The sequence below is a fragment of the Erigeron canadensis genome, chromosome 9 (genome assembly GCF_010389155.1).
Source record: "Erigeron canadensis isolate Cc75 chromosome 9, C_canadensis_v1, whole genome shotgun sequence".
NCBI lineage: Eukaryota > Viridiplantae > Streptophyta > Magnoliopsida > Asterales > Asteraceae > Erigeron > Erigeron canadensis.
In genome coordinates, this window is record NC_057769.1 from 7,824,753 (window position 1) to 7,885,700 (window position 60,948).

At 31.9% G+C, this 60,948-nt stretch overlaps 4 protein-coding genes and 1 long non-coding RNA gene across 7 annotated transcripts; 3 read left to right on the top strand and 2 right to left on the bottom strand.

Annotated features, from left to right (window-relative positions):
* Positions 1–26,655: 26,655 nt before the first annotated feature.
* LOC122582610 (mitochondrial Rho GTPase 1-like) lies at positions 26,656–37,838 on the bottom strand. 2 transcript variants are annotated; one of them, XM_043755024.1, is made up of 14 exons: positions 37,556–37,838; positions 37,334–37,466; positions 37,073–37,222; positions 34,842–35,018; positions 34,425–34,670; positions 33,689–33,757; positions 32,758–32,813; positions 31,241–31,322; positions 29,792–30,003; positions 29,595–29,661; positions 28,817–28,929; positions 27,707–27,857; positions 27,422–27,608; positions 26,656–26,969 (listed from the first exon to the last, which is right to left on the bottom strand). In XM_043755024.1, exons 1-14 carry the CDS (start codon positions 37,765–37,767, stop codon positions 26,896–26,898), a joined length of 1,929 nt encoding a protein of 642 aa, XP_043610959.1. In that variant the 5' UTR covers positions 37,768–37,838; the 3' UTR covers positions 26,656–26,895. The 2 variants fall into 2 exon arrangements, with proteins under 2 accessions (XP_043610959.1, XP_043610958.1); XM_043755023.1 differs by having other exon boundaries at positions 34,425–34,676; positions 37,556–37,837.
* Positions 37,839–40,229: 2,391 nt separating this feature from the next.
* LOC122583133 lies at positions 40,230–42,866 on the top strand. The gene is made up of 6 exons (XM_043755566.1): positions 40,230–40,472; positions 40,628–40,985; positions 41,095–41,345; positions 41,454–41,506; positions 41,560–42,385; positions 42,465–42,866. The coding sequence occupies exons 1-6, from the start codon at positions 40,230–40,232 to the stop codon at positions 42,864–42,866; spliced, it is 2,133 nt and encodes a 710-aa protein (XP_043611501.1).
* A 1,456-nt stretch (positions 42,867–44,322) lies between these two features.
* LOC122583951 lies at positions 44,323–46,113 on the top strand. 2 transcript variants are annotated; one of them, XR_006321359.1, is made up of 3 exons: positions 44,323–44,555; positions 45,417–45,594; positions 46,007–46,113. It is a non-coding gene; the product is annotated as an uncharacterized LOC122583951 (long non-coding RNA). The 2 variants fall into 2 exon arrangements; XR_006321358.1 differs by having other exon boundaries at positions 45,417–45,575.
* A 5,188-nt stretch (positions 46,114–51,301) lies between these two features.
* Positions 51,302–54,631, top strand: LOC122583950. The gene is made up of 6 exons (XM_043756321.1): positions 51,302–51,702; positions 52,030–52,095; positions 52,225–52,314; positions 53,668–53,833; positions 54,123–54,209; positions 54,304–54,631. Exons 1-6 carry the CDS (start codon positions 51,553–51,555, stop codon positions 54,444–54,446), a joined length of 702 nt encoding a protein of 233 aa, XP_043612256.1. The 5' UTR covers positions 51,302–51,552; the 3' UTR covers positions 54,447–54,631.
* Positions 54,632–55,037: 406 nt separating this feature from the next.
* On the bottom strand, positions 55,038–60,398 carry LOC122583949 (receptor-like cytosolic serine/threonine-protein kinase RBK2). Its single transcript, XM_043756320.1, has 8 exons — positions 60,302–60,398; positions 58,557–58,961; positions 58,095–58,346; positions 57,350–57,504; positions 56,669–56,748; positions 56,438–56,573; positions 55,790–55,939; positions 55,038–55,421 (listed from the first exon to the last, which is right to left on the bottom strand). Exons 2-8 carry the CDS (start codon positions 58,957–58,959, stop codon positions 55,269–55,271), a joined length of 1,329 nt encoding a protein of 442 aa, XP_043612255.1. The 5' UTR covers positions 58,960–58,961; positions 60,302–60,398; the 3' UTR covers positions 55,038–55,268.
* Between the last annotated feature and the right edge of the window lie 550 nt (positions 60,399–60,948).

The window sequence follows — 60,948 nt, forward strand, 5'->3', positions numbered from 1 at the left end:
TGGAATTGTGCGTAGATTTCCGATGGTGATGGTGATACATGGATGAAGATGTATTATTAGATATATATATATATATATAGATTTATGATATCCAGACGGGATTTTTTTTATTCCAATGGTGATGATGATATATATCTTTTATCTATATACTAGTATAAATATATAATAATGTATGTATAGTGAGAGAGAGAGATTTATGATTTCCAGGGATGTCATTCCTCGGTATTAACCAGGCAACATTTATACAATATTAATATCCTTAGTATTCCCTTTGTCATTCCTTTCGCTATTCCTTTATCCAAACCAATCATCCCCTTATAATATTTTTTTATAAGTAATTGTAATCGGATTATAACCAATATAATTATTGTTATTATTAATAATTGGAATCAAATTATATTTAGGATAAAAAAAATCTTCTTATATAAACTAAACCATACAAATAAAATTATAACACACGAAATCATTGAAAACCCATGAACCAACTGTTACTTTTATTGTTTTTAGGAACCATGACTAACGAAAATAGAATCATTTTTTTACAAGACATCAATGTAAACTCAATCAATTGTATAATCAAGGTAAAGATATTGTTTCTTTGGTAGAGTTTGTATAATAAAAACTCTGCTACATCATCTAGCCTTAATATTATTTAGCATTCAATATTTGCATTTAAATATCTCAATTATTTTTTAAGTATGTTTTTACATTTTAATATATAAGAAATTTTTTTTTGTTCCATTTACTAATTCTTATATTGATAATGTTGTAAAACCTGTGTATTTGGTACGGGTCTAAAAGCTAGTTTTTGTTTATACTAGCTTAGTAACCTGCGCATTACGCGGACAAATCAAGAAAAACTCTGCTACATCATCTAGCCTTAATATTATTTAGCATTCAATATTTGCATTTGAATATCTCAATTCTTTTTTAAGTATGTTTTTACATTTTAATATATAAGAAATTTTTTTTTGTTCCATTTACTAATTCTTATATTGATAATGTTGTAAAACCTGTGTATTTAGTACGGGTCTAAAAGCTAGTTTTTGTTTATACTAGCTTAGTAACCTGCGTATTACGCGGACAATCAAGAAAATTATATTTTAATATATTAAAAAAAGTTTGTTATATGTCATGTAGTGCAATAATATAAAAAAATAAATATATGACTAAAAAAAACATGTAACTCATTTTCATATTTATTAATATAGCAAACTCATAAATTTTTTGCTTTTAAATTGTTGAAGCCTTTTTTCATCTTTGAATTTAAATGTTTGTGAATCGATTATAGAATATTTCATTTAAATAACATAATGATAATTTATTTAAGATAATATAATGATAATTCATTAAATATAAGAAATATACAAGAAAAGCTTCTAAAAGTTGTACAACTTTGTTTATAATACCAAAATGTCATATTTTTACAAACGCATAACATAGATTAAAATTTAAATGTATAAAACTTTTTAAATTCTTAATGAGAAATAAAATTTCGTCAATTTATCATTCTAAATACATAATAAATATTATATACATCTTATAAGTATTAACCTGAAAATATTTTAAAAATAAAATTACTTGGCTATTTTTTAAAATTTTAACATATTTTATGTTGAATTAGTAAATATAAATAATTCACCACTGGAAACACTAAATATGAACTCCAATATATATATATAGCTTCGAACTAATTTCTACTCTCTCCACTGGAAACATTCTTCGTTTCAATATTTTGTGTCTCTTTTTTTTTTTTTCTCCACTCATTATCAGCCATGTAATTTTTAATTCTCTTCCTTATAACGAATATGATTGACCGTAGTATAGATCATGGATACCATAATTGAGTTAATAGATATATATGCTAGATCTATGTGTAACAACACACATAAAATTGAATCAAATTCACATAAAAAACCCAAATTAATCTCATTTTTTTTTATCTTGTAGTAACAAACATTATTAAATCAACATCATATTTTTTTATTAGATATGTTTATCATTTTAATCTAAATATTAATGTATCAAAATATGAGTAACATTTTAACCCATGACTTTTACCCTTGGATAGTTCATATACATATATTTAATACGTTTATCTCAAAACAAAAAATAAAAATTTACATCTGGCATCCGTAACCCACATATCATACCCGTTGATAAGTTAAATGACTGATAGTATTAAGCCAACTACTCACATGTGACACCGTGGCTAACAGATATAACACCCACGACCTACATATTAATGATAAAAACCTGAATCAACTGAACTAACCTCACATTAATACATTATATTCCATTAACTACTTATAATATTACATTATAAATATCCATTGGAATGGATAGTTGTTATTTTGACTTCACGTGCATTTTTAGCATATGTATAAATTTTGGCATTAAACATACAAAGAAATATTAATTTGTATTGAAGTATGTATCGCATTGCCTTCGTATCAAAAGGTTAGGGGTTTAAGCATGCGCTTTTTAGAAGCAAATGGATCGCAGGATCGCAGGCCCCCTTTCTGATGGTTAGTGGCTCGTTTGTTGTTCCTGCCCTATCATACCTTTTGTTATGTTTGTCTTTGAAGATGTTTGGTCTTTGTTTCGAGTTAGCGTGTCACTCAAAACTTGTATGAAACTGTACAAAAAACAGCACGAAGTGAAAACTGATGGCTCGATCTTCATTGATATGGTTTTTTCTATCTCGGTTTTTGTACTATAAGCGACACAAGTTTTTTCAACAATTTTGCAATTATAACAGTTATAATGTTCAGGTCAAATCTAGATATTGTTGTTTGTTGGTTATTTAGATTATTGTGATTGTATGCTCTAATTTTGATCACTAGTATCTTACTAGTGGTAGTTGACCTTAGTATATTTTACAATTGTTAAAAAAATGTATACAAATATGCTATTGGTAATATATTTTGTTTTTAAAAAAAAAATCATTGGGCTAAAAATAGAATAGAGGATGAGATGGGACCGGGTACGACTAGGGTACAAAACGTGGTGAGTGTCAGGGACATAGGACCCTTGATAGGAGCATGCACCGGCATCATAGCCGATGAGAAATGATCCATCTGCATGTGAATTTGCATTTGCCTAGCACACACACATTCCCTTTTAAGATTCTATATATAACCATCATCGATTACAAGTACATGGTACATAAATACATTACCAACACATTTACCAAATCTTGTACCAAAAAAATGTTTCGCATCATTTTTCTCAAAACCTTTGATTTAGTTTCCCGTAAGTTATAATTGCCTTGGTTTTACATTGGTTCAACGTTGTTTCATGATAGAAACTTTCACCAATTTAGATTAGATTGAACACCGTTTTAGAAAACGTAGGAAAATTTATGTTTCGACGTATGTTATTTAAGTAGAGATCCTTTTATGTTATCTCAACTTCAAGGGTAAAATTGAAAAGATATTAACTTTTGAATTAAAATACAATTTCAAAATTCAAAAATGAATATTGAATTGAATCTTAAATATTATTTTAATCCAATAGTTAAAATCCTTTCAAGTTTATCCCTCAAGTTTAGATTAACTTGAGGAATACTTACCCATGTATTTCAAGACTTTAGACTTAACCAAATTATAAAATTTTAAATTTGACGCATTTGAAGCAAAAGAATTATAATTGAATGTAACTTTTATTTCTAAATTTATCATTGACTAGAATTGTCCTTAAAAGTACACAAACTTTATAGTGGCGAAATTAGAATTTAGTTCAACTTGGAAAAGTCATTAACTTAGTGGAACAGACACATGAATGTACTAAACACAGTTGGGAACGCCAGAGGCGGAGGGAAGGGGGGTGCAGATCCCCTGCCAATAAGCCCAATTGTAGTAAAACTTTTTCAGCATATAATCACTAATTAGTTGTCTAGTCACCCCTAATGTGCCTTTCAACAAAATAGAACCAGCGAGAAGAGAGGCAGGGAAATAGATCAGAGGCAGCGAAAATTTTCACAACAATCAACGGTTTCCTTTCTTTGATCTTTCCTTTTTTCTTTGTTCTTTAATCAATATTGTAAATAATTGTGCGAGGTTTCATTATTATTATGATAAACAATATTGTAAATATTTGTGCGAGGTTTTATTTGTTACTTGAGATGACGTAGTAGTAATTAATATAAACAAGCAAAATTGGTTGTAATTAACATTTAACAAATCTGAGCAAGTTTCTTTGAAAATCGATGAAATCATCGGATATATGATTCGTTATGAGTACTATTATATACCATATGTAAGTCCCCCTCAACTTATAATCCTGGCTCCACCTCTAGGGAACGCGGTATGAGACATAAATCATTGACATATTAATAATAACTCCCGCCTTTTTCCCAATTACACGGAGTATCTCTTCACTCCTTCCCAACCATTTCCCACTCAAATAAGAACAAAAGATAAGAAAGGGGGGGGGGGGGGGGAGAATAGAAGGGTGGGGACTCACCCGGGCACACACCCTCCCTGCTTTCCTCCCCACCCATCAGTCACACTCAGTAACCGACCATTATCAGTTTGGTCACCGTCGTACTCTGTCCGCCCTTAAAGAAATAAAAAAAATAAAGAGTTAATTGCAGGATTCGTCCTTGTAGGCTGTTATTTTTGTGATTTAAGAAACTATGTTCAAAATGTTTAATGAAATAGTTCCAAAGTCCATATTTTTGTTTTTTTTGCACGTTACATCCTTGAAATTGATTCCGTCTATATATATATCCGTTAAAACACTTCATGTGCCTCTCACATGAGGACACTTTAGTCTTTCCACCTAGTCTTTCTCTTTTCTCTCCTATGCTCCTTGTTATCCATTTTTTACTTTTAAATTTGTAAGAGACTAAACTTCCCTTATTACATTCATCCACTAATACACTCTTTCATATTTAACTTCACATATATCTTCTTTCTTTTATTTTTTTCCTCTAAAATAACTATTTTTCATATTCAAGATATATAATTCCGTGATTTTTAAAAAAAAAGAAACTTATGACGCGTTTAGTTGGAGAAAATACCCCTTCTTTACTAAATTGTTTTTAAGAAATCATGAAAAACAAAAAATGCAATCAAATCATAATTTTCCAAAAATACTTTCCAAGAAAACAGAAAACACTATTATCCACTCATCTATGAGAAACTAGAGAACACTATATTATTTTTTTCACTTTTCATTTTCTAGATTTAAAAAACCTCAATTTATATTAAATCGATTTCCATGGTGGTGGTGCTTGTATGATACCGCATCAAGTGTTGGTAGTCTGAGATAACGGAGATGGTGGTATCAGTCGTGATGGTGTCGTTTGGCAAACGGAAAAAGGATGAGAAAGCTTTTATGTGTTGATGGAAGACATGGATGGGAAAACTACTTCTGGCGGTAACTATGATTAGCTCCGACTATGTAACTTTGATACTGACAATAGATTAACTCCGATGTGTCTATCAGAAGAAAAAGATAGATTAAGATGTTCAAAACCTAATATTTATATTAAAAATTGGATTTTTTTTCTTCTAAAAATCCAGGAGCGTGCCTAGGGGGCGGGGGGGGAGGGAGAGGGGCTAATGCCCCATTCCAAATTTATATTTTGTTATGTATATTTAAAATTTTTCATAGATTTAAAAAAATTTTCTATAGGTTTTTAACATTTTATCCCCTTCTAGATTTTTATTTCATGAATTTTTTAATTTTGCCCGTTTTCAAATTTTTCCCTGGTATCACCTCTGCTTAAATCTATGTTTTTAATTATGGATTGTGAAAGTTTTGGAGTACAAAGATACGTGAAGTTTTTTTATAATATATATGCTTATGAATAGTGTCCTTGCCACATAAATTGTGACAAGTGGCACTATTACAAGCACACACATCCAATGGCGGAAGATATGAAAGACCAAAGGGATTCTGGTCATTCCAAAATTTTAGATCATATTTAGCAATTATATACTCTCGCTGTTCTATATTAAATGTTCAATTTTGACTTGTCTAGTCTTCTGCTTGAAACTTTGACCATAAATTTTTTTTTTTCTGTTATATAATAGTTTCCGAAAGTTATATCAATGAAAAGTACATTGAAAACTGATGTGCGTTTTTATTTCTTGTCTTTAAATTTATGTTGTACAAGTAACTATCTAACCTAAACACACTTAACGAGCAGAGAACCCGGTCAGTGTAATATAGCCTAGTGGTAAGTTACAGGATCGTTCGCAGGTACGCGTTGCGTTACCTAATCTAGTAGTACGTGTAATTCTAGTTTGTTTTGGGGGTTTGTCACTAACTCCTAATAAACTAATACTTTTAACAGTAAATTAAAAATCTAGCCGCAACCGCTTTTCAGCGAAAGGCTAACCTGAAAATATTTGAGTAAAGCTAATAACAGTAATTAAATTAAAATACTTGTTTGGCATCTCCGATCTCATGGTACGATCAAATACTATCCTACTGGTTTGCTAGTCTGTTGGAAACTTCATCACGGCTCAAAATCTCGTTAGATTCACTTTGCCTAATTAGTAGTGTTGTCGCTAGACTCACATTACCCTATGAACAAAATCTCGCTAGATTTATTGTTTAAGCATTAATGACCTAAAGTTTGTGTTACTAATTCATCTTTTAGTTACCCGGCTCTTAAGCCATGACCAGATATAATTCCCTCCAGTGACCACAGTGCTCGGTTACAAGTCAAAGGATCGCGTCTGACATTGTTAAGCTTCATGTTCAATTCATCCTAGTTACTATGGTTCTGGATCCCACGGTTACAAGTGAATCACTTTTTACTTCTAGTTATAGAACGACTAGTCGTTTTCTGTCCTAACATATTAGTCCTAGTGTATGATTATAGACAACCATCAGAATTAAACTAATATGTTTAGATATAAAACTAATAGCAACATGAATTACTAATCAACATGGATCTACGATAAACAGTAAAACACACTCCAATAGAATCTAAACAAACACTGTAAAACAATAAGCGTCTACATGATCACATCGATCCAAACAAGTATTCAGCCTATTAGCCTAGCATTATTAAAAGAATAACAAAGTCTGAAAAGATGAAAGACATTGTTCAATAACATAAGTAAATAAAAGAGATAAATCTAGACTGAGGATGAAGACCGGAAAGTGTTAGAAGCTCCAAAACCTCCATGGAATCTGCAAGATCGACCTAGGGATGTTGCTGGGCGGCTAGGGCTGCTGAATCGGCTCTCTCTTAGGGTTTTGAGGGTTAGTTCGACTTAAATAGTGGTAAAAGTCAGTTTCTGATCTGGGCTGACCAGTGGCGCTGGTCCTGGGCTCTTCTGGGCCAACAGCGCTGGTGGCTGCTGTTCTTCTTCTTGCATCTTCGTTTGGCTCCCGAATCACTTCCTTGTGTCTTGTATCTTCATAGGCTTCCTTCTTGAGTCAGTTGATGTCATTTACCCTCACTCGCATCTTTCGTAAACCTGCGTAAACACATCATTCATTAAGTACCAATAGTTCCGGAATAATAACTCATTTAAGCATAGAAATGAAGTCTTTCCTTAGGGGTTTTTATCACAAAATGGACGCTTATCAAAAACTCAATCCGTCCATATATTTTATATGAAGTGTTGTATAATATAGACAAATATTTTCATGGTCAAAGTTTAAAACAAAAGACTTGATAAATAAAATTTTTATATGTTTTTACCCCCTCGGAAACAAAACATAGATATAGAAAAGAGGAAACCTAAAACCCCAAAAAATTTTGACCCCTCCAGCGTTGTCGTTTAAGTTCCGCCGCTGCACACGTCGTCAACTGCGTAACGTTGTTCGATTGGTGCTACGTTGCAACACTTATCATTGTTTGTATTTTTCCACGTTACGTTTTGTTTCTCTTTTTGTTTCTTTTTTATATGTTCGATGTGTTTTTGTTGTATTTTCTAAAAACACATTGTGTTAAGTTTAGATCACAGTGTGTTTTTGATAGCGTGTGAAATCAGAAAATTGTTCAAATACACTGTAATATGAACTTAATACAATGTATTTTCAAAAAACACATTGTGTCAAATTTATATCACAATGTGTTTTGATCAGTTTTCTAGTTTTCACAAAAATTTTAATTTTCAAATAATCACAACCCAATGTTTTTAAAAGTTAATACTCGGTTCATTTTTATCCTTAAAGCAGCTTCGTTCCAATGTTTTCAATACAAACCACCATCACGTGATAAGAATAGCATCCAAGATACTTCCGATCGTTTTGGTAAAGTTGCAGTCACTTAATCCAATTTACATCTTCACGCGGATTGAAAGCAGATATGTCAATAAGGTGTCAAAACGAAAATAAAGATTTGATCACAACCACAACATTAGAATCACAAGTTAGCTAGGTAATTTAATTCAGAATTTACCCAGCCACGCCGCAAACATGACACAAAATAGTATGTATTTTTTGACAATGAAGGTTAGATCAAATAGTTGGAGTCATGGGTTCGACTCTCTAGAGTGACATGTCCTAGAGGTTTTTCTTTGAATCACCTGTAACGGTTTCTGGTATACATCTCGTAGTCTAGAGTACGTGTAGGGCTTCTTCATTATACGGTGAGTTGTCCCCTGATGTCGAATACCAACTGACAGTTCAGAAATAATAAATAAATAAATAAAGATTTTAAAACCAACAGTACCTCAAAACTTATTATTAGAATAAAGGTAAATAGGTAAAAACACGTTGTTCTCATGTATCAATAGTATCACCTTAGTACCTAGAACACACATATCACTCACCTTTTAGTATATAAATTTTTTAAAGGTGCGGATCAAATATCACAGCGGGGTTTAAACTATATTGTCTTAACCAAGTCCATGGCATCGAGCCCCTCACCTCCAATACCTAGTCGGAGGGAAACTTTCTATTAATTCGTCCAAAGACAAGGCTATTAATAGAGATAAATTGATCTTACCCCTTCCAGACTCGAACCCGAATCTTCTCAGATATAAACCTTTAAAAAAAAAAAATTTGCCTTGCCACTAGGCTATTTTCAATTATAAATAGTAATCTTATAAAAAATATTAATACTTCCAGTTTCATCATTCATTTTACAAATAAATAATTGTAAGCTTATAAAGAACGATTAGAAAAGCAAAAAAGGTCATAGATAGTATAAGTCTATAACCATAGTTCTAAAACTCACAAGTACACTCGTACGAGTCGATACGAGTCAAAATTAAATGAAAACGGGACGACTCAGCTTTGTTCCAGACTCGTTTTTTGTTGTGCAAGTTGGTACGAGTCATGATCCGAGTCACAAGTCACAAAATATTTTTTTTATTTTTTAAAACTTTTTTTAAAACATAAATCTTTTATATGCTTAAGATTTGATATTATTTTTAACAATGTTTACTATTTTTAGCTTATTATATTAATACAATATTATATTTTTATTAAAAAAAACTTATATATAATTGTAAAATTATATATTATCAAATATCCTGACTTTACACGTTTTGAGTCACGAGTCGAAAAATCAGATTTCGAGTCGAGTCAAAAATACCGAGTTGATAACTATGTCTACAATACGTTTCCGACTATGTGAGTACGTGCCAATATTATTTAAATTTAGGTGAGAAAAATTATTTTTACATGCTATGAGTGTATATATAAGTATAGAAGATAATGACGAATTTAAAATTTGTATTATATTTTTTATAATTACAATTAGAATTGTAAAATATGAGTTGTAATAAATAAATTACATGGTAATTAAGTAAGATAATTATATGGATTAATTTGACTAAGCGAATGAGTTGTTAGTTCATTGGTAAGGTCTTTAACCTGAAGGAAATCCATCAGAGTTCGAATCTCACTTCCACATTTATAGGAGTGGATTATTAAGGGGGTTTTGAGAGTCATGGGTTTCATCCCCGATATGCATGGTTCGGACTACACATACTGCCTAATTAAATGTCACTGTGGTGTTGCAAATATAAAAATATTTGACTAGATGTATAATATAATAAATAAATTAATAGAGGTATTATAATTATTTGAAACGATTGTTTGATAAAATATAATAGATAAAACTTAAAAGGGTAAAATAGATATGTTAAATTGTCAGCTCATTTTTAAATTTAAAAAAAAGAGAGAGAGAGAAAAGAAAACAAGAGTTAAATATTTTATAAGAGATTATAAACTAGAAAGGTAATGCCTGTAAGATTATGTATAATGTATATCATGTTACAAAATGTTTTCATGTAAAATAGCATGTTTTTACATGGTTTCCGTTTCTATCAAATCATACTTTATTGATTCATGAACTCTCGAAAGTAATAGTTTTCTTTAAAAATTTCCAACTCCACTCGTTCGAAGTTTATTTATTGGCCACAATTTGAAACGTATTTAAAAACATATATTGCTAACTTTACATTGATATACCCACTTATGATTACTGTTCTTTTAAATTTATCATGTCTTTTACCTAAAAAACCTAAAGCTTCATTACAAAAAATTCGTCGTTTTTACACATCACTTTTTAAAAATGTAAAAAAATTTCTTAAATTGTTCGCACTTAAAAATGTGTACAAATAGTCTATACTGAAAAATGTGAAAAAAGTTACAAATTTCACATTTAAAAGTGCGAAGAAAATTTTTACACACTAATAAGTGTAAAATATTAGATTTGTAAGCACTTTTAAATGTAAAGATAATTTTTTCGCAAGTAATTTCTACACACTATAAAAATTATTTCTTCGCAGGTGATTTGATGAAATAAGAAAATAATCATATTACCATACTTACAAACATTATCGGATTAAAAAACTTTACGACGTTAGAAATGAAAAGAATAATTAACCAAAAACATGTGGAGTTGGGAGATATGAATGTGTGAGGATCAGAATTTAAATCCTTTTTCATGTCTTGTATACTCGTATTATGGAAAGCGAAGTGATTATCACAATATTTAATTTGTTTATCCTATGTGATTTATTGATTTTTCCATTATAAAAATTGTATAATGTTATTAATGGAGTATATGTTACATATCTACCAATAAATCAAAATAGGATGAACCAATCGTCAATAGATAAATTGATACATGGTGGAGCTTGAGACTGAGAGGTCATAGGTTCAAATCCTGGTGTGATCAAAAATGCTTTCAGGAAGAGGTTTTCCCATAATGGGTTTCATCTGAAATTGGAGTTGAGTATATGAAGAGACATGCCGCTGAGCCCAAATTTGACATTAAAAAAAAATAAAATAGGATTAAGATGTTCTTGAAATAACACGTGACTTAATTCTTGATCGATACATGTCCTTTTAATTTTATTTTATTTTTAATTAAATGAGCTTTTTTAATTTTATATAGATTTTATTTTCTTATTAAACTTATAATTAAACTTTAACTCTTGGCTTATAGATAGAAAACATAATATAACCTTATTTGATTTATCGTTATCTCATTAATAAATTTAACAATTCAAAATTTGAGTATACGTTTCGAAATCATAAGGTTATTTGTCATCATCCATTATGCTTACAAGTTTCGATTATGATGTGATTTTAAAAGTTAAAGGTAGATCCAAAACTCTAACTAAACATATATTATATTTATTATTACTGTATATTATAATTTAGCTTCGATCATCGGTTTACTTTAACCACAAATATTTCATACTCACGAATCATGTATGTGACATATTCGAATTTCTTTATGATACAATCTATATAGGCATACAACAGTTGTACATCGTACATTCGTACGGGTAGTATTAATTAATACTAGACTTATGTCGGCACAATGCAGTGGCGGTTAGGGTAATGATGGCGGAGGTGGTGGTGGTGACACTGGTGGAGGCGGTAGTGGGGACGGCAGTCAGAACGGCGATGGGGGCGACGATGGTGGTGATTGTGAAAGTAAATGATGTTAATTGTTAAAGGTGGTATTGTAATTATTTTAAGTGTTGAGGGATCTATATTGTAAATTATTTCATTGAGGGTATTATAGGTATATTAAATTAAAATGTTTAAATTAGTGAATAAAGAAGAGGAGTATTTTTGGTTTTTCTTAAAGGAAAAAAAGAAAAAAGAAAAATGATTCATTCTATAAATATGTTACATATATATTTCTCATACGAGATCGGCCGATAAGGCTAATAATGGGATGGGGATTCCCTAAAGTTAATTATAACTTTAAGGATAAAATTATTAATCTTAACTCTTGAATTAAAATCAAAGATCAAGATTCATAGATGATCTTAGAATCTTGACATTTGATTTTAATCCAAATGTCAAGATGTTTTTAACTTTACCCTTAAAGTTATTTAGGAATCCTCATCCCTAATAATGACCCAATCCATAGAAAACAAAACATATCAAAATAGTTAACAAACAAATAAATGAATAAAGGCTTCAAAGCAAAAAAATGTTATTGGTCTCCACTCGACCACTCCTCCACCTTTGAATTCGTAAGCACCAAATAAGAGAAAAGTTCTAATCCATACCCACATAACATTAACCAATAGCCACCATGGAAACAAATAGAGCCACATCATCAACCACACTACAAGCTCCCTTTACAACAAGAATAAATTCCAACTTATTTCAATCATGTGGCCATGCTCAAGTGATCCATGTCACAATATCTTAAATTCTTAATCATCCATAATATTATGTTTCATAAAGCTGTTCATGATTAAATCCAAAACAACCATGTTGGTTCGAGAATAGAATAAGCTTTGACAAATTCCTAGTCATATTAATCCTTTTGCACGGACTAAATTGTTGTGCGTCACTATCTTTTGTAGCTTGTCTTACAAGAAGACCAATGGCGAACCTATGTGGTCCATTTTTCCATTTTAATTTTAGTAATCGAAAGAAGGAACATTATTCATATAACTTATTTTCATATATATACTTTTAATATTATTATTAATATATTTATATATATTTATTATTGAAGAAAAGATAGTTTAAATAACAATATTTGCAATTTTTATAAAAGTAAATTAAAAATTGAAATAAAAAGTACCACATTATAGTTCCAAAAATGATGAAATGATTGAAAGTTTTTGATGACATAATCCGGGGTAATTTTGCGCTCCTCGAACTTATAAAATACGCTCTCACGACTTTGTATGATGTGACCGGAATGATCTTAATTACATTATAATTTTGCAATTTTTTTTACAAATTCAACAAGTAATTAACTAATTCAATTAATTATCTGTTGCCATTTAATAAAGAAATATCATGGTTAACAAAGAGCGATCCTCTTGTTGATGTTTTAATCTACAGGTGACAAAAAAATATACAAGCATATAATAAAAAATGGATAAGGATGATGAGTATGAAGGGCCCATGAAAAATAGAGGCAACACCACGAAAGTTTAATACGTGTTCCTCATATTGTTTCGAAATATATTCTTCATGGATTAATTCCGATACCGACCTTTCAGATTGTGGTTCATAATGTTGGTTTTGGTAGGTGTGGTTTGAATTATATTATGTTGATATTATGTAACACTTCGTTAAGAACAGTTTTAAAATAAGAACGATGAGGACATTTAAAAACAACATTTTAACGCATTAAAAGTCCATAAAGCTAACATAGTGTATAACTAATTATCATAATTTAAGTGTTTAACAACACATTGATCCGTCAAAATCGAAAAAATCATGTTTTTTGTTGGATGCATCATTTTGATGAATATGCATCCAAGATAGATGCACAAAACAAAAAGCACGATTTTCTCGATTTTGACAGGCCAATGTGTTGTTAAACACTTAAATAATGATAATTACTTATGCACTATGTTGGTTTTATGTACTTTTAATGCATCAAAATGATGTTTTTAAGTGTTGTCACCGTGAATATATTTTAAGACTATTTTTATTTTATTGTCCTCCTACAGTTACAAAGAATATATAAAAGTTGATTCACTTCTATATTGAGTTAAATTAAGTGATTGATTCGTTTTATACGTTTTGTATATACTCAACCATGATTATGAGGTTGTTTGTGATTGTATTTTGAGGTGATAATTAATCTGATAATTGCATTTGAGTTTTCATAAAGAAAATGTAATTTTGGAAAATTAGTTGCTACATGTTTAAAAAACATACTTAGTTTTATAATACAAAATCTATTTTACAAACTCAATCTTAAACACCCGTACATACCAACACGTGTTTGTAATGTTATACTTATACTCATCCAAAACATAAGAAAGCAGACCCCTAGAATATTATCAACATTCAAACTTGAAGTGAAACACCAATTTTAGGGGTGTTACCGGTTCTTATGTTTTTTATAAAAAAAAAATAAATAACACGTCTTTAGCCTTAGAGTACATTGATTAATCTCTAATAAGAGGTTATGGATCTAATTTCTAAAGATGATTATAGTTAACTCGCCAACTTTAGTGGTATCTTTTTTTCTTAGAATGACAAGATGGAATTTAGATACACACTAGAAATAAACACCCGCGCGTTGCCGCGGAGCTTTTATAGTAACGTCGTGGACAATGATTCATTAAGCTAAAACACGTTGCCGCAGATTATATTACACACCTTGCGGCGAGACTCAAGTATATTATCTTTTCAGATGACAATGTTTTGGTACAAATTTGATAAAGTCACCAACTAACATTTATTTGACATTGTAACAATAAAGCATTTTATTGATAGGCTAAAATGTAAAAGATAAAACTTTAGGGGGTTAAAAGGTAAAGACGTAAAAGTTGATGGGCTAAACCGCAAAAGGAAAAAACTTTGGGGGTTAAAAAGTAAAGAGAAAACTTTAGGGAGTTAAAATGTAAAGTAGTAAAATGTGATGGGCTTAAATTTGGGGGTTAAAAAGTAAAGAGAAAACTTTAGGGAGTTAAAATGTAAAGTAGTAAAAGGTGATTGGGCTTAAATGTAAAAAGTAAAATCTTTAGAGGGTTAAAAGGTAAAGAGTTCAAAGTTGCATGCATGTGTAGTTGTACCATTTGCATAGAAACTTGTAAAAAACCAGTTGGTTTTTAGTATATATATATAAATTTGTTGATAGTTGTAGTCACAAGATTATGCTATTATGTACAAAATGCAAATCTTTACATATTTTTGCAGGTGCAGATTATTTTTTTCTTTATCTTGTTTTAATATAGATTTCTTTGTCGTGAAAAATTATGATATGCATACATACAATTACATGCCCATATGTTATATGTATGTATCTATGTGTGTATGTGTGTAGTCATGTAGTCGTGTAGATGTGTATTTTTAAAGACCAATAAATGGACAATAATAATTAGGAAAAGATTTTCCAAAAGTGAAGGAGATCTGGTACAATTGACTAATGATGTCCCCCACCAATATGTCAAATGGGTCCATTCATTTACTACGGATTTTGCAATGAGAAATATGAATATCTACAACTTGGTAAATTAAAGCCTATAATTATTAGTTTTTAGGCAATTTTTTTATTTTAACTAATGACATGTACTTAAAATTTTTAAGCATGATTGTGAGCCTACCAGTTAATCTTATACTCTGCACATTATTATAAACCTTACATATTTTGTCTACTCTCATATCATTCAAATTTAAACGAATTCATCCAATGATAGCTCAATTTATTTGGAGACCTAAAACAAACATGTAAAGAAAGGTATTTTTGCTTACATAAAGTTAAACCTATTTTGCCTACACATAAAATTCGTGTTCATACGTGACATGTTACCCGTATTATCAAATCGATTTTTTTATTCAATCATTAGAGCGATCACCCAGTAGAGTGACCAAAACCTAATTTTAGTGACTCGTTTAGAACAATAATCAACGTAGAATAAATAATAAAGTACGTACAAAATTATATCGAGTTTTGTAACCATTGTTTAAAATAGGCATGAAAAGAACTCTACAAGCGCAAATATATAAACTTGAGGCGTTTAAAATTTTGAGGCCTAAAGCTTTTGCTTTGTTTGTCTTACATTTGAGCAACTACAGAATTCCCCATAACTACATAATAACCAGGGCTATCGAAGTAACCGACTAAATCATTGACACGACTTGATGTTGGTTTAGATTAATGCATTATACACTGATATACAGAAGTGGAATAAGTCCACTACAAATAATATTACAATTCACTTTTAATTAACGTGAACAAATTAAAAAACTTGTCATGTTTTTATGTGCGTAAAATTACGTTGAATTTAAAATGTGTAAAAAATTATTCACACTAAAATTTGTGATATTCTCAAAGTTTACACTTTTTAGTGTGAACTTTCATATATAATTTGTAACACCACAAATTAATTATGAAAGTCAATACTAAAAAATGTAAACTTTTAAAATACCACATATTTTGGTGTAAATAAGTTTCCACACATTTTTAGTTCAACATAATTTTACACATATAAAATCGTGACAAATTTTTTTAATTTGTTCACACTAACAAAAAATGTAAATAATTATAATATTATTTATTTATAGTCGTTCGCTTAATCTAAACATTTTAACTTTACAAAAATACATTGGGCAAATTTAAAAGGAAAACGGGGTATTATTAATTCCTAAATTCGTAATTCGACACGGTTTATAAATAAAAAAAATAAAAAGAACATGAGTACATGACCTTCCACTCCACCGTAACAATGATAGCATCGGGAGTATATCACCGGCCGACGGCCGTGCTGTCTTTCTCATTGAATTTTCTAGGCACTATCATGCCATGGTTGAGCTAGGACGTTTGGGTATATTGTACGTATACTTGGCTTTTCATGTCCCTACCATCCAATATCAAACATTTTACCAGGATTTTGCAAATCCAAATGTTGCAACTTTTTGACTTTTGGTCTTTATTTGTCAAATTTAAATGAATTTCACCAACACATAACATCTATAGACTATAGTGTTGGAAATAAACAAACAATGCAAGCAAGCTGACAAAGATTACAATACTTGGATTATTAGTAAGTAATTCGGTTAATTCAAATAGTATACATATTTTTGACAAAATTAACTAATGTTTGTTGTAATTGCTGATAGCTAAAATTTCATATATATATATATAATAGGTATATATATGTATATATACTAGGTATATTACCCGCGCGATGCGCGTAATTGTTTAAGATCTCCACACACCGTTTAAATTATGGTGAAAGAAATTTTAAAAAATTAATCTACATATAAACATAATGTCGTTAAAGAAATTGCAACAAATTAATCTAGATATAAACATTAATGATTGTTAAAAAGTATTTCGTGTTAAATTATATATTATTCCTTGGCCCTTTTGTAGTTATTAATACAACCATTTTATTTAGTGAAGAATTATATACTCAGTATGAAATATCTAGTATGATGTCATATGAGTATTAGACTAATATATGATGGTTTTAGTTTGGTTATTTTTGTGAACATATATCAAGTCACATTTTAAACATTACCTCTATAGGAGTTATTCATTTTGAGAGATATTTTTATAAAAAAACGTGAAAACAATTTTTTTACGATAAATTTCATTCAGTTATTAAAATAATAAAATTTTACCTAATTCATCTCACAAATCGTACATCGTTAGATAAAAACAAAATATGGGTATGTTAAAATTTCGTCATATTCAAAAGAGATGGAACTTGATATACATAGATATAAGATAATTATTGGCAAAGATAAATATAGAGATGACACATAAAATTTAGTGACAAATATGATCTATTTAATTCTTTTCTTAATCTTATCATTTAATTTAAATAAATATCATAAACATATACTTAAAAAGATTTACTATAACGATTTTTTAGAAACATGTTTTATTATCTCATGAAATTTAAATATTTGAATACATTAATTGGTCATGAATATTTTTATGTCGTGTAAATAGATGTAAAATGTTTACATGGAATAGCAAATCATTAACTATCACTTGGGAAATCTCTTAGTAAAAGCTAGATGCCGTTTTTATAAAAAATATAGTACAAAATCTACATAAGGGGGAAAAAATATTTACCAAAATAATATTTAACATTTAACAAAATCCTACGTTTTTTTTATTTTACTTCATAATTTTTTCTATATATATATTTAGAAATTTATAGTTAAAATATTGTAAAGAATATATGAGAATGTCATGTATGATTTAATCCTATGTGGCAATGCTATAAGCTAGTGTCCTTTAAAGAATTTTTTCCGATAAGTGTCCTTTACATGAAAATTGTTTTTTAATTGTTTTCTGAATAACTTATGTGTAATTTTGAAGTTTATAATTGTGTGGATGCATGGATTATCATCCATTATACAATTATGTGGAGATTTGGATTTTTGATCACATGTGCACGAATATTGCTATGATTACATGTGAAAAATTACACTTTTCGTCCTTGAATTTGATACGTTTTGCACTTTTTGTCCTTAAAGTGAAAAAATAGCAAAAAAACCCTAAACTTGACACTTTTTTTTTTTCACTTTTCATCCCTGCGATAATGATAGTTTTTTTCCGTTATGGTTGCTAACATTCGTTAGTTTTTTGTTCACTTTTCGTTCTTTCCATTTTTGTTTCAATTTTTCATTTTGAAAATTTCAAAACTGCCCAATAGTACATAAACCGTATTTGAAAGTAGAGTAAGAGACATATTACATTTTCTTTTTATGTATTTATACTTATCAAAATATATATATTGAAATTCTAATAACACAATATACTTAACAAAAGCATAATAATATAAATGTGGGTTGGTTTGATGATTTGTAAAGATCAATAATCGAAAATGTTAGAAAAAATAATTTATGTACATATGTTTAATTAGATATGATTATAATAAATTTAATAATTTTAATAATACTAAAAGTATGAATATTTGTTTATTAATGTTATCATAAAAGAATTTTTTTATTTTATTCAAGTATAGCGTAATAAAGACATGTGTCATTTAAATATAGTGTCAAGCGTTACTTAAAGAAAACTTCAGTCATATTTTAGCACATTGGTAGAAATGACATGTTATGCGTTTGATTTTATTTATTCATCGTTAATTGTACCTTTATGTAAGGGAAGTGATATTCGTACCACTATCTTTGATTAATGAACCACAATGTACATATTATATAGCTGACAGTACAAGCCGGAAATGCATAGTTATGGTACATCAATCAAAATAAATGGTACTAATATCACTTCCCTTTATGTAATTGTCTCATTCAATAAATCGTCATGTATGCATAAATATTCATGCTTTCTTTGTATTATTTGATACTAACTCTATTTATTCAATAGTTTCTTTTAAAATTTGTTGTGTACCCCTTTATGATTTCTACATCGCTGGGCAATTTTGACATTTAAAATAAAAAAAACCAAAAAAATAAGAAAGGACGAAAAGTGAACAAAATAACTAATGAATGTTGGCAACCTTAACGGAGAAAAATTAACACCATTATTGCAGGGACGAAAAGTGAAAAAGTGACAAGTCTAGGTTTTTTTTTTTGCTATTTTTTCAATTTAGAGTTGAAAAGTGAAAGACGAAAAATATAATTTTCTCCTTATAATATTTATTACCCCTTTAAAGTACAAGTAACCCAAAAGAGAAAAACATCTCTGACTTATTATTACTAAATTTATTTATCTCATTTAAATGATGTCTCAGAGTTATTCTTGATAAAAATACCTCTTTTAATTTTTAAAATAACTTTATTATTTTATTTTGCATCAATGACCTATACTATTCGTCATCGCCACCACCACCATTCGTCACCACCGCCACCATACCGCCGCCGTCATCACTGTCGTTTTGCATGCGTTTCCCTCTAGTATATGTATGATCACGATTGGTGACATTCACGATTCAGCATAGTTTTATGTTAGTTATCTTTTATAGTTAAAATGTTTAAAAAAAGTAACTCGATTGCGTTTAAATGTTGATGAAAAGAATACATGTATAAGTCTGAAGTCTGAACTCTTAAGGGCGAGTTGCATAGTAAACTACGTTCTTGTTTGTCACATTTTTTGTTACTATATAGAAGTTAAACTCTTACGAGTCACGAATGGACTTGTTAGGTGACTCGTTTTTGTCCAGACTCTTATGAGTTGCTATGTAAATTTGGACCGAGTCGTGAACCTATAAGTATTGTAGTTTGATACTAAAAAAACGGTAGATTGATAGGTCCCGTTTGATCCCATGTACCGAATTGGTACCCACATTACCTCCAACAGGTATAGTGTCAAGGTAATTCAACCACTTAAATTCAATTCTGCCTCTGGCAAGATTCGAACCTAGGTTGCTCATTATTTTTATTTTGCTACATATTTTGTGTGTTATCTATGTAGTTTTGATTATTTTTTTTACAAATTTAGAGATAAATTGTAAGTTTATGACTCAAAAGTCAAAAGTTACGAGTCAACCACTATGATTATAAGTAAGTACTCTCAAACCGCCTCTAAGGTAGGTTAGGCCCTGTTTATTTTTTACTTAATAAACTTTATAGTTAAGAACTTAATCATTCAGTCAAATTTCATGTTTCTTTTTTGACTTGATAAGCAAAAATTACCGTCAATTACCTATATTTTACTTAATACATACAGATATTTTTAATGCATTCAGCCATTTAATACACTCAGCTTTTAATGACTAAAAAAAGAAACGGGCCCAGTGATTAACATGTTTCCATCTTTACAATAAGTCTGATGTTCGAATACAATTAGGTACATTATTAAGTGTCGGTAGGGAAGGGTTTCGAAATGGTCATGAGATATCTCTATTGTAACACCCCACTAAAGCGGAATATATGGGATGTACAGATAAGCATAATTGCACACAGTACAAGTTCCACCACAGCCAATAACATTAAGAAGAGGAGAAGTATAATAGTTATTACAGAACATGGGGTATACCAAGAATAGTTAATATTCAAAAGACAGAACAATTGTCTTAAAGTATCGAAGTCTTGAATTAAAATAGTAAAGAAAAGTCTTCACAACTCCTGGTCTTGAATGCTTGAACAGTCGTCAACTGAGATGAGCTTAAAAGAGGAAGACTCCTATGCTAAGAGATCTACTAGCCTAGCCTGAAAAGCATGCAAGTTCAAAAGGTCAACTACAAAAGTAGTTGGTGAGATTCACATAAAGTACTATTTAGTATACATATAAATAATATGTAGAGTAAGAACAAGGTCATAAGATCTGTACATTTAACAAAAGTACTTTGTAATAGTAGGAGCAGTACAAGAACAAATTATGAACTGTAAATGTATTGTCACTGCTAATCCGATTGGCCAGAACTAAACCATAATGCGAAGATATGCTCATAATAATCAAGTAAGTCCAGTAAGACCTAGATCAGAACAAGAACAGATAATATGCATCCTCCAAGACTACGGAGAATGAGGGTGGGCCTACCCTAAACAGCGCTGTCCATAATTACCTACGGTTCAATCCTTGAACTGGGGGATATGAATTGATAGCAGTGAATAAGAACCGAACATGAACAAGTAAGAACTAGAACATGGTAAAGAACAAGTACAGTAGTATAAATGTATTTAAGGATCTTGCCCATTCAAGACTTAAATACCCTTTTTAAATAGTTAAGAATCATATAATAAGTATTTCATAAGATCATAAAATAGTACGCAAAATAGTTCAAGAACATATATATTAGTACAAGATAGTTTTCATGTTTTTCGGTCCTCGATAAAAGAACTTGAACAAAATGTACGAAAGGGGGATTAGTGAACTCACAGTGATCTGGTACAAGCACAGTTTATAATCACAAAGATAGATAAGTTATATCTATCAAAATCCAAGCACGACTTGATGGAAGCCTAAGTACAAATCATTGATCATAATAAGCACACATATTAGTTCATGTGATTAATTAATCATTGGAATGTCCTTGATGAATTGATGATTTGGCCCTCAATGATCTTTGAACGTTTTGTCCCAAAATGAGTTTGAATGAACTTAGGTACTTGAACCGGACTCGATCTGAACGTTTTTGAACTCACACACATGTAATTATAAGGTTAATTAGTTGAACATGTCCTTAATAATGATCTTTAGCCTTAAGAACTTAGTTTGGTTGTTCATAGAACTTGCACTTTAATGATTAAGATGAATCATGACTTTAATGTTCTTGGTCAAGGATTGAGCAATGATCTTATCTAGGAATTGGTCTAGGGGTTAAGTACAAGGTCGTTTTGGGGTTTACTAGGACAAGATCGTTTTAGAGTTTTACTAGGACAAGATCGTCCTAGGGTTCACCAGGACAAGATCGTCCCAGGGTTCACCAAGACAAGATCGTCCTAGGGTTCACCAGGACAAGATCGTCCTAGGGTTCACTAGGACAAGATCGTCCTAGGGTTCACCAGGACAAGATCGTTTTAGGCTTAGGCAGAGGGACGACTTTGGAAAGATCGTTTCATGGTCAAAGAGCAAGAACAAGAGTACGTGATCATTTCTAGTTCAAAAACATTTGTTTGAGCAAAACCTTTCCAATGGAATGGCTACCCAGGGTGTATGGTTCCCAACCACATACCAAAACAACATCACAATCACAACACGAGATCAAACGAGCAAGCACAAGAGAACAATCCTAATACGATCCTTGTCAGGATCGTTTTAGACTCAAGAAAGGCTGAACAAGCACGAGTACAAGAATGAATGTCTAGCTCGATTTTCAGGACTTGTTTGGACATAGCACTAGTACAAATATACTCAATAACATTATCTAATAACACTTTTAATCATTTCAAGATCAAATATAACATGAACAAGTCGTAACCTTCAAGAACAAGTTGTACCTTCATTTTCAAAAATGAGTTTTGTAGATTAAAGCATGTTATGACCCAAATTTGTTCATACAAATGTTATTAAACACATTTAGACACAAACCCATTAACATTTCACACGATTTTCATTCAAAAATTGGACCAAATCATCAAGAACATGAACTTGAAAAAGTACATTTTTAATTTGCTCAAAAACTCATCAAATGTTGTTGTTATCTGAGAAATGATTCAACAAGTGTGTTTTGATTGTCACAAGGATGCTAAAAGTACAAACGATTTCGATTAAACGTTCCAAAATCAAGAGATGCTCTAGTGTGTGTTTTATGGTGTTTTGGTGTGTGTTTTAGTGAGAGAGTGGAGAGATGGAGAAAATGGTGAATAGGGTTTTCTCTCTTCAAACTCTTCTATTTATAGTCTTCCCATAATAAATGAACTTAATAAATGCAAGGACTATTTATGAACATTTTGAACTAGAACTTTTATGAACACGAACGTTTACGAACCGGACTTTAGTATTTCATCGTATTTAATCATACACTCGTCATATAAATCAAGATTTAAGATCAAATTGACCTACACATAAGCACATAATTGGGTCTAAAGTACGTCAAGAACTTAAATAAATTGAACTGTCTAGCCGTTCTAATGGCAAAAGTACGATTCGAGGAACTTATTTAAGACATTTCTAAGACGGTTGTTACATCTATTAGGTCACATAGAACACAGTCAAAAAATCTTACGCCTTACCCATATAACTTAAATACGAAAAACAACAATTCTTATCCATTTACATTAGAAAGTCTCAAATTTACAAACCAAAGCAGAAACATTTTTTCAACTAATTATGGCGTAGACAAAAAGTAAAAAAGGGTAAATAGTTGAGAACCCCCTGGTCTCATGTACCATTTTGGTACCTAGAGTGCACACCGCATAGAAATCATGCCGGGTGAAGCACCATCCTCACACATAGAATACAAGATATATTTCTCCATTTACCTTGACAAGATTTAAAAATGTGACCTTGCAGTCTTTATCTTGTGGATCAATATAGTCACATGAATGGTGTACCCGTTTATATATGGCGTAGACCAAAAGTATGTTGTGGTCTTGTGGACAAATTGTAAATGGAATAGGTTGGAAAATGGTAAGTGGATCCGAAACGAAGTTAAAAAGGAACAAGTTTTTTTACTGGGGTTGGGTTAAACCCCAGTGGCCAGTAAGGCTGTAAACGAACCAAACGAACACGAACGGAACCTTGTTTGTGTTCGTTCGTTTAACTTAACGAACGGTTCACGAACAGATTAACGAACAAAATGACTTGTATGTTCGTTCGTTTGTGTTTAGTTCACGAACACAAACGAACGAACACTAATGGACAAACATAAACGAACGAAATATTTATAAACTAAGTATTTTTAATTAAACTTTTTCTTAAATAGTTAGGTATTAATAATATATATATTATATAAAGCAAAAATTTGTATTTGTAGATGAACATAACGAACAATTGTTCACGAACATAAACAAACTATTGTTCACGAACGATGGTTCATGAACATAAACGAACGAATGTTCACGAACAGATTATCGAATGTTCATGAACGTAAATGAACGAATGAGAGCTTTGTTTATGTTCGTTCATTAAACTAAACGAACGAACACGAACAAACTTCCCGCCGAACTGTTCAGTTCATTTACAGCCCTAATGGCCAGGGGTGTTTCACTAAATTTGCTATGCGGGGCCTCGGGGGAGTTTACTCCAAGGTTTCAAGTTCGAGCCTTGGTAGGTTCTCCTCGACGGTATTTTCCAATTAAGGAGGTGATATGGTAAGAAAGACTATTTAAGATCTGCTTAGTATGAGACTCTTTCATTGTATGATTAGCACATATCATACGCGTCTGATGTAAAATTCACTTGTAAAAAAAAAAAAAAACAACTTGGAAAATGGTAAGTGGATCCCAATAACATTACAATATTAAAAATAACAAGTTAGATCTTCTCCCAATATAAACTTATGTGTACACCTTTTCATCGATTGCAAATATCGTTGTGTAGCTAGGTGATAGTTGAAAATACCATATAATAAATTTTACAATTGATTTCTTGAACTCTTTGTGTTTGTGTTAGGCTAAAGAGAGATGATAATGTTGGGCCACATACCTACGAAGATACCCAAAAGATAACACACACAGTAGAGTAGATTACTTTGACAAAAATCTCATACATCTTCTTGTTGGCTTAATTGACCAAATAAAATGAAAGATCTTTCTTTGGCTCTAGTTAGATTCATCTTCAAATATTGGAGGATAACTAATATGTTTAATACAGTAATTCTCCAAAATTTTGTATAGTAACTTAAGTGAAAGGGAACATGAAAAAGATAAAGGGTTTTGCAAAACAAAGCCCTAAGAGCTTTCGTTAAGTTGCATTAATTAGTTGTACACTTACCATAAAAATCAGGGGCCGACATTTAATATGAAAATGTACAACCTTTTTATGCACGTTAAATGAAGCCCTACCCTTTAGCATTTTTCAAAAGATAATCATTTGCACGATATATCTAACCAATTTAAAAGTAACATTTATTTTAGGACTGACGAAGTATTATGTTTCAAAGAAAAGTTTAACCTAGGCTAGACTTACATTATCTACGTACTACATGCGCAATCTATTAATGTTGAAACATCCTTTTAATAGGGATACCATAGCTTGTCACATTTAATAGTTTTTTCACATTACCACCATCCTTAATTGTCTGTTTACAATACATACCTTAACCAATTATTATCATTTACCTTCTACAAATGGTATTTGAAAGTAAAATACCCATTTAACATGATGATCTAAAACTGGAACCTATGGCAAGATTTACCTTCATATCAAATAATAGTAATACCAAAAATAGGAGGAAAAGAAAACCCAGAATGGCTATGAACAAAGGGGTTGTCGAATTACAAGAGCCTTCTGTAAGAGGCCCCCGTCCGCGCTTCTTCCTTACGTGGTCGATTTAAAGAGCATACACGATAGAAAGTTATGATAAAAAACAAAAAATAAAGGAAAAAGAAAAGTAAGAAAAAGGACAATAAAGCAGAGAGCAAATGGAAAAGGCTTTAGACATTGAGATCTAGTAGCAAGCATAAGTTGGTATCATAAATCTAAGTCGAATCCAATTGCAGTGTAGAATTTAGATAACAAAAAACCAGCCTACTTTAGCACCACACAACCCTATCACACTGACTTTAATCACTCACTCACTCACTGGAATCTTTGAACAGAGCACTGTATTTCTGACAAAATAATTGAGAAAAAAATGAAATCATTTTGGGGTAAAAAAAAAAAACAATATGAACCAATTAGAGATAGATACATAAACAACCATCACTTCCACCACTCCCACTCCTATTGACTTCTCTCTATCATTCAAAGATTAAAAGGCCCTGAAAATCTGGCCAATAGTATCTTAACTTTCATCCTTTTTCATCTCCAATTGCCGCAAAAAACAAACCCCTGAATATAAATGGCTGAAAAGCTTTCCTTACACAACATGCCCACACTTGCAATAATACCCTACGTGTCATCTTTAATATGGCTACCAACAATTTCTATTCATTTCATATATATAAAAGAAAAAGGACTAATTTGGTTTTATTGGCAAGTACTTCACCATTCAGATCTAAATATGAAAATGAGCCAAATACTTAATAAATGCAATATTAAGATCAATATGAAACGGGTCATCTTCAAAATAAAAACATTAGCTAAAAATAAAATTGGCCAGATACTTGAGATTCAGACATTAGGTGCAAGTGAATGACCAAAACACTTTCATTTCAAACATTAGCTAAACTAGCAAAATACTTATGATTCGAATATTAGCTTTGTAAAACGAGCAAAATACTTGACATTAGCTAGAAAAGAAACGAGCCAAATACTAAAGATTCCAACATTAGCCAAATACAAAACTGGTCAAATGATAGAGAACTTGAGATATTAACATAATGGAGTTCTTAATGACGGCAAAAACTGGTAATGAAGGGCAGATTTGAAACTATTTTTTGTACAAATATATATTTAAAAAAATGGCGGGGACAATGTTAAGCATCCAACCCCTTATTTTGGTTCCTGTATTGCAGCAGCTGGAGCCAGGATCAAGATGCTAATGCTTTAATTCAACTGGGGTGACTTTTCCTTGAAGAATACACTCGGTATGCAGCTAAGGCAATTACGGCTGCAGCAGCCCCAACTGCAAGTAGTAGTCAAACATATATCAATAAAAGCTTGGCATTGAATAAATAGGACAGAAACGGTTTGATGTACAGGTGGCAACATTGAATCATTTACTTACGAATGGTTACTTAAGGTTATGTTTCACCGTAACGGATCAAACTGGTCATATTATAAAAAGTAGCTTAAGCAACGGATCAAACGGGTTGAACAATTAGAAAATTGTCTAAAGAGTGTGTGTGTGTAATGCACAAAATGTCTGAATCATTCTCTTTAAACCATTATAAAAATAATATAAATTTTTATACCAAAACAGAGACGCTGACTATTTATTTATAACAATATTTACACTTTTTGTCAAAATATGTTTGGGGTCAGTCAATCCCATGTTGACCGGTTCCCAACCTGCCTGACTGCTCATTATGCCACCTCTGGTGTTTTATCTAAAGAAAACCAATATTAAACGATTACCTGAGGCAAACATAAGGGAGCGATTAACAAGGAGATGATATTGTTTCTTGTTTCTTCCATATTCGGTTTCAGGAACACTCAAATAACAGCGTTCAGCTGTGCTCACAATTCTCCAAAAGATGTTATTCATATTACTTTCCTTTACACTGACACGGATGGGCGCATCTATCTTCATTTCTTGACAGATCTAGAGAAAAGGATTGCAAAAATAAGGCTGTGAGCATGAAGTTCATATTTGAAAACTCAGAAACATGATAAATCTCTACAAAGTGATTAAATAATTACCGCTTCTGAATCCCTTATTGCCATTGGGTAAGAATCCAAATCATCCTTGGCAGCAACGAAGAGACAAGGCACGCCATAACCAGTGTCTTCACCTCGCCTGGCTACATCCATAAGCAGTTCTGATGCTCTTTTCAAGGAGTACTCATCTGAACTGTAACAAGCAACTGATTAAGTATCAGTAACTTATGAGTATCAATTTGGATTTGTATTATCTCAAGGGGGGTAAAATTGAACAAACTAGCAGAAAATTGAACTGCTCAAGGGTCACTAGGTTTATAAGGCAAGTCATTTTTTAGTGATGCATACAGTCTTCAAAGGTTTTCTTTCTTTGAAAAAGTAAATTAATGTTTGTAATAATGATAATTAAGAAAACAATAACTTCATAAGAAATGAAAAAGAAAAGTGTCTTTGTGTCAACTCAACCTGATCAACTCCCCCTTCAAAAAAAAACACGGGGAAACAAATGTCCAAGGAAACTGGATACAAGAAATGTTAATTGGGCCCAACAGAACCGGATCTGAATTGACCCACATATTAGAATTACCTTTTTTCACCCAATTTGACCCGTTACCCAACCTCCTATTCTGCCACATCTCTATTCGATTGATCAGTCAACGCCTGGCTCTTGATTAGTGGGTTACTGACTTAAAACACACTTAACCACCTATCATTTACACATTTTAGTCTTAAGCAGGACTTGAACCACAACCTCAGGGTTAACGGGTCACCACAAAACTGTTAAGCCGAAGTACCTGAGGTGGAATCTTACATCTTCTAGGTAGTTTTCGACAGGAAGTCTTTTGGATTGTATCAGAGTATAATATATGATGTACTTATTAGACTTGATCTGAATAACATTACATTACATTGAAAGTAAATATAGTACAGTCTAATAGCTTAAGATATAGACATGTTTTCTCTTTTATTTTTTTATTGTACCAGAGTATGATATATAATGTACTCATGATCTGAATAACATTTCATTACATATAAAAATAGTAGTCTAATAACTTAAGGTATAGACATGTTTTCTCTTCTATTTTTATTAGCCTTTCTTAAAAAATGTATGAGCAGACAGTAAGTCTTGTTAACATGGTGCAAGGAGCTCACCTGTCATAAACAAAAACCGCTACATCACATGCAGCCAGGGACTCCCTACTCGAGAGGAACTGCTTAACATCGTCTTCTTGAACTTCATGCATTATAAGAGTCTTCTTAGTTCCCTGAAAAATCAGAAAATATCAAGCGAGCCCTATGATTTAGCAGAAGCTATTGATATAATTTCTCCTCTTGTCATCACTTTACATTGAAGTCAGGAAGCAAGTCAAAACAGGCTGCAGATGTACTTTGAGTCTTACCCTTGAGACAGTAGAACAACCTTTTACTAGCAGAAATTTAGCTGTGAAAACGTTGACCCCCTTACTTATGGATGGGTCCATTTTGGTTTATATTCATCTCTGCCGGGTCAAATGGGTGAGAAAATCATATATGGCATAAAAGGAAACAGGTCAAACGGGTCATAAGTATATGAAGTGTATGTTTAATCAATAAAACCTGCCAAATAATTTTCCTCAAATTTTTTTTTATCGTTGTTGAAATATTTGAGACACGGCTATGTCAGAAAAGTAAAATTTTAGACATCAATGTTTCAGGTCATCTTGCCCTCTGCCGATAATTGCACATTTGACCTCAGCCTGTTTCAACCCATTACCAACTGGCTTTCAGCTTCTAATATCTATCCATTGAAAGTTTAGGACTGTCCTGAATGGGTAGATGGACAGTTGGACACCCAACAAGAATAAGGCAAATAAGCAAGACATGATTATTATTTGATACTCTATAGTTAATTATGCTTCTAACATCACAAAACTTTACAGTAAACACTCACCCGAAGCTGATCTACAGCATTGACTGTATAGCATTGATTACTCGAACCATATGAGTTCTGGAAAGGCCTGCAAATAAATTGAGACCGAGCTTTAACTTACGACAGCAAAAAGGCTCTTTCAAGAAGTTTGTGAAGTGGACAAATCAACTCTGAACATTTAGCAGAGGTTTTCAAAGAGAAATGCTTAGAAAGAGCACCTTCCAACATGAGAATTTAATAGCGCAGATTTGCCAGCATTTTTGGGTCCAAACACAAAACACTGGAATACATGTCTGTCAGATTGTTGTTTTTTAATGTCTAAGGTTCTTTTCCTAGTAACACGAAGTGCTGTCGCAGGATCATTACGATATCCCAGGTATATAAGATAGGCCAGACTTTTTGCTGGATCGAGTAATGTCATTAGGGCCCACTGCAACCATGAATATAATGTCAGTAAGGCTGGGCATACAACTAACAGTCTATCACAAGTGATACAATACCTGAAATCCAATAGAGTCACTATCAAACCCTTCAGCCATGAACATTTAAGAACAACTAGAAGGGAGACACCACAATATGGATAGGACGGATGGGGTTGGTAACAGATCAAAACAAGTTTTAGTGAAACACAAGTAGACTTTTTATATGGGTTAATCAGGTTGGATTGATCCGATCTTTCCATAAATGATTTGGAATCTTCTATCAAAACTTAGTATGTCAGATATGTATGAAAATTCTAGTAGAAGGTATAGAGCAGGGGACAATGTACAATGACACTCTAGGTAGTATAACCTAATTTAATGGAATAACTATAGTATAACCTAGGTAGTATGACAAACATACTGAAGAAAGCTATTACAAACAGCCATTTTCTTAACTCAAGATGCCAATGCTCAAACTGATATGATATATCATAATTTAATGGAATAACTATAGTATCTTTCCTGCACTATTTCATATATCTTAAAATAAAAGTGGTTTCAAGAAATATACAAGGACAGCTAGAGTAGAACCACCAACCACTGGAACTTAGTTTGGAGTATCAAATTACCTTTAAATGGACATTTCCAGAAGGCAGTTTTTCCTACACTAAATATTACTTTATTAATAATAGCAATAGAATATTAACTATCCAAATGTATGTTGTATTATTACATAGGCATCTCTACCTGTACTGCTGGAGTGATGTGTAGCTTTCCGACAAAATCATATTAAATGTATAAAAGGACCCATTTAAAATCCGTTAACTTCACATGTAGCAATCCATTTTCCTTCTCATCCAATAAATAGTGACTAGCATTTGTGTTATTAATGGATGTAACAAATACTCTCATTGAGTGAAGTCTTATGTAAATACACACACAAAAATACTCAGGAAATTCATCACTGGTTTTTACTTAGTAAGAAATTTACGCAACATGAGTGTCTGTAATAAAACAAGTAGATGTCCCTTTATTAACAATTATTTTATGGCTGCTCCCAGGGTCATTTTTCAGTGTGCATATGCCAGAGAACTTGAATCCCTCAGCAGACCAGCAAAAAATATTTTAAAATATGAACACAGAGTAGATGAAAATAAAACAAACAGATGAAAATCAGAAGAAAAATAAACACTTAAAGGAACAAGGCAAAATGTTTGAGCTATGGTTTAAGATGCAATCACACACCTGGGAAAGAAACCCAGAAAGTCTTAAATCCCCAAATTCGGTTCTCTCTGCACTATTCTTATATGGAGCTTCATCCCAAGGACTGAAAAGAGAATATAGATTACACACGGATTAGAAATTACTGCTAAGAAGAGAAAATGGCACACACATACACACAAAAAGGGAAAAAAAAGATACTCATGTTTATTATCAAAGATCCCAGAAGTTAGTATAGAACTCAACTGATTCAGCTTCCAAGCAAATTCATAGCACCTTCCAATCAATCGTCTTTAGTATACAGAGTCTTTCATAATGGAAGCACTCAAAAAACTAGTACTGATTCACTTTTGGTTCATGTTGTTAGCATGTATTTCCTGTTATCTTAATTCATGAAGTGATAGGCTTTAAAAACACAATCACACTGTAGCCTTTTACATAAATAGGTAGTTTATAAATCGAATAATTTGCAAGTTCCTATAGCAATTAACCTTTACTCCCTTTTGAACTAACGAGAGCAAGTACCCGCACGTTGCGTCGGTGAGATGATGGGGTGATAGGTCATAGAGTGTGATAGGTCATAAAAGGTGATAGGTCATAGAGTGTGATAGCCAAATGTCTTAGCCGTACGGGCTCCGCCCATATAACTTGTCGAAAGTATATCGAATGACATCTCTAATGAAAGAGCATGAAATTTTAAGAACACCCATATAATTTTTATGATTTATTGATTTACTGTTTTTGAGATAAAAGATTTTGAATGAATTGGAGAAATAAATGATTTATGGAAGAGAGAGAAAAAAAATGTTTGGTTGAGATTTGAGGATTTGAAGACAGAGAAAGGGTAATATAGTTATTTTAGGTAAATATAGAATTGATAGGGGGTCATTTTGGAAAAGTAAATGTTGAAACTTAAAATTTAGACAGGGACTTTTTGCTTTTATAATATAGTATAGAAGTATAGATATAAGTGTCCTAAGATCTTGCATTTTGGACGGGAAATTTCCTTTTTGGTAACCCTATTCATAACTTCGGTTTTATTGAAGAGAAACTTATGAAACAACCTTTCGTTGCCTATTAGACGATAATTTTCATCTAAAGTGCCACTACCTTCAACAGTCCAAACTGATTACCAAAGAAAAAAGATTCCTACATAGCTACATACATGGAAAACAACTGTATTTGAATACCCACTAGCATATATAATTAAATTGAACAAAGATTTGGATTTGATTTTTTAGATAAAACTAAAAGCCAAAGACCTGTTTATCCAGATAATGCCAAAAAGCTGAATTTAGGGCAAACTAATAAGCACTTACAGATGAACCCATTAAGCATATTAATCTAGAACTCTGAATGAATACAGCTTAACTCATGCAGTTACATTAGAATGGCAACTAAAAATAAAAAACCTCACCACCGGTCCACCAGTAATATAACTATAAAAAAACGCAAAGCAAGACAAACAAATACAACATTTAACACAAAAAAGATGAAAAAGAATAAACAATTAAATGAAAACTTGGAAAACCACGACAGACCTTTCTGGTGCAGTTCCAAACAGTTCATGAAGTTCGAAATCCTGTAGAGCTCCGTCCTAGCAGGAATAAAAGTTTGCATGTGATACACATAAAGGTATATCAGCTAAACGTTTCAGTATGTGACCTTAAAGCACATAATAAATAAATAAAAAATATTCTAGCTTTAAAAGCTAAGATTGGAAGTTTACTACAATGGCACAAAGTTTGTAGGTCTATATTGCTCGACTTGTACGAGTGTAAAATCTATGGGTAAACAACAATAGTGTAAGATGAACGACTGTTTATGATGTCAGCCATAAGGTCACATTATCAAAAGTATTGGTTCCTTTTGCTTCCAGTCAAAAAAGACAGAAAAACATTCACCAAAAACAAAGAAGGAATACCATCTAGGGAAAGGCAATACAATTTGCATTGGGAAAACGTTCGTAACTATACATTTAAGTAGGTTGTACAAGCATGTACAAGTCTCAAATACTCTAAAGTCGCTCTACTGAATGTCTATAAAGCTAATATGGAGAAAATCTATACAGTTAAATATGAAGATACACTTAAATATCATCAGTCAATCGCTGGAGAAAGTAGCAGTTGTAACCATCAAATTTTGGATTAGTAAAACTAGGCTAGCCCAGACAAACAACTAAACAAAATGGAAGTCCAAAAAGACAGAAACCATTATTTCATGTTTCCAACAGTTATAATGAAAAAAATTTACAGAGTCACAAAATGAAAATACTCGTAAAAATCATCGCTCCTTCACTGGAGAAGGTAACAGCTGTACCATCTAAAATTGATTAGTGAAACCAGCTTTACCCAGGACAAATAAATGAGCAAAATGGAAGACCAAAAAAAGCAGGAATCACATTGTTAAGGATTTTAAAGAACATCAACCAAAGCAGTTCAGAAGTAGATGAAAGGTGAGAGAAAGGTGTACCTTATTAGAGTCGAAAGAAAAGAAAATTCCCATCAGGAAGTCCACGGCTTCACTAGTTAACTCAACACTCTACACGAACACAAGCATTGAATGATTACTATGGGTATTATTTCTGTAATATTATATCTGAAAACCATCTATGTATACAACTACAACTCAACAAGGTATTATTATGGGATAACACATGTCTTCAATGCCAAACCCGTCATAGTTACAAGATCTTTTGTCTTACAGACTCAAAGTTACAGCTGGGAATGCTAGTACATTAACTATAGAAAAAGATAATGTATGCAAATGTACAGAATATAAAAAACTCCTACAAGCCACCATAACATCTTCATAGATCATTTTAATTTAAATAACCTTTTTTGAATCAGATTGTCAAAACTTGCTTCTGGCTATCAGTCTATTACGATTCTATTGCAGCTCCAGTATTGTATGCATTTTCATGAGTACACATAACAGCTTTTTAATTGGAAACTTAATTTGTTAATGTTTTCTTGAGAAACCCCATACTTGCAGCAATTACTAAATAAAAAAAATCAAAAAGTGAAATATCCTTCTACAATGTATGATCCATTCCAAATCAAGCAAAGCAAGCCTATATCAAAGTTTTCCGTACTTGTCAAATGAATGTTTCCGTAGACTATGTAAAAATCAAAAAGCAACAAAAGTAAACTAAAAGTATATAAACATCTGATTATATTGAGATACTTGAAGTTAATAGGAGCATAACCTGGTCAGGAGTCTTTTTAGATGGAACAGGAAGATTTTCCGTCCGGAGTTCAATGTCATCATTGTAACCAAATTTACGCAAAACAGTCCACGTTGTCTCAACGCGGCTTTTTTCAATAAATAGGCCATGAAGAAAAAGAAATCCAGCAATGGTAAGCCCACGCTCATTGACCCCTTCAGGCACCTTCTCCTGAACAACTCTCTTAACACCCACTATTTCAGCAGGTTGTAGCGGAGCATTGAAACACTTGATCTTTCAAAGGAAACACAAACACAATTAGTTATATCTATACAGAAATAGCAATAACTTTTGTTGCCAGATGGGCTATATAGAAAATTTAGAAGTTATCCAGAAACTCATCATTATATAAAAGTTTAAAACTTTTTTGTTTATGCAAGATAGAAGAAGACATATTACCTGAAATTCGTTTAACTCGCTATCACTTAGGGCACCGTCCATATCAAGATCACAAAGACCAAAAATTCTTTTTAATGCTCTTATGCATCGGGGTTTCAAAGTTTGAGATTCTTGATCAAACAAAGGTGCTGTTGGATGAAGCACTGCTTTTTGAGCATAGTAGAAGACATCAGGTATCTATACAACAAGATAAAATGAGCTTGTGGTCTAATAACATAACAAGACTATGATATGTATGAACAAGATATGACAAACAATATTCATGCATTCTAACAATATCACCAGATGATCTTACTTCACTAGTACAACAGCTCAAGCTGGTGGTGCAAGGGTCCTTACGATCTCTAAACAATATTACAATAATTTCCGATCAAAAAAACACAAATGCAGGAGGCAAATTAGAAGGGTGTTATATTTTTGTTGAATGTAAATACAGAAAAGTGTTTTTAAAAAAGTAGCAGCATACATGTAGGGCAGTTTATATTCCGTATATCTATATAACTCTATTATGTAATTACGAAGGAGGAAAGAAAATTAATTAATAACTTATTGGGTAGTTCTCTCCATAAGTTGAACTTAACTTTCAAATCAATTATCTATATTAGCTTTGATTGGGACCTCTCCTGTGTATCAGAGCTATGGAAACCAACAAAGATTGCAAAGAAAACTTGGAGTCTGGGTTGGGACAGGGACAGCTCAGCAGATGAAATTTGGCATCGATGACAAGATGCAACACTTTTAGGATATTTCTGAGACGGTTCTTTTCCACAAGGGAGATATGAACCACAAGAAAAATGAAGAACACAAGCATGGAAGAAAGCCAATGTACTCTTCCAACTTGGCCAAACTTAAATCCAAGCTATTACAGAGATGATCACACTTAATGGTTTACAAGAGTGGATTACTTCTTTGAATACCAAAATGCACCTACTACTAAAAAGGTCTCTTTAGCTTCTACCTTCTGCAAGGTGTAGCCAGCCAGTGGTAGCAGTAGCCATGTAGGGGGAATAAAAAATAAGAATGATACGTTATATGGATATTTGGTCCTACAGATTGTGAATACTATTATGGAGAATTATCAAAGATCACAGAACTCGGCTCAACTTATGACTATCAGAATAAGTTCAGACAACTCAGGATATCTTTGGTAATCATGTAAAAGGATGGTCACAAAGGGATTTAGTCTGCACATTTATAGGTGGGTTAGTTTCGGATGGCACAGGGATGTTCGAACCTAAGACATTAAGGATGCTATGATGAGAGATGGGCAATTATAAATATTTCATTCTTAGTGTCAGTGAATTTACTTCCATCCGATTAAAAGAAAGACTTTTAAGGAGTCACTTTCATACAATCTTAATTTGGAGAGTTTTCTTCTAGCTCTATAAAGAGATTTACCCAACCTTGCATGGAGCCAACCATGAACCATATCACCACCAATAAAAAGCACATCAACCACAACTAAGAAACGACTCACACGGGATGAGATGCAGAAATGAAGGGCTTAAAGAATACGTTTAATGTTTCATGAGAAATTGACCAGCGTACACGAATGAAAAGGGGCCACAATCGTTATTTTAGAAGGGAAAGTTTTTTTTTTCTGGTAAAAGGCCGTCACCCCTGGTTATATTATATAATCAATAAAGGACAGGCAATCTTTGAACACATATAATCAATAAAAAAAAAGGGTAAGTTAATAAATCAAGTGATGAATCTTTGAACACATATGTTTATAGGATTAGTTCTACTTGAGGACAAGGTTCCGTACAACATGAAGAGGAGGGTACCAATAGGCCAATCAGAACACCTCAACGTGTACTTATGTTTATAGGATTATTTCTTCTTAAGTCAAGTAGTTGGTTGTTTCCTTTTTCTTCTGTCAATGAGAGATATATGTAATAGCAAAATTAAAAAGATGGATGCACATATTAGCAACACTTAGTTGGATACAAGTATAGATATTGGGCAATGCTTGGATACATTTCTAAGCACATAAATGATAACCCGAATATATATATATATATAGTCATTGCCTAAACTATAAACCTTGTGTGCAATACATGCTTCATTTGGAAGTTGAAAGCTTGACTACAGGCTGGTCAAAACTCTAAATTCATAGCCACTAATCTGAATTTCGCATTACATATTGCCAGTAAACATGAACTCCTAAAGAAAATTGTCAACATTTAAGCAATTATACCAAACCTAACCACGCTAAGTCGATAACATACCTGAAGAAGGTCAGCTGCAGAACACTCTATACAAGTTTCAATCTCTCTAAACTGTTGCATTAGTGGAGCCATTTCATGCTCTAAACTAATTGGATAGTTTTCATCACGCAAATCCGTCTTACAACCTACCACGATCACCGGTACCTTAACCTATACACACATACACACATACACAACAATAGCTAAAAAACACATAACATCAAATCAAAACCTCTCAATTTCCATTTTTATTTCATCATTCATTACATACAAATAACTAACCTTAAGGCGACGAACTTCCGGAAGCCAGAAATTCCTAATACGATTAAGCGTTTCAGTTTGATCACAAGCGTATGTTACCACAACCGCATCGGCTCGTTTTAATTCTTCCTCTAACTTAGCTTTACCTTCCAAACTATAAATATATATATAAACATACATAAACATATAGCTACAATCAATATATATATATATATTTCAAGAAGGAAAAAAAAAGGCACAAACCTAGATGCAGTATCAATAACTATAACCGGAACGCCATCAGGAAAGTAATCGGCCGGTAATCGAGTTGGCGGAAGGACCGGCGCGACACTTTCGATAAAACTTTCCGACGCAACTGCGGCGATTAAGCTTGATTTACCGGTGCCACGATCACCGACCACCACTACACGTACATAGCTCCGGCGACCTGGAATCCTTACTGAAGCGTCGGACATTATATTTTATTTTATCTGATTTAGCTGCAATTAAACAATTTCACATATAATAATAATAAGCTGAAAGATTAAGCAATTATATTATGATTTATTATTATACATATATATGTGTGTATGTATATATTGTTGATTTTAGATCTAATTAATTAGTTATTATTTAACTAATAATAATAGTAGAGTAGAATATTAAATTAAAATGAATAAATACCTGCCTGTAAGAAAATTATAATATAGAAAGTCAAAAAATTTCAAACGATGGAGACAGAGAGTGGAGAAATTGATGGGAAAAATGTGGGGTTTGGACGAGAATTTGTAAGAAAATGTTTCTTGAGGGGTAAGTTTTTTTTGGTGGTGGTGACTTGTGCTTTACTCTTGAAATTTTATTTTATTATATTATCTGTAGCATTTTACGAAATTTTATAATAAAATATAAAAAATATTATATAATCTTTAAGTTACACTCGTATTCATTCGGAATTATGAAAGTTACCTTTTCAAAAAAGAAAAAAAAATTACTCCACATTATTTGCTTAGAAATACAATTATCTATTAATATTGAGATATAATGTATTGTTCAAACATTAGAAATTATAATGATATTTAGCACATGATATTCATGACATTCTTTGATCAACCATTGTACTTCCTTAATACCAGTATAAATTGTGAATTTTGACTTTTGAGGCTAGAAAAAAACACACAAGTTTAGTTGCTACTTGCTTTTATTTTTCGGCTCATTATGAAATTATGGTAATTTCTACGAAGTCATTGGGTAGGGATTATACAATTAGTACATGTTTCTAAGTTGTTTTTGCTATTGTTTCGGACATGTTCTCAACTGCTATAAATATTTCGTTGATAATTATGATGAACATAGTTTAATATTGAGAGTTTGTTACTTTTAACTAATTTAAGTCTACGTTTCTATTTTTACAGTTTTTATTTTTGTTGTTGATATTGATAATATCAATACAATGATGTATAATTGTTATTGTTTTTGATGATGCATGTAAGATGTTTGATGAAATGTCTAAAGACCTCTATAAGGATTTATATAATACACCGTTATCTTTGGTGTATTGAAGGTCATTTGTCATACTCTTAGGTTTGCCCTGTTAGTATATGATCACGTAAAATGAACGTATGTCCGGAAATGATTTAAGTCTACGGGGTCACACGAAATGACATTGTAACTCTATATTATTAATTAGTATATTAAAGTAATATATTAATTAAAATGATCATTAAATAAATAATTAAACTATATTAAAAGTTTAATAGTGTTTAATTAATTAAAGGGTTTAGTCACTTGATGACTAACGTACTTTTCCTCAGTTACATGGTTGTCCATCCAACTGGTTTATTATAGAGGTTCACCCATATACTTTTCCAACTTTTATGTGGTTGACCAAAAGATGACCGGTATACCGGTGATAGCCGGTTAATTCCACTTTCCATTAGTTAAATAATTACGTGGATATTACGGATAATAAAGGTATATTACGTGTACAGTAATATAAAATAAAAAAAAACAAAATATATATATCAGAAAATATATCCCAAATCAAACCCAATTCCCCCAATTCCAACCCGACGATGAAATCGCTTCAAAAAGCCCTAGAATCTCTGCGATAAATTCCACCCTAATTGAATGATTTTCTTGTATCCCTAATTGAAGATTCAAAGAAGTGTGGTGTTTCATAACCCAATTAACGGTATGTATCCCTAATTTTTGAAACCCTAATTTTCATATAGTAACCCCTAAATCACCTAAACACAATATAACAAAAAATTTTCTTTTTTTATTAACAAATTTTGAATCACAATGTCAATGTTAAGTGTTAATTTCAATCACGATGGAGTTTTTATTTACTGTCCTTTTCGGTATCATGGTGGTATCACACATGTTGTTATTGACATTGATTTTAGTGGGTTTTCTTAAAAGGAGTTGTATGAATTTGTTCGTAAGATGTCTCCTGGTCATGCCCAGTGGAACTTATATTACAAAATTCCTTCCCAACCAGTTACACAAGTATTAGGGCTTAAGAATGATGATGATATGAAGAGATTTATTGAAACAAGGTTTGCTAATGGTGATCAAATGGATATATATGTTAAGAATTCTGGGTATAATATCATTGAAATGATTAAAGATATACCCTATTTTAGTGATCCTGAGTATTCCGATTCTGATGATGAATTTGAGATAAGAAAAGATGTGCCAGAATATATAGAACTTGATATGGAAGGTGAAGAACATGTTAAGATTCCTAATAGAAAATTGAAGGATAAGTTTTTGTACTCTTTATGTGATGGTAATTATATTCGTATGAATAGGAAGGTTAGAGAAGGAAAGAGCAACAATGAAGGGTTAAGAAAAGATGAGGAAGAAGATAAAGAAGTATAGAGTTCAAGATGGTGTAAGATATCCTCCCCATGATCCATCCCAACCTTGGAACCAAATGAAACCAGTTCTGGGAATGAAATTTGAATCACCAGAACAACTGAAATTTTCTTTGGTTAATTATGTTGTAGCTAATGGGTACCAGTTCTGGTACTACAAAAATGACTGTCAGTCCTTGCTAGTGAAATGTGATAGAAATATGGAGGAAGGTAGGTGTTCAAGCAAGAAAGGCAATAAGAATAAGATAGTAGGAAGACAGGCAAGAAATTTGAAGATGGGAAAAGGGTCAACTGAAAAAAAGGTGAATCCAGCAAGGTAGAGGGTGATTGTAGCAAACCAAAACAAAAAGAAGTGTTGTCACCAAAGAGAACAAAACAGAGTGTTAGGAGGTTAGCAACAAAATTATGCCCCTTTAGACTTTGGGCTTCATGGATGTAATCTGAAAAATCTTTTCAGATCAAAACACTAATAGATGAGGATTATTGTTTAAGAAAGTATAACTTAGGGCCTTTAGTAACATGTAAATGGATTGCAGTGCATTATGCAAAGAGGATACTTGAGGATCGTAAGTTAACTTATAGAACTTTGCAACGGGATATCAAGGAGAGGTTTTTGATAGATGTTTCCCTTGGACAATGTAAAAAAGGAAAGCTTTGGGCTCTTCATGATTATGGGGGTGGTTTAAAAGAGCATTATGCAAAATTATGGGACTACAGACAGGAACTTTTGAGATCAAACCCAAGTTCAACAATTGCATTGGATGTGGATTCAGATGGAAGCCCATACTTTAATAGAATGTATATTTGCTTCAAAGGTATCTTATGTCATTGCAGTATTTTAATTCCACTTATACACTGAATAATATTATGTCATTGCAGTATTTAAATTCCACTTATATACTAAGTAATATTATCTCATTGCAGGTGTGAAGGATGGATGGTTGAGTGGGTGTAGGAAGGTAATTGGAATAGATGGATGTTTTTTAAAGTCAACAGTCACAGGTATGTTGCTAACTGCTGTGGGCAGGGATGCAAATAACCAAATGTATCCTATAGCATGGGCAGTGGCTGGAGCTGAAAACAAAGATACATGGAATTGGTTCCTATCCTTATTGCATGATGATTTGAGCTTGAATGAGGGGACAAATTTGACTATATTTTCAGATGGACATAAGGTAATAACTTATGCAATTAACCACATAATATAGAATTGTATATATTATGCATGCAATTTACCACAGGGACATAAGATTTGACTATAATTGCATGCAATTTACCACAAGGATTGTTGGAAGCAGTTGGTACATGGCTTCCCAATGCAGAACACAGGCAATGTGTGAGACACATATATGCCAACTTTAAGAAAAAGTAGAATGGAATACTTTACAGGAATCTGTTTTGGGATGCTGCTTATGCAACAATTGAGGAACACTTTCTCAACAGGATGGAAGAGATCAAGAACATGGACCAGATGGCTTATGACTACTTGATTGAAAGGAACCCCAACACATGGTGCAGAGCATTCTTTCAAATGGACAGATCCTGTGCAACATTTGAAAATGGTATTGTTGAAAGTTTTAATTCAAAGTTAGTTGATGTTAGACATAAACCAATTATTACCATGTTTGAAGAGATTAGGGTGTATGTAATGCAAAGGTTAGTTACTATGAGTAAGCTAGCTATTGATTTAGAAGACTCTATATGTCCATCAATTAGGAAACACAAAGAAGTAATGAAAACACAATCTGCAAGATATTGGAGGCTTATGGTTAGTGGATACCAGGAATATGAAGTGTACAAAGTAGATGATTCTCTTGATGTGAACTTGCAAACAAAAAAGTGTGATTATAGAATGTGGGAACTCAGTGGGCTACCATGTGTACATGCTGTTGCAGCATATATGTTTATCAAAATGGACCCAACTGAGGGAGTAAGTCCATGGTTTGAGAAGGCAAAGTGGCAAGATGCTTATGCATACTCAATTAGGCCAGTGAGGGGCTCAACACATTGGAGAAAGGTGAGAAATGAACCACCTTTACCACCTATCCAGAAGAAAATGCCAGGAAGGCCCAAGAAAAAGAGGGTAAGACATGCAACAGAAGATCCTATTAGAGTGTCAAGGGTTGGAAGACAAATGACTTGTAAGATATGCAATGAAAAAGGTCATACCAGGAGGACATGCAAACTGAAACCATCATCCAGTTCAGCTGCACAGGTAAAAGAAAGCAGTGTTGTAATTTTAGAAGTGTTTAAATGTATATTTTGTTATGGTTTAAAACTATATTATGATGTAGGAGACACAACAAATGGAAGAGGATGCAGATCCTATACCTCAGGAAATGGACAGAAATGCAGAACATGATGAGCATGTACATATGGAAGAGGGTGCAGATCCTATACCTCAGAAAATGGACAGAAATGCAGAACATGATGAGCATGTACACATGGAAGAGGAAATGGATAGAAATGCAGAAATGGACACCAATGTGGAAGAGCATTTGGATGATTTTGCTACACAAGAAGACCAGAATGATTTTGCTACACAAGAAGACCAGAATATGTCACAATCCTCCAACAAAAGAAAGAAGCCCAAACGTAGAAACCCATCACAAAGGATTGCTAGAATGAAGCTGGCAAAGGTAGTTGTTGCTAAGGATGGTAGTGGTACCTCATCAAAGCCAATTGTGATGGAGTAATCTTTTGTTGGTTGTCTAGTTGTTTGTGGATATATCTTTTGTTGCTTGTCTAGTTGTTTATTTGAAAATTGAATTATCTTTTGCATTTAATTATGTGTCCAATGTTGCCACAAGTTTTGTGGATATATTATGGTATGAAAAGCAACACCTTTTGGCATTTTTTGGCAGCAGAATATCTTTTGCATGTAATTTGTGTACGCATGTTTAGCAGCTAATTAAACAAACATAAATTGATTCATTCCAAGCAACATTAACAAAGATACAAGTTGTTAATGACTAAAAATAAAGACAAAAGTACACACCAAAATCAAGATTACAAGACATGTTTTATAGAAAACATTTTTTGACTTCGTTTTCTCAATTACAATTGCAAAGAAAGATGTGCATTCTCCCTTTTCAGAAGCAATACACTTAATGGATACATAATTGATGGAATACAAAAGGTTACGTTATGGATAGCCACATTAGTAATAGATTTATAATACTCCCCCTTGGCTATCCATTACTCAAAAGAATATGCCTCGTTAAAACTTTACTAGAAAAAAATCCATTGGGACAAAAATCTAGTGAAGGAAAAAGAGTACATAGTTCTTTCGATACGCTTGGGGATGATGTCTCATTAAAAACCTTGCCAGGAAAACCCAATGGGATAAAACCATGGTCAAGGGAAAAAGAGTGCAACGCATATCTTCTCCCCCTGATGATCACATCACTTCAGCTCCTTAAGTCATTAATTCTATGTACAAGCTTCCTTTGGTAAACGATTCCAGTAGTTGAAAAAAATTTCATGACGCATTATCTTCATGTTGATCTGTTGATTTTGTTCTCTTATGATATATCATAAACTTGATGTAAGCACATATAAGTACAGCTTTGTTTGTAATCATCCTGCATTATCAAAACAAACTAAAACTGCTTCGATGGGTTAGTGTAATGTAAGCTTATACCTTTATCGTCTTCAGCGTAATAGAATATACATTCTAATAAATTCTCATGAGATAAGATCTTTATCTTTAGTGGAAGAATGAAAAACAATATATTGGAATATACTTTAATAGTGACCCGATGCTACTCAAATATAGTATTTTGAATCAGGAATTTATCTCCACAAAGAATGAAAATGATCTTTATCAATATCATTTTTCTCAATACCAAGTGATCTTTATCAATACTAAATGATCATATATACAAATTATTTAGTATACTTGATAAATAGATATACCCACAAAATATTTTACTCATCATATAAATTCTTTGTGAGTAATTATTCATCACTAGAATTTTTTGATTTTATTTATTCAAGATTTTTCACCTCACACTTTCAACATAAAATTGTCATAAAGATCTTTTGCATTACTAATGTATTCAAGTTTTATATTTCTTTAATATCTTTGGGCAAATATATCTCATAATTTCAAGCTAAAATTCAAAGAGAACAACTTTACCAAATGTCTATTATGGACTAATAGATTATATTTTTTTTGAACATATTTGTTACATGTTGTTCTCAGAAACCTTTCAAATATTTTTGTAGCATCTTTGGGTCATTAGACATGCTCCGTGTCGCTTTTTAAGATGAGACAATATAGAAAGTGAATGAGTGGTAATAAAGCTACCAAACTTCCATAGATGATATTCGTTCAAAGTGGATGAGTGGTAATAAAGCTATCAAACTTGTAGAATTTATTGGTAAGTATGATGTTTTAATAAATGTTATGTTATACTCGAATCTTGATTTATATGCCATGTTTTAGATAGATAACAAATCATTTGATTGGTTATTCATGGTGTTCAATTAAGTTATTAATTTTAATGCTGAATAAGAATTCGAAAATTCTTTGACACTGCAAAGGTCAATTGTGGACTTCCCTTGGAGATCAAGTGATTTGAAGTTGAGATTAAAAGTTTTGTGTTTATAATACTACACTCCCAATTGTCATTTCGTCAAAATTTAATTGATTTTCTAAATTGCATTAGGGCTTTTAACTGAAGAAGTTTTCGTTAAATAGGAGTCCCCATTTCCTGCAAGTATCAAGTATTGTTTAACTCTAGAAACTGTATGTATATGTCATTCAATATTAATAGTTTTTAACCATGCACAGATCTCTGGTCACACTAGGTCAAGGTTGTAGATGCAAAAAATTAAGGTTCAGCAAATCGGTCTTCATTGTTTGCATTCACAAACATTAGTGAAAGGTCGTTCGGGTGTCGGTGGCTGTTGTCTTTGGTGTAGTTTCTTTTATTTAAGAGAAAGGTTTTATTGTCCAAGAGGACCAAGACTTTTGCTCTCTACATGTTTACTACTTTTGGGACTGCCTTAAATCAATGGATGGGTCATTTGATGTAAATTGCTGCTTTGCTATATAGCCACAAGATCCTTTTTGTATCTCAATGACTCGATTGTAGTAGCCAACTGGAAATCATGACCGGCCCAATAGTAATTAAGAGTCAAGCTATTACTTTGGGCCACCAAATTTTATATCGTGGGCTAAATGTTTATGATATTTGCGTTAGTATTATTTTTTTAACAACAGTGGTGATTGGACTCAGCGGCATGCCTCTTCAGTGATCGACCACGTCATCAACACAGTCAATCTGAGGGCACGACTAACAGTGGAATTCTCACTACTATTCTAGAGGAAACCAGATATATGCTAGAGAAAACCCAATGCCTAACAAGAAAATTAAGTAGTTGTGTGAAAGCATCAGGTACACAACATTTGATCTAGTATGTCTCTTTTTGTTTTTTGTTTTTTTTTTTTTATCAACAAAATAACACAATAGCATATAAGGCAGCACACCCGCAGAGGCAATCAGCATCTTTCTAAAAATTTTGTTTATTCACTTTAATTGTATGTCTATTAACTAAGCCTTAAAATAGATTTTGCTTAAAGTAAAAAAAATCTTAAGCCGGCAGTCCGACAATGCTGCAAATGGTTTTGGTTTGCATTCTTGTGGTGTGATGCTTAGTTTTATAGTAAAAACATTGGGTAAGTTAGAATAATCTGAACTCTTAGATTAAAATCAAATGTTAAGATTTAAAATCAATAATTGAATTAATTTTAATCAAAAGGCTTATAATTTTGTATCTTTACCTCTCAAGTTACCCTAACTTGAAAAAATTCTCATCCAAAACACAGGTGTGCCGCATGATCACATGATATTGTAACACTTGTAATTTTGTATCTTACTAAACCTATTGTACGCTTTTTTTCATGTGTTTAATTAGTCATCTTCCCTTTGGTTACATATCTGGGTCATCGTCATTACGAATACGTTTTTATCTTTTTCATGTGTTCAGCCATCTTTCCTTTGGATACATATTTGCTTATTTGGGTCATTATGAATACGTTTTACTTTTTCAACTTTTAAAACAATATTTTTTAGTTTAGCTTATTAATTTACCATTCAATCTCATCCTCTAATATTGTACTAACATACGACTGTTGATCTCGGGATAACATAACATATAATCAACGTTTTTATATTTTATTTTAACGTTTTAACCTCATAGAGATAAAAAGAATAAATGTAAGATATAAGTGTCATATGTCTACAAACCGACCTGTTTTCTCACAGGTCTAGTATAACTTAACTATCATTTTTTAACGACAAACTTTTATACATTATTATGTGTATTTTGTATAATAATGGATTAATTCCGACATAAATGATGATTTGTATAGAATATAAAAAAGATCTGTTATATTTTCGATCTCCTATTGTGATAAAATTTATATCTAAATATAATAAGAATTATTCATATACAATTGTATTTTTTAGATTTTTCAATAGTGTGTATATAATAAAATAAAGGATTTGCTAATCAGTGCTCTTAGGACATTAGTTATGCTGCAATATAAACAATTCCATTTAGGTGGGTTGACCAGAGGTATCTTCTAAGTCCACTATTTGGGTCTCGGAGGCGAGTTTTTTCCAAGGTGTCGGGTTCGAGTCTTGGATTTCTCATCTCAAGGTATTTTTATTGTAGAGGAGTTTGGAGGTCCAGCAAATCATTGTATAAATTGCCTCCATCACGTTTTAACCGAAATTAACTTTAAAAAAAAATGTTATGGTGCAATATATTGATTGGATGGTCAACGTATAAAGTGAATTTTTGACGGTTGGAAGGGATGTACTTTTGATTTTGGAAAGTGATCTTTACACGTTTTTATTGGTGTCACACAAATATGTATGTATCATAGTCCAATTGTGAGTTATGTACTGTGATGCATAGAAATTTTATATGATTTTAATCCTTTGATTATTGCCTATTGAGGTTAAGTGTCCCAAGTTTCTACCAATAAATAATGTATATATTTTTATATTGTATCTTATCATGGGTGATATGATTTAGTTAAGTGGGTGGATTAGCTTTACTTAGTAAGCCATTTGAATAGGAAGGTGGAAACGGGAAGCCTACCTTTCTAATTCTATGTCATAAGTTATAGGATTGGGCTCCACTTTCTTAAACCAAACCATCTGAATTTGTTGTTGGGTGGGTGTTGTTGTGGGTAGCTGTGAAAGATTGGTTCAAGGGACACTTGTTGGCTCTTAAGAGGGTCCTAACTCCTAACCATGTATTTCATCAGGTTCATACATTAGTTTATTTCACTTTTATTTGTTTACCAACATAAACATCACATTACATAGTTGGTTAGCCTTTCCTTTCCTTTTTTTGTGGTTCAATCTTTTACAAAAGGTAGATTGGGTGTGAGTGTGACCAAGTTTAATTTAACTTTAAAAATATTATCAAGTGTAATCTACTCATTATAACTTTATAATAATGATATATTAAACTAATAATCTACTCATTATCATCCAAAATTACTAGAAGAGTTATAACAATTACTAGAAGAGTTATAACTTTATACTGTAACATTTTCATCCAAAATTACTAGAAGAGTTAAATTTAAAATAATGATATATTAAACTAATAATCAACCTAAAACCTTTATCACATTACAAGTGTACTCTACTCATTATCTCTCATAATCTTTTCCTTTAATTATGCCAAGCGTCATAATCATATTCTTAGGCTAATCATTAGGTTGTTTTTTTAGGTTGATTAAACATTTTAGTTAAATTTATTGTCATTCACTGCATTTTAGAATTATGATTATCTATGTCTATATTCTACTTTATAAATCATTTACACCCTCCAAAATTTTCAAATAAAAAAACTCTAATAAACCCAAACGATCCATCTCTTATATTCATTAACTAATATACCTATAATAACTTTAATAAATTTATATACATCTTTCAACCATTAAAACAAATACACTACATTTATACATCAATTATGTTTACATTACTAATCACATCGCCACCGCCGCTACCACCCTTCTCCGTCACCGCCATCCCCATGGCTAGCACCATCCGCCGGCGCCGTTACACGGCCGCATTGCACAGATGCATGTTTATTTTATCTAACTTTTGTGTAGTTAGCTCACAAACAACATAATGCAATAACAATCCTCGGTCCTATAAGAAATTAACTTACTTGTTAAGATCAAAACGGAGCATTGAATTAATTAGAATCTCAATTCTAACTACAAGAATATGTTTCCTCTTATGCGTTTGATTGTCTATCATACATCTATTCCAAATTCATGGTCTAAAATACAATGTACATATAATAGGTGAGTTACTTCACTAGATATAATGTTTTAATTAGTTTATTCTATGATCTATCATGGTTTTGCCTTTTTGGAACTATATGTATTAGAAAACGCATATCTTTTGCCTTTACAACTAATAGAACATATCAACATAGTCTATGTGTTAGCTACAATAATGGAAAGGGTACAAATGAAACAAGAGCAGAAAAGCAAACAACCATAAGTGAAAATTTTAACTGTGTAATTAGCACTTTTTATTCTTAAAAAGGGTGGAAGAGGTTCACCCAACCCAAACCCAACCTATCCATATCTCCACGTCCTCACTCACTCTTTATGGTTCTTCCTTTCTCAAAAATACCATATTACCCCCCTTCAAGTGTTTTAGTGTTGAAGGGAACAAAAAAACAGAATATGAGTGATAGAATTTTTTTCATTTTTTTAATTTTTTAAATGTCAGATTGAACAAAACATTTCATTTGCGAAGCCTATATTAGGATGAATTTGGTGTTTTTATGTAAGGGTATTTTAGTAATATCAAAGGTTTAAAGTTAAATAAGAAAAAAAAGGTTTTACTTTATTAGGTATTTATCTATATCTATGGGAAAATGATCCGTACTGCAGACTTTACCTAAACTTAGGTACTGCCACATTAAAAAAAGTTACATATTAAACCTTTGAATTTAATAAACATATATAACTCCCTCTGAATTTTACATAAACTCCCCATGAATTTTACATAATCCCCCCTTGCTTTACCTAAGGTAGGTACTGTATGCTTTACCTAACATTTCCCCATATCTATATTACTCATATCTAATAAAGAAAAAGACCATTTTTTTTCATTAAACAATTCAGTTTTTGAATTACCTTTTTTACCCATAACCTTTTAACACTTGTATCCTAAACCATAAAATGCCATTACATAAAACTAAACATCTTGACACATATCTCATATTTCACAAGTGTCCATTTTCATTAACTATGTTATCATTTTACGTCAACTATTTTTACATTAATAACCACACCGTTAATGTCACCATCACCCGTCGTCGCTGCATTGCGCGGATACCCCTCTCGTTATAGATTATAGATTATAAATAATTTTGAAATTTAGTCAATTACCTGCTTTCTACGTTTATAAAAGTTTTACTTTTTTCTTTTGAAACATTACTCTTAGTATACTTTCATTGGTTACGAAATTTATTCAGTAAAGTATATATATATATAAGAAATTAACAATCTCTACCATAATATAATGCATTAGATTAATAATTACGTATAAATTTAAATTTTAAATTCAAACAGTACAGCAATGTTAACATATATAAAATCATCGACCAAATTAATGCCTATTTTTCTTGAACGGCCAAATTAAAGGCACTTGATTTTATTTCTAACAATCTCTACCATAATAAAGTGATACTATACATTTTTTTTTTAAAATGTGGGGATCATTTGCTCGTAACAGGAGGAACTCTCAACTAAACCGTCTCAAGGCACGATATTTAATTAGTATAAAACATTGCCCCCTCTACAGGAATCAAACTTGATTTAGTGGAAGATTTTATTGTGAAATTCCTTTAAATGTCTTTCTCATATTTCGAACTCGAAACCTGCAACATGAAAAGATGGTGCTCAACCATTGAGCTATAATGGGAAATACGATACTATACATCATATCGACCAAAAGGTAACTAAAAAGTTACCGTGGACAAATGGAGTGTGACAAAATAATTATGAAAGTTCACACTAAAAAGTGTGAACTTTTATTTCTACACACTTTTTAGTGTGGAGAAATTTCCACACACTTTTATTTCAATATATTTCTACACACTAAAAAGCGTGACAAAATTTTTAATTTGTTCACACTCACCTAAAAGTGTGAATAAATGTAATATTGTTTGTAGTGTTCGTAAAAAAAAATATATGGTTTAACAAGAAAGACTCCACTTTTAAAAGAGACAATGTTAAAGAATGACCATGCAAAAGCTTTATTGATTATTTATGTTGTTTAAGTATTATGTTAAAAAAAATATATGGGTTTATCAAACAAGAAAGACTCTACTTTTAAAAGAGACAATGTCAAAGAATGACCAAAAAGCTATATTGATTATTTATGTTGTTTAAGTATTAGGGATCTGCTAAATACAACCTTTTAAGATGTATAAATTATCTGTATATTACCATAAAATTTAGAAGGTAAACTTTTAATATGAAAAATACAAGCTTTTTATGCACGTTAAATACGGGCTGTATTTAGCATTTTCCCTAAATATTATGCTAACGAAATATTTGTAAAATAAATTGAAATAACAGGAACCCTTAACTAACCAATCCTTATCTTAGCGTATGTATTTGTTGAATGTATCATTATGTATATGTATTACGTAAATATATATAATGAATGATCCGCTTGAAAAAGAATATATATTGATCGATCAATATACATGATCATAAATTTAAAATTACATGTGCAATATATTATATATTTCACGTACGTTATATCACTCAAATCATTCAAACAATTTCTCATCTTGCGAATCTCGATATTCACATACATACAACATTAAAAAGAGAAAAAAAAGTTTGAAATGATGAATAAAGGATCGAGAAAGATCGACCTCGCAAATGTAGGAGGGAAAGTATTACTCGTACGTAGTTGATTACCAACTTATAGTGGTTACTTTGACCCTTTGGGATTCTAGTGAATTTAATACTACTAATTAAGAGAAAGGGCAATTATGGAAAGTCGTATAACATAAAAATATAAGTAAATAACACACGTTCAAATTCAAATAAGAAAACCGAAAGGCAAAAATTAATAATTTACGGAGAAAATACAGGAACAGTGTCCATGACATATATATAAACAACTCTCTCCTCATCATATATAAAAGGTGAGGGTGGCAAAAGTATATAATTAAGTAGTTACATTGCAGGTTTAGAGTTGGAAATCCACATCCCCTCTAACTCTTCCTTTTCTCAAAAAAAACTTCCATTACCATTTTCCAATAACTTCCAAATCCACTATACACTTACACAAAACTTGTAGATTAGTTATTATGGCCCAAAAGCTTGATGAAATTGTCGATATTCATGGAGTAGGAAGCCAAGACGACATATTGACTTGGCTTCCTACTTATGTTCTCGACGAAGATGTTAGTAAGACTTGTCTAGATTCTCGAGAAGACGATCATCATTTGTTTTCAAAGGTATGTAAACAATGAGATGCTAGTTTTTTTTTTTTTAAATTTGTTTTTTCAATTTTGTACGTATTTGAATGATCATATATGCGTATATTTCTATAGTTGTTTTTGAATGAGTGTCGAAATCAAGTACTTGTAGATGGCCAATATCTAAACGAAAATGAATAAATAACTAGACTATATCTTGAGGCTTTAATAATGTCTCATTATATGTGATTTGACATAGAACCTCATAGATAGCCTTCAATTAATTATATTAGCTTATGTAAAAATTAATTAATTGTCATTTGTATGATTTGTGCTCAATAATGGTAACAAATGTTATGATTACAGCGACGGAGCGTTCTCAATGATGGTATCGAAACATGTGGAGAAGAGGATCATCATTTCTATTCAAAGGTGTATATATGTTGTTGTCATTTTATTAATTCACATTTTCACGAAACTTAGTACTAGCTATTTTAAACATTGAATGATCCGCGCTTATATAGTTATATAAATGTGATTATTCTGGTGACGTGACAACAGCAACGGAGTTATAACAAACATAGACATCAACCGCCTTATGGTAGGAAATCGTCGGCTGTTGCACAACCTCCTTTGCTTCCTTCACCACCGGTAAGTACTATTTTCACACCCGATCTATATCATACACACACACAAAGCATAGAGAAGAAAATATATAGAATCCTGCTTCTTCATATTATGAATTTTTTTTTATATTTTATAAGATTCTAATAGGTTGATTAGGCATACTTTTAGTATTTACGTACATTTATGAGAGGACTATAGTGTAATACATAGCAGATTATTAGCTAGCTAGTCATGCTGTCAACTTTCAAAATAGTCAACTTAAAACTCTTGTGAGTTATGCAAAAGTAACTCCCAATGCCGTCTTTCACGAGTTTTGGGTCCCAATACTGTCTTCGACGGCGTATGGGAGAGGTTGATATGTAGACAGCCTTACCCCTACCAAAGGTAGAGAGGCTGCTTCCACGTTTTAGAACCAATATGCATCAAGCCTAATTAAGTGTTTCACGTTTTAGAACCAATTAGTGTATGTGATTAGTACAATTATATAATTGTAGGTCATGGATCGCCTAATTAACTTGCATAATGATTTTCACCATATGCCATCTTAATTTTAATTATACTCGTAATGATTTTCGGTGAATAATTCCTATATCTCATATTGTGTGTATCCAACATTCAAACTTAATATGTAAAACTGTGACTACTTAAATAAATATGCCTACAAAAAAACCCATATAAATAGCAAGTTTGAAAGTCAATACATAGTTACATACAATAACAGAACATGATATAAAAAGTTTTTTTTCTTTTTGGCAATTATACTAGACCATTTTATTTAAATATAAATGTTCTGATTTTAGAGTTTTATTAAATCGCAATTAGAAAATTGCTATTGTATTGCAGTGTTTAGCCGGTAATGCCAGCCATTTGTGGTGTTTTATATTGCTTTATATACTGTTAATCTGTCTCATATAATTGTTTGTAGTGTTTAAATAATCTAATTCTAGACACACTATTTGCATATATTATTCTCTGAAACATAAACAAATGTTGCACACAAATCAAGCAAACGATTAATGGCACATCATAATAAATATTAAGATTCTGAATCTCAAAATGAGGTAGTGACGTTAGACTTAGAAGATTCTGAATCTATCCAATGAGGTTATGACATAATTATATGGAAGTTGAAAGATTCTGAATCTCTCCAATGAGGTTACCAACACACAAGTTGACATACTTTGAACAAATAGTTTTAAGGAATCTTGACAATTTTTAGATAGATGATGTTGACAATGTGGTCTAACTGATATATTCGTTTTAACAATCGATTGTCATGTCGTACCGAAACAAATTTTTAGGCATTACTTGTCTGTTTGACTATGGAAAAGAAATCGGAATTTGGATTTTGTTTAACTTTCTAATTTTTGTTTTTAGAATTGGAAGAGTTACTCAAAGCCGGATCAAAAACCAGGTAAAAATTGGGCAGCTGGAGGGCCTGGTATGCAAGCCGTATTTCTAGATTCTCGCCAAAGAACATGTGGTACAGGCGTTTTCCTTCCTCGTACAGCAGGGACAGAGGTCGAAAAACCTAGAAAACCAGGTAGATTCACTGTCTTGGTTCACTATTGATTCTTTAGCACGAATGTCTAGTGTGGTCATAACGTTTAGACCCATAACCTTTAATACCACAACGTTTAAAAGACATATTCATAGCGCAATGTACTTACATGGTCCATAGGGTATGCAAGCGCATATTCTGAAAACAGGTTCAATAGTTTCTTGTTAAGTTAAAAAAAGGAACACCATGGTCAGAAATATATTAATACCTGAAGCTATTATCTTGTGTCAAACTATATCTGTCACTCAATAGTGGGTCGGGTTATTTGCAGCTTTTGCTCCCGTTCTCCTTCCGTCTCGAGTAGTACAAGCTTTGAACCTCAACGTACATGGATTAGGCCTGCAAATTAAACCACGAGGTACACATACTTGTTCTATCTGATTCTTCATATTCAAACATATGTTTCATCCGTCAAACTCAAGTTCAAGTCATTTCATTGTCCATTTATACAGAACAAAACAATAATGTAAAGGAATCAGAATGCAATCAGATAAGAAATAAGAAGAGCAGAGATGTACCAAGCCAAATCTGCGTCATCACTCAAAACCGAAGTTCTTCACCAGAAATATTTCTCCCGAAGGAGTGGACCTACTAGAGACACATTCGCCTGCTGTTCTTCCACCACCACCACCAATTCATAAAATCCTGGTGGATTGTACTTAATGCTCTTGATTAACATTCAATTATGTATTTGAATCGAATAAGAACGCTATTATACTTACGTGTTTCCCCATAAATTTGGTATCTATCAAATAAATTCAACCCATTTCATCCTCGTTATTGTATTGTAACCTCTTTTTTTTATTATTATTAGCTTATAATCCCGGGTTTAGGCAAATTGGAAATACTTGAGATCCATCTATTCCTTGTGATACAGGATAAACAGAAAGGCATCTAGATCATAAGCAAGTAGTTGTGTTTAATGCTTAAAACGCCACTTCTGTTTGCATTCTTCAGGGCTAGACCTGGTTTTCCATTTAAGAAACTCATTGCAGCACAAGGCCTATTACTTGGGAAATCTCAAAGCTGCAGCCAAAACTGTGGTTCTTATTATCTTATTCTGTTGGTTTTAATATCTTCCATAACGACTTCAGGATGGACACCATTTCATTATTTCTCCAATAAAAGAAGCTACAATAATTACAACACGCTATGCAAGCAAACACTACATATACTAATATAAGCCTAATGAAATGTTCATAGGACCTTTTCTTTTACTTCTTAACCATTTTTCTTCAAAACAAGTTCTACAAGACCCTCAATGAGGTGAGAGTACGATATACATAAAGATATTTGTACAGAATTAAAACAAAGAAGCTCGGATACGTATGCACAGAGAAAATATCTACTACAAAACTTCACAATTGTTGACGGGAAATTGAGTATGGTTACAACTTACTTGTGACAGAAAGCCTGATCAGTCCATTAGACTCGACTTGTGGGAACTTATCATACTATAAAATTCTGCACGAAAAAGATCTTCATAACGTTTTTTTATTGTTGACCTGCGCTTACAGTTGTTCATTGCAAACTCCCATCCAGCGGGCTCACCTTTTAGGAGCTGTAGAACCTGCATATAACATTAATATATCGTAATTATGTTGTGCTTCAAGAAACCAATCTTTAAGCACCATCTATTTTCATACATCTTGTATGTGACTTGTGAGTTGTGACTATGCAAGCTGCAGTTAAAGTTTCTCATGTATAACCATGATTAATGATGGTAGGAACACTGGCTGCACCAAGTCAATGAAGCCGTGGTTAATTATTATCAGCCAAATTTACTGGCTATCGATGATAGGTTCACAGATGAACCATGAATAGTCGAAGTGATTTCAAGTTATTTCAGATGGATGAAATTTGAAGGTTGAACAGAAAATAGTTCAAAACGACTATTGTTCAAAACGACTATTGTTCAACCTTCAAACGACTATGTACCTGGTTCATATCAGGGCGTCGAATAGATGACTGTTGTATGCATAATGATGCAGCCAAAACCATTAGATGCAATTGACGTGTGTCACAATTGTCAGCAATAGCAGGATCAATAAGCTCTCGAACATTATTCTTCCTGAGCAATGGCTTTGCCTGTTGAAGTAAATGAAACATTAGTTTAACATCGATATATGATAATGCAACATCATATGTATCAGGTAACTGGGTCAAGTAGAGTTGAGCCAGTAACTTAGAGCACTTGGTGTATCAGATAATTGGTATTTGCCTGGGAACCACTTAGTCCCATAGAGAATATTTCTCTCAAGCTAGCAACCCCAGCAATGTTGCCTGGTGATGAGACTCCAAATTCCTTGGTTTGAGTTTCGAACCTGAGTCTTTCACCCCCAAGGAATTTTTGTAAGGAGGCGGGTGGCCACTGCGCCATTAAGCGAGTGGTTAGATTACAAAAGGTATGTATTTTCAACAAAATTCTAACATAATTTGAATAATCACTTTGATGGTTTATGTATTTTACTAATGATGTTTCGGCTATTTTATTATTTTTTTCGTTTGACCTTTAAGAGTTAGAACATAATAGAAACCATAAGTAAATTGGTCGAATTTGCCACCAATAAGGAATGCACGTCATACCCATAAAACAAGACTCTGCTGCGAGTAGTCTAGAGCTCTACGACCACTAATAAGTTCCAACAAAAGTACACCACACGCAAAAACATCCGTTTTTTCATCAACTATCCCATGCATCAAGTACTCTGGAGCAAGATATCTACAAACAAGGGTAAATATATGACTTCGTTAGCTACAGAACTAGTATCATATAACTAGACAAACTAAAAAGAATATAATATAGAGCATACTAACCCGAATGTGCCTTCAAATCTTGAAACTGTATGGTGAGTCCAGTGCTCCGGCAGCCATTTTGCTAGCCCAAAATCACAAATCTGAATCGAAAATTGTTACCTTTGTGTCCAAAGCTTCCAAACATACTTTAAAGTTGCATACTTTTCTACTTTTGAAGAAAACTTTCCTATTTTTAGAAACTAAATTTGCGAACAAATAGATTAAATAAAGGATTTCATGTATAAAACTAACGGCTAAGCTGCTTTGAGACACTGTTGTGCATATAATCCATGGTTCTGTGCTCAAAGTTTTCTTGATTCTATAGATCCCTTATGCCTTTTTCCCCTGTTTTTAATGTGGATCAATCCTCTCTATGGCTACACAGTTCATAAAATATATAAAATTTCTCTTTATGGCATACATTCGTATCGTTTGCTAGAACGTGTCCAGTGTGTTTCCATACAAGTTATATAACTTGGTTTTGAATAACTATTTGATGAATTAAGTTAAACCCATAGCACTTTTTTGGTCATACATTTGAAATGCAGTCGCAACGATTAGCTACCAGTGGTTTAGTGAAAAGCGATTATAATTATCGTTTATGATTATATTAAGAAACTTATATTATCACATTATAAACGAAATATGTATGCTTAGCTTTAATAAACTATTTGATCAATAAATTCAAAAATTAAGGCTTACTTGAGGTTCAAAGTCCTTTGTAAGTAATATATTTGCAGCCTTAATGTCTCTATGAATGATTCTCCTTTGACATCCTTCATGAAGATAAAGCAAACCTTCAGCTATTCCTAAAGCAACCTTATACCTAATATCCCAATCTAGTTTCTCCTCCAAAGCTGTCACAAAAATGTAAATCTCAAGTAAAAATCAATTATTTTTTTAACCCTTTAACTCCAAGAAAACTATAAAATCATAAAAGGTGCAAGGGAAAGCCTAATGGGTGGGTCACTCTCTCCATTTACTTTTAAATTTCAAATATGAACTCGGTTACTCTATGATGATGGCAAATGGGCCCGTACTGGGTGACCCTCAAATATTTATTAGTTTTTTAGTTTTATAAGTTAGTAATATACTATATATGATTACAAAACTATATTATTACACTACAATAACTTAAATTTAAGCCATGTGGTACAACGATTTAGAAGGTTTTAACTTTTAGTCATTTCAATACAAGTTTCGGGTGACTTTCAACCTGTTTGACTAGTTCAACCCATTCAACTCGTTTCTTTATCAGCTATACCCTCTATCTAAACCTATATATCCGTTAAAGATAAAACATCGCCTAAATTTTGACCAATTCATTAATAAATGCGTCGAAATAACCACAATATATCAGACTCATAAGCTAACTAATGATTTTTAATCTATAGAGTTTAGAAAGGTATATCTATATTTCTGAATAAGATCAAAGGAAATAACTAACCATGAAGCCATGAAGCCAAACTACCATTAGGAGATAGCTCAAGAACAAGATGTAATCCTCCTTCAACACCATAACCAATTAACTTGGCTGTATTTGGATGGTTAACATGGGCCATAACCCCAAGCTCGGATAAATAACTTGCGGTTCTTTCATCGATAGGGCCTCGCGTTAGTTGTTTAACAGCCACAAGTTGCCCATCTTTCAAAACCCCTTTGTATACCTCAGCATAACCTCCCTTCCCAATCATATTTTCTGAAATAAAAAACTTTAAACATATCAATAAAACAAAATTTAACACAAATTTTTTACACTTAACAATAACAGGCACCACATGAGTACATGACATTATGACATCAATAAATTTTTTCACTTTGACAATCACTGGAAACTAGTCCAAAAAACAAAAGGTAAAAAGAAGCTAATCTTGTAAGATACAAATAAATCAAGAAACATAAATTTTACCATTTGAGAAGTTATTGGTGGCAGATTGCAACTGAGAGAAAGTAAAGTTCTTCCAATGTGGCTTAAAATAGTTCATACCAGCCATTGGAGAAGGCGGGATTATAGCTACTTTTTCTCGAAAACTACTACTTAATCTTTTTGATAATTGCAAGCCACTACTAATAGAATGATGAAATGACGTGGGCAAACATTTCTTTGATTTATTTTTAATCAAATGAACAACATCTTTCCATTTCGACGAATTGCTGCTTAAAGGCGGCTTCTTCGAATCTTTTTGATCATGATCTTGATCACTACTTCCTGATGTGCTTTCTTTTGAAGAAACTGTTTCACATTCCAAACTTCTTAGATAATCTTCAAGAACACAAGTGGGAGAGTATGTGTCTTCCTTCATCTTCTGCATATCTATAGACAGTTAAAAATGTTGGTTAATCTTTTAATGTGCATTACTATAAAAAGACATGGAATTGCACACACCCATGTCTAAAATTGCTAAAACACTTTTTGTTTGTGATTTTTTATGTTATATATGGACAAATGGCCATATAAGAAATACCAGTTTGTTGGATCAAGATATGACAAGACAGCCCATGAACCTTAAACAAAACATTAAAACAAAAAGAGTTTTTGTTGCTTTAAACTGTCACCTATACATATTGCATTGTATTGTTTATGTATATATTAAGGTGATGGTAGTAAAGATTGTTTGTTACCTGACCTATTAACTTTTTTTTCCAAAAAAATTAAGGGCCCAAACATTTACTTATTAAACAAGTATGAACACACAACCTTATATTCACTTTTCCAGTATATAAATATATATAAAGTACTTTCGCATATCAAGATTAAATAGTTTGAATCTATGTGTTAAGTTACTATTGTCAGTCGGGCGACCATCATAAACCATCGACATTCAACAAAATCTACATTATGCGGGTACCAAGCTACGAGTAGTTTGTAGTGAAACGGGACAAGTGTTGATGTAATAAGGGACAATTGAAATATATAAGAAGTTGTCCCAAGACAACTAGTATTAATTTAAGACATTATATAGGCCACCCTTTTATTTGATTCTAAAACATATATAGCTTAAAAGCAAACAAAAAAATCCTAGATTTTCAAGATAATGAAAACAATAATATATGTATAAAGCAGTTACAACTTGTTTTTATAAAAGTGGATATACTGTAATTAATGTACTAATATACCAAAATGGGACAACTCTTTATCCAAAGTAGAAATGAGGAATCAAATGTAAAAGTGAAAGGGGTAAAACAAAAGATATAAGAGTAAAAAACAAAAAACACACACACACAAGATTCAAGGGAAACCCATTGAAGTGACAATTCTATAACATAAGAAGAAAGAAAAAGGAGACAAGCTAACCACATGCACATGCTGCTGGTATAACTTGTTTTTTTTTTTTAAATATATATATGGGTATCTGTACTAATATATAAACATAAACACATATCTATGTATAACCATATAACAAGTTTTGCTCTTCAGGTTATCGGGTCAGACAAATTCTCATTCACATATATATGTGGCTTAACTAGGACATCCTATAATCTCTTTGAATATTTTTGGTTATCATTTAAAAATGTTTACTTAAAAAATTCGAACATGAAACCTCTTATAACATACATACATACATATATACATATAAACATAAAGAAATACTAGTAGTGTAAAGGGCAATTTTGGGAAGGGATAAAGAAACAAGAAAGATGCAACCGACATACCATAAAAGCAAAAGCTGAAGATTCTGTGTGTATGTGTTTTCTTTAATTGTCTGAGGAATGAAGATGTCCCATAAACAGAGGAGAGAAATTTTGTGACTCACAAAAAGAAAGAAAAAGATTTTATGTGTTTAATATATAAGAGGGAAAACAAATGAGGGAATTTATTTGGAAGGTGTAATAAAGTACACTATTGCTTGCTAGTAGTGGTTGGTATGGTAGGGATTTTGCTTGGAGTATATTTTATTAATTAGAAATAAAAATTATTTTCCCATTCTGTTTTCTTCTCAAATATAGAAATGTGAAAATCATGTCGATATGTGTTTAATTTTTATCTAATTTATGGAACGTTTTAAAACATAATATTGTTGTCTAATGTTTCCATAGATTAAATATACTCAAATAGTCAAATGTGAAAAATATTCAGGGAACTTCACAAAATAGTTTTTTGTTATGTTAGAATCATAAAAAGTATAGATCTTATTGATAAAATGTATTTACTGGCATAGTTATTCTTATAGATCATTAAATTTAATCTAATAGTTAAAGACTTAAAGTTGATCCAATTATTGGATCAATTAGATCATCTTTAGATGATCCTAATCCAATATTTGACAACTATAAATCATCTCATTCTTTATTGTTTACAG

Bases quoted from the DNA above. Each gene is read 5' to 3' on its own strand.
- LOC122582610 (XM_043755023.1), bottom strand. From the start codon at position 37,767: ATGTCCGACGCTTCAGTAAGGATTCCAGGTCGCCGGAGCTATGTACGT. The intron at 37,467-37,555 runs GTTTGTGCCTTT...ATATATTTATAG, and splicing joins GTTATTGATACTGCATCTAG to TTTGGAAGGTAAAGCTAAGT. The intron at 32,814-33,688 runs GTACACCTTTCT...TATTCCTGCTAG, and splicing joins TTTCTTTCGACTCTAATAAG to GACGGAGCTCTACAGGATTT.
- LOC122583133 (XM_043755566.1), top strand. From the start codon at position 40,230: ATGAAACCAGTTCTGGGAATGAAATTTGAATCACCAGAACAACTGAAA. The intron at 40,473-40,627 runs GTGAATCCAGCA...AAATCTTTTCAG, and splicing joins AAGGGTCAACTGAAAAAAAG to ATCAAAACACTAATAGATGA. The intron at 41,346-41,453 runs GTAATAACTTAT...ATTTACCACAAG, and splicing joins TATTTTCAGATGGACATAAG to GATTGTTGGAAGCAGTTGGT.
- LOC122583950 (XM_043756321.1), top strand. From the start codon at position 51,553: ATGGCCCAAAAGCTTGATGAAATTGTCGATATTCATGGAGTAGGAAGC. The intron at 52,096-52,224 runs GTGTATATATGT...ACGTGACAACAG, and splicing joins ATCATCATTTCTATTCAAAG to CAACGGAGTTATAACAAACA. The intron at 53,834-54,122 runs GTAGATTCACTG...GGTTATTTGCAG, and splicing joins CGAAAAACCTAGAAAACCAG to CTTTTGCTCCCGTTCTCCTT.
- LOC122583949 (XM_043756320.1), bottom strand. From the start codon at position 58,959: ATGCAGAAGATGAAGGAAGACACATACTCTCCCACTTGTGTTCTTGAA. The intron at 57,505-58,094 runs GTTAGTTATTTC...TTTTTGTGACAG, and splicing joins TTTGGCTTCATGGCTTCATG to CTTTGGAGGAGAAACTAGAT. The intron at 56,749-57,349 runs GTAAGCCTTAAT...TTTTCGATTCAG, and splicing joins CAAAGGACTTTGAACCTCAA to ATTTGTGATTTTGGGCTAGC.